The sequence below is a fragment of the Gymnodraco acuticeps genome, unplaced genomic scaffold (genome assembly GCF_902827175.1).
Source record: "Gymnodraco acuticeps unplaced genomic scaffold, fGymAcu1.1, whole genome shotgun sequence".
Lineage (NCBI taxonomy): Eukaryota > Metazoa > Chordata > Actinopteri > Perciformes > Bathydraconidae > Gymnodraco > Gymnodraco acuticeps.
Window position 1 is genome coordinate 201,369 of NW_022989752.1, and position 72,089 is coordinate 273,457.

At 43.2% G+C, this 72,089-nt stretch overlaps 3 protein-coding genes across 4 annotated transcripts; 1 reads left to right on the top strand and 2 right to left on the bottom strand.

Moving 5' to 3' along the window:
- Positions 1-14,758: 14,758 nt before the first annotated feature.
- On the bottom strand, positions 14,759-17,804 carry LOC117542602 (cornifelin homolog B-like). The gene is made up of 4 exons (XM_034210371.1): positions 17,664-17,804; positions 16,465-16,566; positions 16,118-16,305; positions 14,759-15,658 (listed from the first exon to the last, which is right to left on the bottom strand). The coding sequence occupies exons 2-4, from the start codon at positions 16,526-16,528 to the stop codon at positions 15,482-15,484; spliced, it is 429 nt and encodes a 142-aa protein (XP_034066262.1). The 5' UTR covers positions 16,529-16,566; positions 17,664-17,804; the 3' UTR covers positions 14,759-15,481.
- A 1,011-nt stretch (positions 17,805-18,815) lies between these two features.
- ttc22 (tetratricopeptide repeat domain 22) lies at positions 18,816-39,640 on the bottom strand. 2 transcript variants are annotated; one of them, XM_034210360.1, is made up of 9 exons: positions 39,564-39,640; positions 39,194-39,471; positions 30,413-30,713; positions 29,539-29,594; positions 29,347-29,462; positions 21,503-21,621; positions 20,864-21,025; positions 19,962-20,114; positions 18,816-19,874 (listed from the first exon to the last, which is right to left on the bottom strand). In XM_034210360.1, exons 2-9 carry the CDS (start codon positions 39,454-39,456, stop codon positions 19,338-19,340), a joined length of 1,707 nt encoding a protein of 568 aa, XP_034066251.1. In that variant the 5' UTR covers positions 39,457-39,471; positions 39,564-39,640; the 3' UTR covers positions 18,816-19,337. The 2 variants fall into 2 exon arrangements, with proteins under 2 accessions (XP_034066251.1, XP_034066242.1); XM_034210351.1 differs by having other exon boundaries at positions 39,550-39,590.
- Positions 39,641-43,387: 3,747 nt separating this feature from the next.
- Positions 43,388-56,045, top strand: lurap1 (leucine rich adaptor protein 1). Its single transcript, XM_034210384.1, has 2 exons — positions 43,388-44,094; positions 55,192-56,045. The coding sequence occupies exons 1-2, from the start codon at positions 43,882-43,884 to the stop codon at positions 55,996-55,998; spliced, it is 1,020 nt and encodes a 339-aa protein (XP_034066275.1). The 5' UTR covers positions 43,388-43,881; the 3' UTR covers positions 55,999-56,045.
- Positions 56,046-72,089: the final 16,044 nt, after the last annotated feature.

Below are 72,089 nucleotides of genomic sequence, written 5' to 3' on the forward strand. Positions count from 1 at the left end.
CCAATAGCTCCAGCCCCACCCTCCCTGTGAGCACAGTGTGCTCTGATTGGTCGGGACACGTAACATGAACGTGCCGGGCTGCGCGGTCCCGTGGATTAGATGCGCGTTCATAATGCAGAGGGAAATAACTCTCACAATAACGTTATTAGCAAATGTTTTACAACTTGAGGAACGAATGTTTTTTAATAAGGGCTATACAAGTGTTCATACTGGGTAGTTTATTTAGTTAAAAATTATCCAACGAGTTACAGACCACTCTTTCCCCATGTAAGTCAATGGGAAAAGTGTTTTCGGGCCTGGCAACCAAACCGGAAGTGTAGTACCGCCGTTTGGCCAGCACTAATATTTTCATCTGAGTCCGGCGCACTACCTGGGGGCTTGACTACCGCTGCCTGCTGGTAAGGAAAGTTATTGCCACTCACGCATGCGCAGTTTGTACGTGCTCGGCGAGGAAAGTAACGAGTAAAGTACCGAGTTACTTTATGTAGATAGTAACGAAGTAGTGTAATATATTACATTTTTTAAAGTAATACATTTATAATTTGTAGTTCCGGACCATGGACAATGCAGCTTCCTTGCATTGACAGTTGTCTGTGCTGAATTTCTGCTGAGTTTCCTTTGCCTCATTTTCTATTTTGTGACCTGTCTGGTGTAAATGAGTGTGTTGCTGGTTTGATGAAGGCTAATTTGATAAAGTTTCAAATTAATTTCGGAAATATTTCGTAATATAGTTGTCTTTGTCACATTTTATTTGGCATTAGTAAATAATTATGCACATTTACAGATACTTTACATAATATGAGTGATAACACGTGTTATAAGGGCTATCTTTTCACAATAGGTGTGCCTTGAGATTTTTTACTTGTCCTTTGGTGTGCCTTGGGCACAACAAAGTTTGGGAACCACTGGCATAAATGATAGTGGGCGTCTGAGGGTGTCATTACTGAGAAATGTCAAAGAAATTCAAAACCTTACATTTTAAAACAGGTTTGCATTCCTCCACTTAAGGTGACGTTATCATTGGAAACAATAAACCGAACTATTTTGATGTAGAATTTATAAATTGAATCGTTAGAGCAGAACAAAATGGTTGTATTGTAGCCTGAGTTCCGTGCAGCCCTAGTTTCAACAGGTGTAAACATGGTCCATACAGTGGCGGCGGGTCATTAGGGGCAGGTGGGGCACAGCCCCACCTAGTGTCAGAAGAAAGTATTACAAATAATGATTACAAAAAAATACTAAAAAATAAATAAAAAAACATATAAAATATATTTTAAGGTCATGTTTAATAATCTGATTCGTCTGTACATTTCTGTTTTAGTCTGTGTTCTTCTAATTAGTGTCTAGAGTGCCGTTTTGAGCTGTTTAGAGCCATGTGGGACAAAACCCGATCCTGCCCCTCCCTCTCACAGTCTAAGTGAACGGTGATTGTAAAAACTACACTGCGCATGCTCAGAGTATTTTTCTATTTAATGTGTGTGGCAAAAAAATAATGACCGTAGGGGCATAGTGCTCCCATCCCCACCATACGTCATCTCACATAATTCAGAATTGATTGGCTGTAAGTACTCACGTGTGCAGTGCTGCGAAACGTCATGTGTAGTTTGAAGAGGAGACGAGAGAGCAGCATATAGCTAACATCACCAGCGATTAAAAGAAGTAAAAAACTGAAAGAAAATGAATGAAGTTGACCATTTACTGGAGCACACATTTGAGACACTTAGTCTCGGAGAGAAACTGGAGGTAAAGCGCTTCGGTGCCCACCATCCACCGGATTTCCAAATGGTCCAGACTGCGGGCAAAGTTAAACGTGGGTTTAACGCTGAGTGGTTTGCTAAAAAGAAATGGCTAACGGCGAGCATCCAGAAGAATTCCCTCTTTTGCTTTCCTTGCCTGCTTTTTGGTGAAGATCAAGGTACTTGGTCGAGGACAGGTTACAAGGACTTAAAGCATCTTTCGGAGAGGACAATGAAGCATGAGAGCAGCAACAGTCATTTGGAAAATGCCGTAAAATTGGGATTACTTGGAAGGGTGAATGTTGCAGCTCAGATTGACAGCGCCTACAGACGCGGCATTGATTCTCATAATAGGAAGGTGGAAGAAAACAGGTACGTGCTTGGTCGGATCATCACCTGTATTAAACTGTGTGGGAAATGTGAGACAGCACTGCGGGGCCACAACGAGTCGGCGGACTCTCTGAATCCAGGGATATTCAGGTCAATTTTCGAGACAATGTGTGAGGGCGATTCCAGGCTTCAACGGCACTACGAAGCTCAGCTTGTTTTCAAAGGGACATCAAGCACCATACAGAATGAACTCTTGGACTGCATGTATGATGTGTACAGGGAGGAAATAGCCAAGCAAGTGGACAACACATCATTTGTTGCCGTTCAGGCCGACGAGACAACCGATGTCTCCTGTAAATCGCAAATGGTGATTGTGCTGCGATACATTATGCCTGACCTCACAGTTACAGAGCGTTTTTTGGAGTTTGTGGAAGTAAAGGACAAAACTGGTGTAGGTCTCTCTAACAGCATCAAGGCTGTTCTGGAACCCCTGAAGCTGAAAGAAAAGCTAATCGCTCAGACCTATGACGGGGCGGCCGTCATGAGCGGTAACGTGCGCGGGGTACAGACGGTGATGAAGGAGACGTACCCAAACGCTCAGTTTGTTCACTGCTACGCCCACCAACTGAACCTGACCCTGCAGCAACTGTGTTCAGCAAGGATGAGCATCCTGAAGGTGTTTTTTGCAGATCTAACTGCTTTTTCCACTTTTTTCTCCGGTGCTCCAAAACGTGTTGCAGCTCTTGCAGAGGCAACACAGAGACGCATCCCACGGCCACCGGCTGTGAGATGGAACTTTAAAAGCAGAACTGTGAACGCGGTTTGGGAGACCCGAGATGCACTACTTCAGTGTATGAAGCATATACGCGCACAACCAGGATGGGATGCGGTCACCATAAGTGAGGCATACGGCCTGTCAAAGAAACTGCGGGACCGAGCATTTATGCAGCTCCTGGAGTTTTTTTCGTTGCTTATGCCAGAAGTGGATGTTCTATACAACACTCTGCAAAAACGAAGCATCGATGCACCTGGGATCAACAGCGCGCTCTGCCGTTTCAAGGAAAATGTTCAGAAAATGAGGCAGAAAACTGATGCATTGGCCGCCACTGCTCATGATGGAACAGACGAGCCAGGCCGACGAGTCAGCAGCACAGCGCCGGTGATGAAGGAGGCTTGTGACACAGTCATCTCACAGGTGGAACAGAGGTTCTCACAGTGACCATTTGATCGCTGCAAAGCTTGTTGACAGCTCATTCTTCCCACAGCATGTCCTGTCATTTCCTACACCTGAGCTTGACTGCGCCGTGAAACTGTGGCCTGCGTTGGGAAACAAGGAGAAGTTGAAGTCTGAGCTGACCACGCTCTACCGCCACAGTGAGCTTCACACTGGAAACACTGCCCTGTCTCTGTTGAAATCCATTCACGAGAACAACTTGGAGGAAACGTTTGCTGAGACTGTTATTTTGGTCAAAATAATAGTGACAACTCCGATGACGACATCCGAGTCAGAGAGGAACTTTTCCACCCTCAAAAGGATAAAGACTTTCACTCGCAACACCATGGGACAGCCGCGACTTAATGCATTGGCCATGCTTTCAATTGAAAGCCAGTTGATCCAGCAACTACAGGACTTCATCCCCAAAGTGATAGACACATTCTGTCAGAGGAAGGACCGCCGTGCCGCTTTTCTTTTCAAGTGAGCCTTCAGCTTTGGTAAGTTCATTTATGTCATATATTTTGTTGATCTTCTGTGTTTTGCCTCTGCTGGATCGATTGATATTGTGACCTCGATGATGAGTGTCTGTGTTTTCCTTATATTTACAGTCTATGGTGTTTTAATGCTAAAGCATTACGGTTGTTGTTATTGTTAAGAATTACTTGTGATGGTGACCTTTACTCCATGTATGAAGGTGCATTACTATGACATCCCCACGCTGTGTACGTAAATGTATGCGCTCACAGTGTTGCTCCTGTGGTCTTCAGTATGTAATTTGACACTCCCCCTCTCTCTCTCCTCCCCCCCCTCTCTCTGTCCCCCCTCTCTCTCCTCCCTCTCTCTGTCTCCCACCCCCCCCCTCTCTCTCTCTCTCCCCCGACCTCTTTCTGCCCCCCCAGTTTTGTACACCTAGAAACGCCACTGGGTCCATATAATGTGAATACATGCAGAAGTAGACAGTAAGAGGCCCCTGACATCAGGCGTATTTGTTAAAATAGTAGGGGCTCTTCACTCTGCATAGCAGTATGAATAGCCTTAAAAAAACAAACAACCCACTCCGTGGTAACGAGAGTCATATTTCTGACCCATATGCCCTAAGTGAAGCCGTTAGTCTCATCTAACTGACCCAAGGGTTGGTGCTAGTGTGACAGTTCCAAGTGTTCATAGCAGAATTCCAGCTTCCAGTTCATGGCTCGGTGGGGGGGAGCAGACCCACGTGAGACAGTGTCAATGGCTGTATTGTTCAGTGTGAGGAACGTCATTCTCTCTGGGAGCAGGAAATGGTGTCCATTCTCGGACCAAACCATTAATGTCATGTAGAGCAGCCATAGCATCTCTGTGACTGCACTCAGCCGGACTGTAGCAGGGTAGAACTGGGTGACTCTTAGTGAAGCTGTCCAACGCCATTAGACAAAATGGAACCACGTGCTAACAAAAGGACACAGGGTCATCAATGTCTCTCTTTACCATTGGCCTAATCATAAACAAATTAGTGGGAAAAATGTGGAACACTAATCCATCATGTGGAATGTTGAGTTAATTTAAATAATTACTTATGGGTTGAAATCAAATTAACATTAACATTAGAACCAAAGTCAGTTAACAAATTTGACTTGCACAGATCAGTAATCAATACACCATTTTTTTTTTCAGCTCCGTGATGAAAACGATAACAGGCAGGGATGCAAACTTGTCATCAATAAAATATTATTGGGGTATGGACAGGGTTGCTAACTTTGGGTACCTGGCTGGAGTGGGATTTTGATATCATGGGTTTAATTACACACATGCGCACGAAGCGACTGCTATCGTGTCCGTAGCGGGACCTTAGCATATATTTAGGATATATATATATAATATATATATACAAATACATAATATTGGACACAGACTATAAAGGGCACACAGTTTCATTAAATAATGAAAGTCAAACACATGTTTGTTTCCACTGTTTTATTGTGTGCCTGTCGCGATAAGCAACTTATTGACTTATCGGCTCCCGAGTATTTGTGTTAGATAATCTATGGTAGGGCTAACCCATACAGTGGTGGGGCTCAAATCAGTATTTGAAATGTAATTACATACACGCTATATCGCCCCCTTGTCAGTGAAACGCCACGCGTGAGGTTTAGAATATTTCCCTGTCTCAATCCAAATTGAACTGTATGAAATTAAAATAAAATAAAAACATTTGTCTTGTAGTAAATAAAAAGGCGACCTGGAGCCAATCCTGCCATTTCCTCACAAGTGAAAGAGTTCACATGCTGAAAACCCGCAGGGGGTCTGGGGGGATTCTCCCCCAGGAGATTTTTGAAATACTAACATAAAATACACATTCTCTCTTTTAGAGGAAAAAATAAATCCATCTATAACTACACGACATATTTAAATGAAGCTGAAACTGCTGCTCCTCCCATAGGGAAGAGGCTGTGTGAATTACTTCGAATTACTTTGAAATTACCCCATTGTTCTTTGTGTCAAAATGGAAGGTTTCTGGCTAACGTTAGCTTAGGTACTCAGATCTTGTTCTTGAGTACAAGTAGAAGTACCAGAGTGTAGGAATACTAAGTTACAGTAAAAGTACTGCATTCAAAATGTTACTCAAGTAAAAGTATAAAAGTATTGTCATCAAAATATAGTGAAAATAGCGACAGTAAAAGTAGTCGTTGTGCAGATTGGTTTATTCCAGAATACTATATATGATATGTTTTATAATGATTGATCATGAAAGTGTTCTCAAAGCTGGTAAAGGAGAAGCTAGTTTGAATGACTTTGTATACTGCATACGGTAGCTGGTGGATTCACTCCAGGTGGAACTAAAGTCTGATTAAACACTTGATTAGATTTCACATCATTCATCCACATCTGAAAGTAACTAAAGGTATTAAATACATGTAGTGGAGTAAAAGTACACCATTTACCACTGAACTGTAGTGGAGTAGAAAAATAAAGCAGCAAAACATTTTAGATACTCAAATAAAGTACCAGTATCAACAGTACTGGCAAAATTATAAACTGACTGCTGCAATTAGATGTTCCTCTTTGTGCTGTGGTCATAAAACCCCCAATGGGTCGCGCCGTGGTCTGCTTCAGATTATCTTCTCCTTCCAGAGGTCACGCCTGTCTCTGACCCCGTGTCTTGCGTTTTATTTTATTTTCTTCTTCTGCAGCACCAAGCAGAGTATAGAAAAGGATGTTGAACTATATTTAAAACTGTAATTGAACTTCAACTCATATCCATTATCTGATTCCAGTGGCCAGTTGGAAACAGATAATGACAAAGTTTTCATTTTGCATCAATCGTGCAAAAAGGTTCAATCACCATTGTGTCTAAGTCTTGTCTTATCTGCTTTGTTTCGGAATGTGTTCAATACATTAGGTTATTTTATTTTCATTATTACCATACAATACATAGATTAAGAATAAATGAAACAAATAATACAACATTGACCTATTTGAGCAGACAGATGACCCGCAGTTATGCCTCTGAGGTTCCCGGGTGTAAAACAGAGGCTTTTTTGCTATTTATTTTCCTTTTGCGGAAATTTAGATTCATTTTACCTTGGCTGTGGACTGATTCATTTATTAGTTGTTACAAAAACATGCACAAGACGGCAGGTATACAAACAAACATGAACCCGCAACAAATATCAGGTGACAGCTAAACTCATCCAGTTTAATTTTAATCCGAATTAGGGAAACTTCAGCGGGGGTAGGGAAATATCAGTACTTATTTTTACTTATTGTTTTTTTTTTTTTTTTTTTTTTTTAAACAAAATCCAATTCAATAATCCGTAAGTTTATTAAACACAGTGTGAATGTAATATTCTGCCATCACCCTTCCCATTTAATAGCTCAATTTAGTTCTTGAGCTTATGGTGTGATTAACAGAAAATACAAGTCTGTGTTGTTAAACATTAATTCAGTTGATGAGCAATAAACTACCTTATTCTCAATCAAAACCACTATGCAAATGTAGTGGTAAAACTGCTCAACCGACCGAGAGCAGAGATATTAATTAATTTAATTAATTCTAAGAACGGAATCTGCTGAAGAGTAATAACCACATTATTCTCAATCAACAACCACTATGCTAATTTAGTGGTGCTCTGCCCTCCCCGATCCGGAGAGCAGAGACTTTTAATGAATTCAGTACCCTTTATTTGAACAACAGCCAAATTCAACAACCCCTCAGTTTATGAAACACAGCGTGACGTAATATTTCGTATCACGTTTCCCGTTAATAAGAGTTCTGTTTAGTTCCAAAACTCATAATGGTGCGATTTAAGAAGATACGACACTGTGCTTTGTTTATCCTCGTGTGTGCTGCTCCCCACAGGGGGGGGGGGGGAGGGGAATTACCCACACCCTGCACCCGCAGCAGCAACAGGAAAATTTCGAGGCGAGTTGATTTAACTAGTTAAACCGTTGAAATCTCCAGAATTCGGCGATTCGTTTCAGTACAAATCTTTACATTGCTTTTAAACCGAAGTTCCACATTACTGATGCCCTCTTTAAGGTCTCTCCGAATATTTGCCGTGCACACACACAGAGGAAACCAAAAATATTGCATCTATCTGTTCCACAGGTAATTTTATACCGTCAATCACAGAGTCTGGCGAGGCAATGTCAAAATATAGATTTGAAATTACACTCACCAGCTCGACGATTTGTTGGTAACTGTTCGTGACGCCAAAATGTGAAGTAAAAACTTCTTTGCAGCAATGTTGAGCGCATCATCAAATGAGGGAAACTGGATTCGCCTGTCAATACACTGATATTTATTGAGAGACAGACAATTACATACGGCCGGGAGATCATCCTAGTTTCACACTGTCCTTGTGCTCCACCAAGGTAATCTCTGCCCCACAAGACACAAAACATCTAACCAACACGAGGAGAGGCGGGCTCCCAGAAAGCCCGCGTATAATCAATAGCCGATGCGAGACAATGGTCTGCTTGTCTCAAAGAGATGCTGCCAGGTCAACCCCCCACGGACATAGGAGAAGCGTTTGACCTGTGACCTCAACCTATAGAGGAGTCTCTGACTGACTACAAGCAGATGTTTGCAGTATCACAGATTCTATAAAACAATAAGAAACTCTATAAACAGATCAGATGAAAATATTCTCTTACAGGATAGACATGTGGATATTATCCGGCTGAACACAACGCGCATTTATCTAACAGGTTCGTTTTCCACAGACCTTATTTCGAGCTATTTTCCAAAATTCTATGGAGAAATCCCACTGCTTTCTGTCGAGGGAATCCGAGCGCAGCTTACTTCCGGGTTTTAGGACGCGTCACTGCACCACTTGCATAGACCTCACAGCGGGCGGAACTTGTCATAAAGTCCGCGAAAATAAAGCCTGCCCATTTAGAGGGAAGATATGATTGGTCAATTGTACTGTCATTTGACATTACTCTCTCGTTGAGTTACTATAGATGAGAGTAACAAATGCGTCACTTCCGGGCAAAAATAACGGCTCCGCCCACAAATGGGGAAAACAACGCTGTCATTTGAACGGCGGTCAATACAAATTCTGAAGTTTTTGCCAATCCGATCAGAAATGTAAGAAAACCGGAGACTTTTGGATCTTCAAAGAGCCCGATTCCAATGGCCAGACAGGCAAACAATTGCATTACTGGCCATCGTAATCGGGCTCTTTGAAGATCCCAAAATCCACGGTTGTCCAAAAAATTTGAAGCGATTGGCAAAAACTTCAGAATTTGTATTGACCGCCATTCAAATGACAGCGTTGTTTTCCCCCAAAAGTGGGCGGGGCCGTAATTTTTGCCCGGAAGTGACGTAGGTGTTACTCTCATCTTCGGGCCCTCTGTGAATGTAGAGAGGGACCAACAAGCCTTATTATACATCCATGCCAACAATATGGGCTCAGAACAGTCTCATAATACACACATGCACACAGAAGGATTCAAACTTGTATTTCCGGATCCATACTTGTGTTTTCCAATGCACACACAAATGTATTCCGTTTCATATACATGTAAATAAAATCCAAATACAGAAAAAAGTTTTACATATGTATTTTTGATCCTCACATATTTGTTTTCCGTTTAAAACCTCTGCACCTGCAAACACAAACAGCTTTCTGTGCACGGATCGCTTTGCATTCGTGTGTGGGTTTTATGAGACTCCCCTGACGGTCAGCCGATTCGTACTTGTAATTTTTTCTATCTATATAGTGGAGCAGATAAGTGTGATTTTAAAATGGCCGCCATCTTGGAATTTCAAGTGGCTAGCACTTTTTTCTCATAAAGTGACATAAAATAAATATTCCTGCCAAGTTTCATGCTTGTATCATCATTTCAACGATTGACCTTGTTATCTGCTCCACTAGTAGCAGAGGAGGGTGCCCAACTGATTGCAGCAGGTGGAGGTTGAGCCGGGAGCCAGGAGTGACAGCCACCACGCCCACACAGACAGGGGAAGGGAAAACACACACAAGGGAGGTGGCTGGAGAATACAACCACCACAGCAGTGTGTATTGGGTGGTCAAACCATCTAGTATTATGAATGAAGTGTGTAATATTTGGTGCACAAGTTTGCATTTGGTAAGTGTTTATGTAGTTTTGAGTGCAGTTCTTAATTTAGCAGGAGAAATTAGGTGTTTTGCACTTTGGTGTGTGGTTTTGTGAAATGTGTTTAGTGTTCTGAGAAACTGGCAATCGAGAAAAACTGTAATGTGGTCTTAAAAAACTCCAATACAAGTAAACATCCTGAATTGAATAATATTGTAGGAGACATTTTATGGGTGTTGTTGGTGTCTCAGTTTGCTTTAATTTACTGTATATGTATAGTGCAATATTATTTTTGAACACTTGGTGGCGGGGTTTAGCTGCACCAGGTGTGCATTGCAACAGGTCATAGGTGACAGGAGAGGACGAGGACACAGGAGGAAGAGCATACCGATTCCACCAGCCCAGCCCAGCCGGCAGATGCTCATACCACAACCCTTTGACACTGTATACTTAAACCTTGGTATGTAAAGCAATAAGCATCATTCTAAACTGCAGCAAAAGACCGGAAATTCATCTGTTTGTGTCTGCGTCAGGATCACTCTAAACCAGCGACGTGCAGTCAGGGGAGGCAGAGCCTCACCTGTCATACTCCAATGTAACGGAAAAACAACTAAAGAAAAACATTAATAGTAATAATAATAAAATGTCTCCACTGATCTGTGTTGTAAATGTGATTTATGTTTGATTCCAATCGCTTTTTATAGTCAAAATCAGCAAATTTGCCGAGCTCCGCTACAACTACATGGGAGCGATGAGAAGTGAGGCAGGGACGAGCTCTGCCTCTCGTAACTGGCTGGAGCGCGGGCACTAATTTAACGCGGGCACTTATTTTGTGAGCGCGCTCAAGCCAGTTACTGTGTGGTGGGGTGAGGCACTGATGAGCTCTGCCTCACCTCAGAATGCGTCACCCCACAGAAACTGTCTGGAAAGCGGGCCCTAAGCGCATGCCTGCACCATCTCACTGTATGTCACCAATGTAATGTTTGTAGATCCCTTTATTACATTTATCCTCGCCATCCATAGTCTCTAAATAACTTATTTCACGTATATATGATATTTAGGCTCGCTGGTCTCATCATACAACGGCAATGAAAAAAGCACCAGGGGAGGCAGCCATAACCTCTGCCGCACTGAAGGGGGCGCACGTGAGCCCACAGGTTCCTGTTGCTACTGTTATTCTACGCAGAGACGGTAGACCCGGTAGACGCGAACAACAAACTAGACTTTTGAAACTACAGGAAGATAAGGAGGACTTTTACAAAAAAATAATGGAGATTGTTGTCCAGAAGGATAGCATGGACTTCATCTTCAAGTCAAGGTAAGACCACCATTGTAATGAAAATGGGATCTTAGCCTACTAAGAAAGAACAATCCAATATTTAGATTTTGGGTAGCCTATGCTTTTGTTGAACGGTCTGTTTAAAATTCAATCGAAGCATCAGACTAAAAAAGCTTTTGAAAATAACCGAACATTTCGATTAAGGTCAAAATATAATATTTGTAAATCTGACTCTGAAAGAGTCAGTGCCTCACCAGCCATGAACCTCACCGCACGTCACTGCTCTAAACCCTCCTGTGAAGTAATGGCAAAAGGATATAGGACATTGGAACATTAAAATTGCCACTACAAATATAATAATATATACGGAAGTATTAACAGTAAAATGTACTTTGTGTATCAAAAGAAAAGTTCTCATTATGCTATATTGTACAGTGTTGTAGAATAATATTATTCTGTTTTTATCAGTAGCAAATACAAGGGTCCTGTTCTCTACAGTGAAGAACATTCTACGACCACCGGACTCTCTTGCACCTCATCAGTATTCAACTGCCTACTGTAACTCCCTCATGTCATTTTTTAATGACAAAATAGAAAACATTCACCAGCAACTAACTCCTAACACCACCTGCAGTATATCTCTCCCTGTTTTCACCGACCATCTCTCTCATTCTCTTTCAAGTTTCACACTTCCCTCTGCTGTTGTAATATCTGACCTCATCAGTAAATCCAAGCCATCTACCTGTCAGTTAGACAGGTTACCCTCTTCCTACCCCCCTGGTAAAAGCCTGTCTACCTTCATTGTCCTCCCTTATTACTGTCATCATACATTCCTCCCTCACCTCTGGTCTTGTTCCCTCACTTTTCAAATCAGCCGCCATCACGCCCATACTGAAGAAACCTGGTGCAGACCCCAACAACTTTAATAACTACCGTCCCATATCTAACCTACCATTTCTCTCAAAAATCCTGGAAAAAACTGTTGCATCCCAAATCCATACCCACTTGTCTGACAATAACCTGTATGAACAATTTCAATCTGGTTTCCGCCCCCATCACAGCACAGAAACAGCACTGGTGAAAATCACTAACGACCTCCTCATGGCAGCTGACTCCGGACTACTAACTATCCTCATCCTCCTTGATCTTAGTGCAGCTTTTGACACCATTTCCCACAGCATCCTCATTGACAGACTGACCTCCATCGGGATCACTGACACACCCCTCCTCTGGTTTAAATCATATCTCTCTGGCCGCACTCAGTTCATCCAACTCAAAACCTTCAAATCACAGCCACTTCCAGTCACAACCGGTGTTCCCCAGGGCTCTGTCCTGGGGCCTCTTCTTTTTATCATCTATTTACTTCCTCTTGGCAATATCTTCCGTAAACACAACATCCACTTTCATTGTTACGCGGATGACACCCAGCTCTACTTGTCCTCCAAACCAACCACCATCCTCCCTCCATCCTCCCTGTCTGACTGCTTACAGGACATCAAATCCTGGTTTTCCTCTAACTTTCTCAAACTTAACGACAGTAAAACCGAGGTTCTCCTCATTGGCTCAAAATCCACCCTAACCAAACCTGACAGTTTCTCAATTACTATAGACAACTCTTCAGTCTCCCCCTCCCCTCAGGTTAAGAGTCTGGGTGTCATCCTCGACGGCACACTTTCATTCAAATCTCACATCAGTAATATCACTCGGTCTGCCTATTTCCATCTACGCAACATCAACCGCCTCCGGCCGTCCCTTAACCCTAAGACCACCGCCATTCTTGTTCACACCCTGGTCACTTCCCGCATCGACTACTGCAACTCCCTTCTCTTTGGTCTCCCTCTCAAATCCATCCACAGACTTCAACTGGTTCAGAACTCTGCCGCCCGCATCATCACCAGAACCCCCTCCATTAACCACATCACTCCTATTCTTCAGCAACTTCACTGGCTCCCCGTCAAATCCCGTATCGTTTTTAAGATTCTGCTCCTCGCCTTTAAGGCCATCCATAACCTCACTCCTCTGTACCTCTCCGACCTCCTGCACATCAACACACCCATCCGCACTCTCAGGTCTTCTGCTTCCCTCAGCCTCACTGCACCCCCCTTCCGTTTAACCACCATGGGGTCTAGAGCCTTCAGCCGCTCTGCACCCCGCCTCTGGAACTCCCTCCCACCTGACATCCGCAACACTGACTCTCTCCCCATTTTCAAATCACGCCTCAAAACATATCTCTTCACACTCGCATATCCACCCTGATCATTATCCATCACACATCCTCTGTTTTATTTATTTGATTTGTTGCATTGTCTTGTTTGTGTTTCTTATGCTGGTGTTAGGTATTGTGTATCTTGTTTTTTTATGTGTTTGTACGGCGACCTTGAGAGCCTTGAAAGGCGCCTATATAAAATAAATGAATTATTATTATTATTATTATTTATTTACATTTCAAATCATTTTAATGTTGTAGTCTGGCAATGTGGAGCCAATTTTGGATACTTTTTACTGTGAATATTAAAATCAAAGTATTGCATCACATTATGTGTTTTCCTATGTAAAGTCAATAACTATATGTATTTAATACATGTATTTGAGTAGAAAGTACAATACTTGCGTCCAAAATGTAGTGCAGTAAAAATATTATTAGCATTAAATGGAAATACTCAAGTATAGTACAAGCATGCATGTCACAATTGTAGTAAATGTACTTTGTTACATTCCTCCACTGATTTCCATTGACAGTCTAAACAGAGAGTGAGTTATAGGTGTGCACCAGACAACGCCTGTTGTATAGATGTGTCATGGCATTAGCAGTTCAAACCGGAGACGTGATGTAAGGAATACATATTTATTGTTACACGTCATATGAATGAAATGATTGCCATGATAATACAAAAGGAGAATGTAATGGTGTTTGGCGATTAGGCCCCGGTTTGCAGGATAATCATTCAGGAGGGAAAGAACCGCTCCGATGAAATCCCCGAGGTCTAGACACTGGTGGTGGTGATAAGTAGGTGGGACTGGTCTGAAGAAGGAAGTTTAGCTTTGTCCTGGAGGAGACGGGAGGCGAGAGGGGTGGAGGCGGGTTGTGTGTAGTCACCTGAAATGACAACTGACAGGGAGGAAGAGCAGGCATTTAAGGAATTTAGCCTGTGCAGCAATTGGCTGCTGAGGGGTGACGCCCTCGTATTTAATGAGGGGGGGAAGGGAGCAATAGAGTGACTCATGTTAGGTCTTCCTTATTGAACTTGCGCTAAAGCTTTCATTTGTCTTCACACTATGTCAATTCTTGCTTTTGTCATTTTTAATTTTTTAATTTCTTCTGTAAATGTATTTTCATTTGATATATTAAGCGTTTTTACCTTATACTAATACGATTGTGGAGACTCATTGGACACAGTGATGAACTGTAAATCAGGGTGTTTCCATGGAGGAAAAAAGCATCCACCAAGTGAGGTCAGTTCTCTCTCTGTGACCCAGTTTCTGACATTTGAGGCAGAAAAACCCAAAACTGTTGTCCTGCCATCCCCCAGTATCAACATGATCCTCGCCTTGAATATATTCAGACCTCTTGTTATAATTTATAAAAAAATATTCATTGCTGTTATTTTTCTAAGACCAACACACAGACACCAACGTACTCCTCTCACAGGCAACACGAATTAATCAGAGGTTTTTAATAAGCAATTAAACAAAATCTGATTATTTATTATTATGTTAAGAAACTCAGTCAACACAGTATTACATGTTAACTGGTAAATGGAAAAATTTCACTTCAATTTCACTTCGAAAAAGTCACAAAATCATATAAGGATTGAAGAAACAAAGAATTAATTTTCTAGAAAATACTTTTTGTAACTTTTATGCAATAAATGCTGCATGTAGATTAAAAAGAAATACTTCAAAAATAAAATCTACACATAGTGAGACAAATCTACAGTGGTTTAAATATCCTCCAAAAGCCATTTGGGTAAACTTCATTGGAACCCGAGAGAAAGGGAAAAGTGTTTTGGAAATGTTCAGGAAACAATTGAAGACCTCTTCTTTAATGTGAGTTCTCCCGATCCGTCATCTTGAGACATTTACAACACTTCCCTTAGTCTTTAAAAAGTAACTGATCATATCTACCAATTTCCACATTGGCATGATTATCATTATTGTGGCAATATGGGACTGAAATTGAACCTGCATGCGTTAATGCCAAGGAGACATGATTCAAAAAATGATTACAATACTGAAAAAAATAAAGCAAGGTAAAACAAGCACTGTCTCTCAGACACAAATAATATTTGTTTACACTAAAGGACCACACCACCGATAATCTGAGCTAAATCAAACGTTGTTCACAAGACAGAGCAGACCAATGAGAAGCTGCAAGGCTCAGTATCTAACTCCTGGTTGGACCATGAAACCAGCAGGAACACTCATGACTGGAGGAGGCTGCATGTTGACAATGACCACATTGTTTTTCTTGCGAAACTTTAACTCCCGATGCATCTGGCACCAGGAGCACCACTCACAGAAACAGGAACTCGCGATGTCGTTACAAAGGGAACCCTGTGGAGAACCAGAGTACTGATAAGGCCCTTTTTTTTATAAATGTGTTCTTGTTATTCTTTAAAGTCTTACATTATCTACAATGAAAAAACTAAAACGTTGATTTTAATAAAAAGGATTATGTCAACAGATTTCACATAACTGTATTAGGTTAGTTGAAAGCAATAATATTAAGTTTTACAAATTATTTTATTTTAATCTGAAATGATTAGGTTCGATTGATGTTATTGCTTTTAACTAACCTATTACAGTTATGTGAAATCTGTTGACATGATACATTTAATTTAAGTCATCGTTTCAGTTGTTTCAGTGTAGTTGTTCCAATTATGTTTTAATATGTGAACAGAGAACATGACAAACATGTTTTCTTGAACCTCAGGAATGTAGGCTATATCATTATTCATGCTTAATTCAAGTGTATACATAATCATACAGGCTACATTTTCTGTCGATGTTTACCTTGATACCGTATCTGTGTCGAATGCCGACCCGTAGAGCCAGCGCTGCAGGAGGCACACACAGCGGCAGGCCGCAGGCCGCTGTGATAGCGGGGGTGAGCATGTCACATAATGGGAGACAACGGTTCTCTCCAAACCTCCCTGAAACTGTGCAGGCCAGACAAGGGCAACACAAGAAGCCATAGCAACCTGAAAAACAAGCAGTTTTAATAGATAGTAATATCAAGTGTAACGGGTCTATTAGATTAAAGAATAAAACACAAATTAGTAACACAATGAAGCCTTTTACAAATGAATCTGACAGTAATTTGAATGAATAGGATTGAAGGTTGTGGTGTTGATTCTTACAGGTGCTGGTGTCCTCACAACAGTCAAAGAGGCCTGTGTTCCAGTCTGTCAAAGGGTATGCCATTGGCTCTGTAACTTCACCACAGCTGGATAGAAATGAACCTGTCAACACACACAAAGTTGGTTTAGCAAGAACATCTATTAAATCATTTAAAAGTTACACATATGAGAAATGTAATATACATATTTAATCCTTAAAGAATCTGGATTTCATAGAAGATAAGAACCAGGACATTTCTCGACAATTATTCTATATCTTTTGTGTGAAAAAGTCTTAAAAAAAGAAGCAACAGGATGAGTCGTGGTGTAGTAGGCTATTCACTTGTTAAGGTTAGGAGAATATTTCTTTCAGTTTGGGCATAATGTTTTTTAGATGGCTAAGTGAAGCCGATGCACACAAATGTACAAAATGACTCGCAGCCGGTATTGAGGTCCTAAATATTATAATCATAGAAACACCGGTTTATGTTCATTTAATATCAGCAACAACTTATTAGAGTATGATCATCATCAGATGCCACTGCGTATGGTTGGACTAATTCAGCCTTGATTTCTGTGTGTAGTCAGTAGAATGAACATCCTCCATAGTTCATCAAAAATATATAATAAATTGATCATCTAAAGCCAATGTAGTTATTGAGAACATGGAGGAAGTTGCAGTGACAGGGAAAGGTCTCTTCACATTGCTTCAGATAGGCTAGTGTACACAGCACTCCTCATGGTATGTGAGCTTGAGTCTTTGAGGCCTGGGCAGCACTGATGTGAGAGTGCTGCTGTTACCGAGTGAATGACCGCAGTTTGCCTTTTAAATAGCCATGGACCCAGGAGGAGCCACCATGATACAAACACAGATGATTTCCATGTATTTATGGAAATGTAATACGAGCAGATCCTTTTTTTTGTTGTATTTCAGTTATTCTTTCATTAAATTTAAGTAGCTGTGAATTTGATCTATATATGGTCCAGTAGTAACTTGTAGTATTCAGAAAAAAACGTTTCTTTGTTTTTGTGATAAGGTTACAATGACTTGCGAATATGATGCATGTGGCTATGTTAAAAATACAATTATAATAAACACTTTTTGTCCCTCCTTTACCTCCTCTTCACTGGATCATGAAAGCTGCCAAATTTGAGAATCAGCTTTCATTTTACTTTTAAAATAAGTTTAATTTCTTGACAGCAACATTTAAAAATCTCACCTGATTAAGCTGAAAGCCTTGTTGTCACGTCCAATTGCAGGGGGAATATGCCTTGTATGAGGAGCGGCACCTCATGCATTGGGCAAGTAAACCAAAACAATGCTGCAGAACCTGCCTGAACCCAAAAGCAAGGGAAGGTAGAAACAGTATCCACAGCATTGTGCCATTTTTATGTTAACACAGGTGTGGCAAACCAGTCAGACACGGTCATTGCAAAGGATTGTGAAAGTTTTTAAGGATGGTGAAAATAAATGCACGGTTGTCATGGCTAACTGTTTCTTACCTTACCTCTGTGTTTGACTCTGTTGGGATCCACCTCATGTGTTTCGTAGTGAACTTATAAGCTGAGGTTGAAACCTTTGTGTTTTAAGTAAAACCTATTTGACGATAAGACATTTCTCCTTGGTTAAGTTTTCCAAAAGAAAATGTGCATTATAATTGATTCATCCTAGTAGAGGTTCCACATAAGTAGAGGTTCCACATAACATAGCTTAACATGTCCTATTATATCACTATATCACTTTTTTGTAGTTTCAAGCTTTAAATGAACATGACATCAGAAATCTGTTTTTACAGGTGTCATACGGTTTTTCTATATTTCTGTCTCACGATAATTTAGAGAGGATGCAGGAGGGGCAAACTGTAGTATCCCAGCAAAAAAGTCGTTTTCTTTAGTTTTTAAAATCAAGGAGATATGTTGTGCCTGGCATGAATGTAACGAACAAATGTAAATCAATAACATATTGCTTGCTACCATAAAAGCCAAGTTGTCTCTTACACAATAACATCTCCAGCCATGATTCTAATATAGTTGAGATTCATTTGTATGATTTATTACAGGGAGTTTCCTTACAGCTATCTTTTGTTACAATGAAATGTGAGTGGAGTAAATAAATAAAGTGCACAGGTAACTAAGCTCTCTCTATATTTGTTTTTGTGTTGACAGGAAGACATGCCATCATGAATACCTCATCAGGCTGGAAGCTGTTTCCACAGTTGCGGCTGAGATCTGGAACTGCAATGGCCAAACAATATCCACACTATCCACACTTCCAAACAGTCAGTGTCCCCCGGTGCCCTGTATTCATTTATTCCAGTGTTTATGTAATGTATTCGTCTGTAGATAAAGAACATAGATAACATAACGAGTGCTTAAAAATGAGTCTTTTATTAATAGCCAGATACATCGTAGTGTTGTATACTACCCTCTTCTGGTAATCAGTGATAACACATTGAAATATAACACTGTTTTAGACATGATTTAAGTATTACTAAGCAGCAATAAAACGTCCAAATGATCATTTACATAGCCAAGATGGAAGGGCTAAAAGGGCATCCTGACCACAGTCATTTCTTTATTAATACACCAAACTATTATTTCTTAAATTCATCAATGCTCTCAAAAGGGGGCATCTAATTTAATATGAAAAAAACATGTTTCCACCTAGAAGTAACCCTAAAAAGCAAAGTCCTTTTCAGTTTAACACTCCAACTGTATTAAGCTTGTAGGTCCAACCTTGCCAAAAGGCTCTTCTAAAAATCTTAATAATGGAAGAATCACAAAAAAAATATATATACTGTTGCTGTATACGGTTCATTTTAATCTGTGAAATGCTGTAAAGAAGGTTTTTTTACTGCATGTCAGCTCATATGCTTGTATGTCACAATTTAGCTTCATGTATAGGAGTAAGACCGAGCCACTAGTCTCTTCTTCACCAGTTGTTTAGGCACCACTATTTCCAGCAGCCTCCTCACTAGGTCCAGTCTGCCTGTCCTGATCAGAGAGCGGGATAGCTCTGTGACCTCCTCTGTGTGAGTCCTGTAGAGGCACCTGAGCTCGGATTTTACAACGTCCTTAGGGTACTTCTCCTCTGCCTTTTGCACCCACAGCTCCAGTTGGGCGATGGCGAGGGTTGGGTCAGGGCCTCCCAGCATGAACAGAGTGAGGAGAGCCTGCAGGAGGCAGCGCAGGGCCGTGGTGTCCGTGCTGCCCGGCCTCTCCAGCTCCACAGCCAGTTTGAAGCAGTCTGCAGCGTTCTGCTCCTCGCCCTTCAGCAGGAGGCAGCGTCCTCTGAGCACGTGCAGGTCCGGCAGGCTGTCCCCCAGCTCAAACTGAAGGGCATGGGACAGACTCACCAACGCACTGTTCACTGCGCCCTCATCTACCAAAAGGCTCTCCTGAAGGGCATCTACACCCATGTAGTAGTACACCTAAAAAGAAAAGACATGAATTATGTTTGTATTTAATCTATATTTAGAAATCTATCTTTATTGCTCATTATTAGTTTGTGTCTTTACCTGTGCCATCTCCAGGTGAGTCCGCAGACACGGACGTACAGTCAGGACCTTGTCCAAATCTTTTCTGGCCTCAACTAGTTTCTGTCGGTCTGGAATTCCACCTTGAGCATATTTTGCCTTCTCCAGGTCCCTGACATAAAGCATCACATTGATCTAAAGAAAAAATAAATAACTTTGAATAAATAAGGGAATATAAATACTCAGGCTGCACAATATACATTTGTTAAACTGTCATCGTGATGTCAGCTTGAGCAATGAAAACTTCTCGAAAGACTGATATTGCTTGTGTTTTTGTGATGATGCATTTTGCATTCAGGGATTTCTTGAGTGATTTGAATGTAGGGCAAGTTGGTCGAAATCAACTACGATTTTCTACTTGCATAATCAGTAATTGTATATGCATGATTCTTTGAGGAGACATTTTATAGATTAAAACAACTGAACTTTCAGTCGACGAAGAAGTTCAGGACAATCGTAACAGAGTATCAGTAGTAAACCGCACTTCAAACTGTAATAACAATAATGTTTTTGTACTTTTTTTCTTCAGTTCAATGCTCAATTTGTTCGCAAAATGAATTATTTTGAAATAATATATTGAACTAACAATTTGTTGTATTTTAGTTGTATTCTGAAACGAGCGGAACTGAGTACATTTAATTTAGTCATATTGTATTTATTATTCAACAATGGCATCGCCCATTGCCACTGTGTTTCTCATCTGAACAGCCCTATTGAATACATACTGCACCATGCACAAATGACAACACCAGTGATTAACATCAGGAATTGGGATTTCTGTGCATCTTTCAGACAAATTAATGCAAATTTTCTTGCATTAAAAGGGATTTCACGTTGTAGGTTTTGCCAGCTTGGTTTCAGGATGCGTTGCCGGGCGGCAGTACCTTAGCACGGGTGCAGTAGGCCTGCCAGTTGAGCTCTGGGTCTGGGAGCACGTTCAGGGCCATGTTGCAGATCCCTGTGGCCATCTCATGTTTGCCCAGCAGCAAGAAGACCTTTGCCAGAAGGTTCAGGGTGAATGCATCCTCACTGGCCAAGTTTATGGCCTAAAGGACAAAGACAAGTATGTTACGATGAATATATACAAATATTATCACTTGACATCATTATTGAATCAGGTTTTCCTGTAAGTTTATCTATTTCTATTTGAAACAGGGTTTTGGTCGGCATAAACGCATAGACACAGCAAAGGTGGATTAATATGTGTTCAACAGGAAGTCACTTTTACAAGGGGCTTTGTCAATTCAATTTAAACTCAAATAGCTTTATTAGCATGAGCATAATGTACATACAGTATTGCCAAAGCTCTGTACAATTGCAAAATCCATACACAAATATACATTTGAAACAAACTGCTAAACTGCTTTTTCTATTACTGGAAGAAACTGTATAATGTATAATATATTGAGTGATAATGTCAGGTTGATTTTAGTCAAATGATTATCATACTGTATAGGAGTCCCTTATATTCTCCAAGCTTGCCTGATATTTGGTGAAATATCTCAATGTGTGAGTTAACTTACAGTTCCATAGCAGGATAGAGGATCAGAGGCAGAGTAGCCACAGTCATGTATGGACATGGGAACAGTGGTGAACTCTTCCTTCCTCTCCAACATGATGCCAACATAACACCAGGCAAGAGCTGAGGGGAGATACCAAAATCAGACTGTATACCAGTTTCTGACAAAACCAACCATGTGTTGTTTGTCTCCCTCTAGATCAGGAGTGGGGAACCTCCGGCCCCAGGGCCGCATACGGCCCGCGAGACCATTTGGTACGGCCCTCGAGGTAATTTATAAACACACGCAAAAAAGAAAAAAATGAAAGAAAACTAGACCGCAAAAAAGTTAAACAAGCGAGTGTCTGTTTTTCCTTCCTTGAACACAACACGAGCCTAACGTGTCATCACGTGGTATATGTCTCGTCTGACAGGGGTGTAGCATGGATGTATAATAAGAACTGGATACAGCGTGGGAGGCGGGGCCTCATTAATTCCTATGAGAGCTGCTCATTAGCGCATGATGATAAAATGGCCCAACTTTTGAGAGAGTGAAACGTCACAGATTACCCAGCATGCCTGAGAAGTACCCGTATGTGCACTCATAGAGCATGCGCAACTTTAACCAAAATGCTCGTTCACATCAAGCACGTCAATTTGCGTACACGTAACAGCACCGCACGTTCATGACAGCATGGTAATGGATGTTGTTATCATGGATTGGATATGAACGAGGCAGCAGTTAGCAGCTAGCGGCTAGCTAGTAATGATGCTAATGTACACATCAATCGTTATGTACTTATATTACGCTGTAACAGGATCTAGTGATATCCAACAGAGCTTCATTTAGCATGAAATTATTATTGCACTGTATATATATATATTTATATACAGTGCAATAAGCTTCTTAGTGCAATACGAAGCTACAGGGACGTTAATAATGTCGGTAATATCAACTTTATTTAATACAACATTTATGGTACAAGATTTAATCATACAGCCCATGTAGTATGATAATGAATTACAGCAAACATGTGCAATATATCCAATATTACAGCTCCGTGGGATGGCAGTAAGACGATATGGATCCGTTCTTATTGTGCATCCATGGGTAAAGATAAACGCAACTCACATTGGTTTCTCATACAGCATCTCTGTAAACTACGTGTATTCACTGAATTTCACTCTCTGCCTTTAACGGCTCGTTGTAGCTCCAATAGCTCCAGCCCCACCCTCCCTGTGAGCACAGTGTGCTCTGATTGGTCGGGACACGTAACATGAACGTGCCGGGCGGCGCGGTCCCGTGGGTTAGATGCGCGTTCATAATGCAGAGGGAAATAACTCTCAGAATAACGTTATTAGCAAATGTTTACAACTTGAGGAACGAATGTTTTTAATAAGGGCTATACAAGTGTTCATACTGGGTAGTTTATTTAGTTTAAAAAAAATTATCCAACGAGTTACAGACCACTCTTTCCCCATGTAAGTCAATGGGAAAAAGTGTTTCCGGGCCTGGCAACCAAACGGAAGTGTAGTACCGCCGTTTGGCCAGCACGAATATTTTCATCTGAGTCCGGCGCACTTCCTGGGGGCTTGGGGTGTAGTCATCGGCGGCGCGTGAGTCTCAGGTTTGGGAAGGCTAAATAACTTTTTTTTTATCTGACGCTGCCCGCCTCTATAGAAAAGAGATCAACTCAGTGAAAGCACCGCCTGCTGACCGATCAGAGCTCAGTGTGCGGAGTTTAAATCTATCAAGTCATATTACAGGATAAAGGAAATACAGTTTAAACTGCCGTATACGCAGAGAAGACGCCGACGTGTCGCACAAGTTTATCATTCATATCACACTGATATCACATCATCAATCAGATCATCGATCATATAATATCACAATATTTCCTTATCTGAGTCAGCTTCTCGAGCCGTATCTGGCCGTGCAACACTTACATTGTCACATATACTGTATGCAGACGTATTATTTTAAGCAACACATTAAGTTGACGAAACACTCAACTCAAATGTAATTAAAGTCAGATCCACTCGTGTCTTAGATGGGGCAGTATCATACAACTGTTTTCAAACACTCGGTAATTTATTTTTCAACGAGTTGTTCTGTATTCTCCTTGCAGGTGCAACTATGTGGCTCGTATCCTGGATTATATGTTTAAGTCATGGATGTTTAAAGTTAATATTTGTCTAATATTAGTTTACTTTTCATTAATGAAGTATGACGCTGCGCTGTCAGTACACTTGTCCCTGTTTGTGATTGGTCAAATGTAGCTAACCCCACCCCTTTCACGTGAACTAGCATCTCTTCCGCTGCAACAACAACTACGCGACGACAACAGAGACCGTGGAGACAGCGGAGACCAAGGAATAAACGGAGACTTCGAGATTCCCCTGGGTGTTATGGAAATAATTATCATAGACGCCAATTTGTAACATACAGGACAAACCTTGATGTCTGTTTACCTTCTTTAAGGACACAGGCGGCTTAGCCAATAATGTTATTGTTCCCATTCTGTGACCGGTCAATACTGGGATACAGATGGTCTGTGTTGTGGGTACACTGGGACACTTCCTTCTCTGTATTTGTGGACTCCAAGGTAAAATCTTCGAGGTCATAAGTGTCCGACGCAAGTAGCTCAGTGTTCCCACACTGTTTAGGCTATCTTCTCAAATATGTTGTTTACTCTCTGCGAAACCAGTTAGATGGGCTGGCAAGAGAGAGGCTCTCCAGAATTGACGTGGCAACTCTACCGTGGAGTCAGAACCTCTGACTCTTGGATTTGTGATGTGAATACTCTGGTACCAACTCCAAATAAATCACAGTGGTTTGACATCAAAGCTCCGACTCTTCCCGTGTCTCCTTCCTGAGTCGGTGACTCCATTGCATGCTACACAGAAGTTTCCTCTACACCGGGGACGCCTCGGCAGACAGTGACGAGAGGAAGAGAACCGAGATCCGAGGGAACAAATATCCACCATGTTGTTAGCCACCCTGCTAGCATATCAACGGCTAAAGCTACAACGGAGCCTCCCTCCCTCCCCCCACCACCACCACCACCCCCACCCCCACCCCCACCCCACACCACCACCCCACCACGACAAGCCGGTTGCTGTAACGGACAAAGACAAATATCTGCAAGCTGACGACATTGTGCATTTAAGCAACAAAAATGGACTACATATTTTTCATCTGAACACTAACAGCCTGAGACACAAACTGGCTGAACTCAGGCAGCTATTCATGAACGGTAAGGCAAGCATATTATGCTTTTCTGAGACCAAATTGGACAATTCCATTACAGATTCAGAGATTGAAATTGAAGATTATCTTGTAGTGAGAAGGGACAGGAACGTGAATGGAGGTGGTGTCTGCATGTACATACTCAAAGACACCAATTTCAAAAACCGTACTGATCTGCATCATGAAAATATTGAATCTGTGTGGGTTGAAATTCTTTTTGACAATGCTAAATCTGTAATAGTCGGGACAATCTATAGACCACCGGAACAGAGTGACTTTTATGATACATTAGATGGGTGTTTGGCTGATGTGGGGGATGGAGAGACAATTATTATTGGAGACTGGAACACGGATATGCAACGTAAAGACACGTCCGTCTTCAAGTCCTTCAGTAGGATTTGTGATCTGCACGGCTTCAGCCAGCTAATCACCCAACCCACCCGGGTATGTGAAACAACACAAACTACCATTGATCTCATTCTGACCTCTGACAAGTCCAGGATCTCCAGTAAAGGGGTTATAGCATGCGGTTTAAGTGATCATTATATGATATTCTGTACCCGCAAAAAGCTAAAACAAAGGGCCGGCTGTCACAAAACAGTCATATCTAGAGACCTCAAAAACTACTCTAGCGAGGCCTTTAACCTAGAACTGGAGAGCCTGGACTGGTCAGATGAGCTCAGTGGTACACAAGTTGAAGAAACATGGCTTGGTTTCAAAAACAAATTCTCTGCAATACTCAATGATTTGGCCCCCCTAAGAACAACCAGGGTAAAAAATCGCGCTGAGCTGTGGATGCACTCCGGCATACTGACCGCCATGAAAACCAGAGACAAAAAATGCTCTGAGTTTCATAAAAGTCAGTCAATGCTTTCCAAAAGCACGAGCAGTGAACTCCAGGCCCACGTGACTGAACTAAAAATTGAAAGAAACAGACTAAGAAATGACGTAAGCTCCATGATCAAAACTGCCAAAAAGAATTTCATCAATGTCAAAACTGAGGAAAACAAAAAGAAACCCCGTGAACTTTGGAAATTACTCAATAACCAGCTTGGCTGCGGTAAAAAACTCAAAACGAGATTTTCTATCTTAAACATAAAGACAGATAACAGGCTCATCACAGACAAACTGGATGTGGCCAAGTACTTGACAATTTTTTTCACAAACATAGCCACAACTCTTGTAAATAAATTACCTTCCCACTCAGGGCTTTTTGGAGTAGATCACATCATGACCTACTACAAAAACCTAGGGGTACGCAAAGATGATTTCAGTCTAGCAAGGGTAACAACAGCAGAGGTACTCATTAAACTGAGCGCCCTCCAACCTAACAAGGCCACTGGCCACGACAATATCCCCTCCAAATTCCTCAGAGACACAGCAACCGCCATCTCACCAGTCATAGCTCACATAATTAACCTCTCCATAAAACAGGGAAAAGTACCCAAAGACTTCAAAATTGCAAGAGTAACCCCCCTGCACAAAAAGGGCAGCAAATTGGACCCAGGCAACTACCGCCCTGTTTCTATACTTACCTCCATCTCGAAAGTCATGGAAAAAATAGTATATGAACAGGTCGAAAAGTACCTCGCGGAAAAGAAACTAATCTATGAATTTCAATCTGGCTTTAGAACATCCCACTCCACTGACACATGCCTTCTTTATTTGAGCGACCACATCAAACAAGAGGTGGACGAGGGCAAGTACTGCGGCATGGTGATGCTGGACCTACAAAAGGCTTTCGACACTGTCAATCACCCCATTCTGATTGACAAGCTAAAAGCAATTGGTTTTGATAAACTATCGGTGAGCTGGATGCAATCCTACCTGGAGGGGAGAGAACAGATGGTGGAGGTAAACGGTACTCTGTCCCCCCCCCTCCCAGTGAGCTGTGGTGTTCCACAAGGAAGCATATTAGGTCCGTTACTGTTCCTAATTTATGTAAATGACATGTCATCAGCATGTGACTGCAACTTGTTCCTGTTCGCGGACGACTCAGCCCTGCTGGTCTCTGACAGGAACAGGTGCAGGTTGAAAAAACCCTCAGCTCCGAGCTCGGCAGAATCTGCACCTGGCTCGCCGATAATAAATTATCATTACACTTGGGTAAAACAGAGTCCATTCTCTTCGGTTCGAAACATAATCTCAGCAAATCCGACGACTTCTCAGTTGCAGTGGGCGACATTATTGTCACAAGTAAGAAGGAAATTACATACCTAGGATCTATTCTTGAGGCAAACCTCTCCTGTGACAAAATGGCAATGTAATAAAAAAAGTCAATCAAAGAACTAGATTCCTATACCGGATCTCCTCTCTGGTAAACAAAAACACCCTGAAAACTCTGGCAGGAGCACTCATTCAAGGGTACTATGACTATGCTTGCACGTCATGGTACCATAGCACCTCCAAGGCGCTAAAAATAAAACTTCAAACATCGCAAAATAAACTGGTCAGACTACTGCTTGACCTTTCATCTAGAACCCACCTCACCTCTGCCCACTTTGACAACCTAGGATGGCTTAGAGTAGACGACAGAGTACAGCTACTTGCAATGGGCCTGGTCTACAAGATCCACTACACCTCTATGGTACCCATGTACATGTCAAAATTCTTCCCAAAGGTCAAGGAATACCATGATCATAACACCAGAGGGAGCTCCACAAATCATGTGAAACCCAGATTGGGCACAAAAAAGGGGGAATACACGTTTCGCAATTATGCCACATCAAGGTGGAACGCTCTTCCCACAATTGTAAAGGAAAGTAAAACTATACTTACCTTCAAAACCTCTCTTAAAGAGCACCTTCGGGGGAGAGCATTGCAAAACTGGCCCCGGTAATGGTACAAATCTCAACCTGTCGTTCAATGGACAGCTTCCCCCCCCCCCCATCTATGTATATACTCGCATTTTAGACTCTGTTACTAACTGTATATCTGTAGACTTGGTATGTCTTAAATGTCCGGTTAGGATGTATTAGAACGAAATCTAAAATGAAAATTGTAAACAAGCAATCTGTATGTAAAAAAACCACCTGTATGTAAATTGTAAATAAGCCATCTGTATGTCAAATATGTCTTATATGTCTTAAATGACATGATGAATTGGAAATGGGGGACCCTGATGTAAACAAGACGAAAGTCTTTCTCTGGTCTGCATCCCCTTAACAATTGTATGTTTTGAGCTGTACTGTACTGTACCCAATATACAAGCTGTTAATAAACTTTTCAATCAATCAATCAAAACGCGTTCTCAGCTGGAGAGAGAAACCCTGGCTTGATTTACCGAGTTGATAACCAGCTTCGTGGACCACTTAGCGAAATCTCGTTTGTTAGGGTTAGTTAAGATAACTCAAACATATCCAGGGTCTGTTGAACTGGCTTCGTACAGGGCACAGGTGGCTGCATAGCAGCGCTAATGTCAAAGACACACACATTATACATTATATTTTTATTTTACCAGGATGCAGTTACACAATTATTTGGGAAGGCTTAGCCTTCCCTAGCCTACAGCACCCGCCGCCCCTGGGTGTAGTGCTGACGGAGAGCACCAGAACGCCGCTCCGGCACTTCCAAAAATTGCAGTAGGCTACCCATAAGGAGCCGTACACATGCCGCAGTTTTTGCGTGTCTGTGTCTTTAGTTGAAAGCCCAGTGGCGATCTGTTCATGACTGTCATCCTGATCATACAGTCAATAACTTTGTTGTTATTAGCATCTGGTTAGCTAGCTATGCTAACGAATATAAGAAGCTTTTTCTCCAACCAGTGAGGTAAAGGCACATGATCATTATTATAAAAAAATAAGATAATAAAGTAAACGGGTATAAAATACTATATGACAGTAAAAAAAGTTGTTATTAATAAACAAGAATACAGTTTGAAAGGGGAGTGATTTGTAAAATGTCCATAAAGAAAAAGTAAATCTGTTTACAGTTCTGTTTCATATAGGTGTTGAGAGATGTATCCATAGAGCTCCTAATGTTGCTCTCAAAGTGCACCAGATTGATGCTTTTAACTTCAATATTAAAAAAAAAATCTTCCCGGGGGAGTATGCCCTCCGGACCCCCCTAGAGGAGATTAGGTCCCCCCCCCACTTAAATCATGTCCACATGGATAGGAAACTAAATACATTTACACACATCTTGTGTCCATATCTTTCTGTTTTGGTGTTCATGCCACAACCGTGCACGTGCATGCATCATCATGGTAAAATATCTGGATTAAGAGGTTGCTTTTTCTTTGCACAGCATGAAAGAAAGGCCAAATGAATGGGCTGTGATTTTAGTTTTTTTAAGCAGAGGTCAATAATTTGTACGGCCCTCGGAGGATGTTGAAAAAATTGAAATGGCCCTTGAGAGGAAAAAGGTTCCCCACCCCTGCTCTAGATTAAAGAAATTGCTACTACTGTATGTTACAACATCTCAAATACAGTTTTTGTTATTACTAAAACACTACAATAGTTGAGGTTCCATTGTATGGATTTCAATGTAAGGTTTGAACTAAAGTAGGCCCATATATTTGCAGCATGTAAATACGTCAGCACAGCTTCACTTCACGTTCAACTTCACGCCTCTAAATGTGCAAAACAGCAGATATGCTCAGATAAACCTGATGTGTTTACCTTTGTGTTGCGATTTGTCTGAATCTAATGTTTCTTTGAGAAGCTTCAGACCCTTATTGTAGTGAGAGAGTCTGGAGTATTCAGAGTCCGCCTTGGTCTTTACTATGTCGTCAAGCCTGCGGGGAGAAAGTTACTTAATAAAAATGACACATGATGTGATGTGGTGGTTCATCATATGTTTTCGTTTTGTACCTTATGTAGATAGTGGCCATTTTAAAATACCAGCTTCTTTTTTCCTCTACTGATATCTGAAAAACAACAATACATACAAGTATTTAGTACCTTATACAATTATATTTATTTTACAGGAATACATATTTGCATTGGTTTTATTGCTATTCCACCTTAAAGGTAGGGTAGGTAATTAACTTCAGAAACACTTTTTGTTATATTCCATGGAATGCTCTTAACGTCCAATAGCAATGAATACATTAAATGCTTTGGCAATAAATACATAAAAAATGTAATCTGTGGAAGCCGTAGTACTGTAAAAAGCACGACCAATCATCTGAGCCGGCCCGGCTAAAATAACTGGATGGCCTACCTGCCTGTCAGCCTTCCATCTGTGCACAAACTTATCTCGTGCCCTCATTGGTCATGAGCACGTTCGTGTGTGTTGGAGGAGGGGCTCTGTAAGGAAGTCTGAAGGAAGGGGCCGATTTTTTCCGGTTTGTACTTTCAAATTCGAGCTGGTTACTCCATTCTTACCTACCCTACCTTTAATAAAGAGCGTTTTGCTTTGATCGTGAAAAGTAGTAAGCTGTGGACAAGTGTTCTGAAGACTAAGAAATGTGAATATTATTTGTATATCAGTTGTTGTGAACCAAGTTACATATTTATAAATCTTCTGAGCATAGCCCAATCCTTAAACTTCCGTAAAAGATGGTGGATCAATTGAATCATAGACGAGAAGTATATTTAATGATATTAAAGGATCATCAACATAAATACCAACCAATTAAATGATAGAATGTTTGGAGACATTGCATGATGGATGTAGGGTAATAGTTTCAATGCTCCTGCTTACATTTCAATTATACAGAAAAATATTGCATGTGAATCTCACCAGATGACCCCCATAGTGCAGGGCTCTGTTGTAAAGCGTCAATGCTGCTGTCAGTCTGTCTCTCAGGTCCTCTTCACTGTCCAGCTCCACATCGTAGGGATAAACGTAAGCCTGCTCCGCCAGGCATCGAGCCGCCAGGATCCTGGTCTCCTCCTGAGAGGCCTCTCCAGCGTCTAAGTCCATGAGGTGGGACACTTTCTCCACACACTCGCTCGCATCCAGCTCTCTCCCAAGCTTGTCATAAACGTAGCCCAGATTGGCCCAGGCATTGAGGTTACCAGGGTCTTCTTTACAAATACTCCTGAAAGACCAAGAGACAGAGATATAGACAGAAACAGAGAGGTTAGAATAAACTTCTTCCATAAAAGGGTCTTCAATATTGAAAGTGATTTATAAGTGAACTATTTTATGCTCCTATTTTGACAAAAATCCAATTATTGAAAAGACCTTCATGGTCCTCAGAAGATGAATAATACTGGTGATGTCTTGACCTTTTATGTAACGCATCAATCCGTTTGACATTTTAAAATAATTGTAATATTCTGACAACAATCAGATGGATTTCCATGAAATTTGGGAACATTCATGTTAGCCAGAGAATGAATTGTGATAACTTCGGTTGATTTTTCGTCTTTCATCTCATGTCATCATAAGGTTAAAATTATAATGAATACCACAAGTTTATATGCCTCCGCCAACTAGTCAAGTTGCAGTTCTCATTCATAACACTCAGTTCGATGTCTCACTATGGTATGCGCCTCATCGCGGAGCAAACAGAAGCATCAATCTCATTACGCCAATCCTGATTGGCTGGAGATCTTGACGTCAGCGTCAGGGAATTCACCCCCTATAAGTAGCTTGCGCCACGACGCATGCGTCATTCAAACACCTCTTCTCGCTTCAGAGCACATCTCTATAGTAGCCGGACAAGCTTAACGGTCCACAGACTGAACCCAAATATAACCATTTCGGTCGACGGGCGCTCGCCGGCTACTCCTTCTGCTTTGCAGGAAGACGGTAATACTAACGCCAGTTAGTATTGAAATCGACCTCGCCGTTCTCTTTCCCTGGAAAGTAAGGTAGGTCTGATTTTTTCAAGCTAGCAACACACCTGTTGCTAGCTCGCTCCCTCACTATCGACACCACGGTAGCGAGGAAGCTTTTTTCTTTTCTCTTCCCCACGGAGGAGGAAAGGATTAAAGGAGCATACTGTCACACTAGTCAGTATTCTCCGGGAATAAAATACCCACACCGTCCTTTTCTCCGGATTAAGGACAGGGTGGTAACACCTTTTTTCTCCCAACTTACCTGTTGAGAGCGGGTCCTCTCCACACCACGAGGCGAACAAGATGGACGCCTCTCTCCCTCACACCAGAGGAGTCAGGGACTCGGTGGCTCGACTCTGCGGCTGCGGGTTGAATATCTCGGGCACAGACACACACCAGGTCTGCTCGTCCTGCCTCGGGCTGGAACACGCCCGAGGCGCTATCGACAACCCCGGCTCGTGCGGACATTGTGTCCGCTTCACCGTGAAGAGCCTCCGCCGACGGCTAGCACGCCAAGCTAGCCTGTCGGAGCAGGACCCCCCCCCATGTCCACTAACCTGCCGGCCGGCAGTCAAGGGGGCGTCCGCCGCAGAGAGTGAACCCCTCACCGTGTCGGTCTGGGGCTCATTATCTGCGATGGCTGCAGAACCGGAATCCCGCGCCCTGGCAGGCCGGGACCCGGTGACGGCAAGACACGCGGGAACGGGACCCCACACTTTACCGAGCTGGGGCTCCCGGTTAGACCTCACCATGGTCTCACCCGCGGAGGATGTCCTCGAGCTGGACTACGATGAGGACGAAGAGGACGCCTCGGTGTTCCTCCTGTCCGAGTCGGATGAACATGAAGAGGACATCTTCATGTCATCAGCTCAGGCTGCAAAGCCTGGAGCGAGGGCTGCTCTCCCGGGCGATAGCACACCAGCTTCACCCTGTCTGAGCATGGACCTGCAGGCCGTGTGTAAACGCGCCGCGGCCAGACTCGACATCCCGTGGCCTGAAATGGCCAAGGAGACCTCCAGGTCCCGCTACGAAGGGAAACATTTTCCCCAAGCAGCGCGGACGAAGAGGCAACTCCTTCCGGTCTTCCCAGAGATGTTGGATGAGGTGTCGGTCTCGTGGAGAGACCGGCCCTTCAGCAACAAGGTCCCAATCCAGGGTGCCTCCTCCCTAGACTGTGACGGAATGGAGAAGCTCGGCCTGCTCCGCATACCGCCCATGGAACCGCTGGTAGCGGCCCACCTCCTACCGAGGATGGGCCCGTCACCAAGCAGGAACCCCACGCTGCCAGCAAAGTCGGACCGATTTCAGTCGACAATGACTGAACGGTCCTACAAAGCCGCAGCGTTGTCCGCCAGGGCCCTGAATGTGTCCTCGCTGCTAACCGCTTACCAAGCGGAGCTCTGCGAGGACCTGTCGGGTAACCCGGGGGCAGCCACTCTGGACGAGATGGCAGCGGTCACGGACATTTGTCTCCGTATCCAACGCTGCGCCGTCCAGGCCACGGGCAAGGCAATGGGGATCATGGTGGTGCAGGAAAGAGCGAGATGGCTCAACCTCACCAACCTCCCAGACCGGGAAAAGGAGGATGTGCTGGATATGCCCATCGTTCCCGAGGGAATTTTCGGCTCCGCTCTCGCCTCCATGCAATGGAGGTGTGAGTCGAAAAAGAAGGAAGACGAGGCACTCTGCCTCCCTCGAAGGGTCCAGCCGCTGCCTTCGCAGCAGCAGTCCTTCACAGCAGCAGTCCTTCGCCCAAGCTGCCTCGAACCCTGCTCGGTTTAAAACACCGAAGACGCAGAGGTCGCAGCCCGCCCCGAGTCCCCAGCCCAGGCTGGAGACGAGGGCGAGCTGGCCTAGAAAATCTCCGGTTCCGGCTGCAGCTCAGGCGCAGCCAACCCAGAATTTCGGCCAGCAGTCGAGGAAGAAGAAGCGAGCGGCGTGACAGCCCCTCCTTCTCCCCTCTGTGACAGAGCTGGAAGTCCACGGTTCCCCAGCTCTAAATGTGTTCCCGCCGCCTCGAGAGATAACTCAACACCATCCTCAAGTCCGCACAAACAAATGTCACACATTTGTTGTTGAGAGTGATGGTTACTGTGAAATGCGTAATGGCACTGCGCCACTGGCTGCACCCGACTTTTCTAGTACGAGGTGTGCCTATGGGTGCTGTCCTTTCACGGAAAGTGGTCACCACGGACGCATGTCTGACAGGTTGGGGAGGTATTTATGAAGGTCGCCCGGTGAGGGGTCTCTGGAGCAGAGACCTCCAGCGGAGCTTTTAGCGGTGTTTCTCACCCTAAAACGCTTTCTGCCTTTCCTCAGGGGACATCACGTCCTCGTGAGGACAGACAATACGACCACAATATTGTATATTAACCGCCAAGGGGGTTTGCGTTCTCTCCAGTTACACACACTGGCGCGCAAACTGATCCTATGGAGCGGTAGACGTCTCCTCTCTCTGAGAGCGCCGCACGTACCGGGAGTGATGAACCTCGGGGCAGATCTACTGTACAGAGGTATACCACTTTATGCAGACTGGACTCTACATCCAAGGATTGTGAGCCAGCTGTGGGTGCGTTACGGCAGAGCCGCGGTGGATCTGTTCGCATCGAAAAACAACGCTCAGTGTCAGCTGTTCTTTTCGATGCGCGATCTAAATGCACCGTTAGGCGTGGATGCACTCGCGCACGATTGGCCCCCGGGCCTTCTGTACGCGTTCTCACCCCTGGCTCTGATACCCCCAACTCTGGCCAGAGTGAGAGAGCAACGCCACACACTTATCCTGATAGCTCCGCACTGACCAGCTATGTACTGGCTAGCGGAGATATATCAGCTGCTGTGCGGGCAGCCATGGCAGCTCTCACTACGCAGGGACATACTGTCCCAAGCGGGGGGGGGCGATCTTTCACCCACACCCAGAGCGCTTGGCTCTATGGGCCTGGCCCGTGAGTGGTACAATCTGAATACAGTGTGACATGAAGCTGACCCTGGTAGCTGCCAAGCGAGCCAGTGGCACTCATGCACTATCTGTACAGTCTTCATGCACTCAGTTCGCCCCAGGGCAAACAGAGTGTGGTTGAAGCCCAACCCTGCCTTTATCTGAAGGCGGTTGGTTCAGGTACCACATTTGACATTGAGGCATCCTCCCCGCCACTGTATTCCTCCGGGGAACAGCGGCCGGATTTGCCGTGTCTAGCCCGTGCTGTACGCACGTACAGGGACAGATCAAGGGTGCTTCGTCATAATGACCAACCCCTTGTGTCCTGGGCTAACCCTTATAAGGGCAAGCCTGTTACTAAGCAACGGCTCTCCCACTGGTTTGTGGAAGCAATTGCTTTGGGGCCCATACGAATCACATTACATTACATTACATTGCATTTAGCTGACGCTTTTATCCAAAGCGACTTACAATAAGTACATTCGACCAGGAAGACACAACCTTGAAGAAAACAGAATCATATAAGTACATCAGGTTTCATAGAGCCAAACATTTCAAGTGCTACTCAACTGGCTTTAGGTAAGCCAGTCCTTTATTAGTATAAAAGTGCTTCGTTAATAGTTCTAACGCTCGAAGTGGAGTCGAAAGAGATGAGTTTTCAGTTTGCGCCGGAAGATGTGCAAGCTATCTGCCGTCCTGATGTCAATGGGGAGCTCATTCCACCATCTTGGAGCCAGGACAGCAAACCCACGTGTTTTCGCCGATGGGAACTTGGGTCCCCCTCGCAGCGAGGGCGCAACGAGTCGTTTGGCTGATGCATAGCGTAGTGCACGCGCTGGGGTGTACGGTTTAACCATGTCCTGGATGTAGGAAGGGCCAGATCCATTCGCAGCATGGTAAGCAAGTACCAGTGTCTTGAAGTGGATTCTAGCAGTTACCGGAAGCCAGTGAAGCGAGCGGAGTGGTGTGGGAGAATTTAGGAAGGTTGAAGACCAGACGAGCCGCTGCATTCTGGATGAGCTGCAGAGGTCGGATGGCACATGCAGGTAGACCAGCCAGGAGGGAGTTGCAGTAGTCTAGGCGTGAGATGACGAGAGCCTGGACCAGAACCTGAGTCGCTTTCTGAGTCAGCTGGGGACGTATCTTCCTGATGTTGTAAAGCGTGTATCTGCAGCAACGGGTTGTAGCAGCGATGTTTGCAGTGAAGGACAGGTTGTTATCTAGGGTCACACCCAGATTCCTTGCAGTCTGAGTCGGGGAAACAACTGAGGTGCCAATGTTGATTGTTAGGTCAAGAGTGGGACAATCTTTTCCCGGGAGGAAGAGCAGCTCAGTCTTGTCAAGGTTGAGCTTGAGGTGGTGAGCAGACATCCACTGAGAGATGTCAGCTAGACAAGCAGAGATGCGTGCAACGACCTGGGTCTCTGAGCGGGGAAAGGACAGAATTAATTGGGTGTCATCAGCGTAGCAGTGGTAAGAAAAACCATGCGGGCTAATGACTGATCCGAGCGAGTTTGTGTACAGGGAGAAGAGGAGGGGACCAAGAACAGAGCCCTGAGGGACCCCCGTAGTTAATTGACAAGGGTCGGACTCAGACCCTCTCCAAGTCACCCTGTAGGTACGGTCTTTCAGGTATGAGGTGAGGAGGGAAAGTGCAGAGCCTGAAACTCCAAGTTTTTGGAGAGTGCGAAGGAGGATCTGATGATTCACCGTGTCGAATGCAGCAGACAGGTCCAATAGGATGATGACAGAGGAGAGGGATGCAGTTTTGGCAGTGTGCAGTTCCTCCGTGACAGCAATGAGAGCAGTTTCTGTGGAGTGACCTGCCTTGAAACCAGACTGGTGCGGATCCAGAAGGTTGTTCTGATTGAGATAACAGGAGAGTTGTTTAAAGACAGCGCGTTCAAGTGATTTAGACAGGAACGGGAGGAGAGAGACAGGCCTGTAGTTTATAACATCAGACGGGTTGAGAGTGGGTTTCTTTAGGAGAGGGTTTACTCTTGCCTCCTTGAGACTGTTTGGAAAGTGACCAGAAGTTAGAGAAGTGTTGATGAAATGGGTGAGAAACGGTAGAATATCAGGAGCGATAGTCTGAAGGAGGTTTGAAGGGATAGGGTCCAGAGGACAGGTGGTAGGGCGGGCAGAGGTAATGAGGGTAAGAACCTCACTTGGAGAGAGAGGGGAAAAGGAGGTAAGTGTGTTGGTGGAAGGAGGGTCTGGTGACCCAGCGGTGAGTAAAGGTGAGTCAGAAAAAGAAGAGCGAATATTATCAACCTTTTTTTCAAAGTGGGTAACAAAGTCGCTTGACAGAAGTGAGGAGGGGGGAGGAGCTTTTGGAGGGTCCAACAGGGTGGAGAAGATGGAAAATAGTTTTTTAGGATTGGAATAGGAAGATTGGATCTTATCTTGAAAGAAAGTGCTTTTTGCCTGAGAGATCGAAGCAGAGAAAGAGGAGAGGAGAGCCTGATAGGTTAGGAGGTCGTCACGGTGTTTGGATTTCCACCATTTCCGCTCTGCTGCCCTAAGGACGGTTCTATTAGCACGCAGTGCATCATTTAGCCAGGGAGCAGGAGGGGACTGACGAGCCTGCCGAGATGTGAGAGGACAGAGCGAGTCCAGAGTGGATGAGAGAGTAGAGAGGAGAGTTTCTGCAGCAGAGTTTGGAGGCAGGAGATGGAACGAATCAGAGGAAGGGAGGGCTGAGAGCACCGACGAGGCAAAGCTAGAGGGGGAGAGGGAGCGAAGGTTACGGCGGACAAGTGCAGGATGAGAAGAGATTAGTTTGTTATGTTTGGAAAGGGATAGAGAGAATGAAATGAAGAAGTGATCGGATGTGTGGAGCGGGTTTACAGAGAGGTTAGAAGTAGCGCAGTTCCTTGAGAATATGAGATCAAGGACATTGCCAGCTTTATGAGTCGGTGGGGACGGAGACAGTGAGAAAGCAAAGGCGGTTAACAGAGATGTTAGTTCGTCTATCTTCCCCGTCTGGAGGTTGAAGTCTCCGAGAAGTACAGCGGGAGGGCCAGTTTCAGAATCAGAGTTCGCAGGCACCCTTGGGTCCGCGAGCTCTTTCGACTCAGGGTCTGGCTGCATCCTGGGCTCTGTCCAGGATGTCTCCCATCCAAGACATTGGTGCAGCGGCGAGCTGGTCCTCGCCGCTCACTTTTGTCCGCCTCTTAACAGGCTGGACGTTCTGCTCCCAGTGTGACTCAAGCAGTGCTGGGCACCTGGTTGAGTCAGAGCTCTACCTGTTAAGTTCTGGTTGGTTTGGTGATTTTTGAGATATGCTCGTCCGACAATACGGGAGCTACAATTTCCCATAGTGAGACATCGAACGGAGTGTTATGAATGAGAACTATAGGTTACTTACGTAACCCCAGTTCTCGGAGTGACATGAAGTGAGATGTCTCACCAGACGGCCCTCCTTGCTATGGTGAAGCGAGAAGAGGTGCTTATTTTGAATGACGCATGTGTCGTGGCGCAAGCTACTTATAGGGGGTGAATTCCATAACGCTGACGTCAAGATCCCCAGCCAATCAGGATTGGCGTAATGAGATTGATGCTTCTGTTTGCTCCGCGATGAGGCGCATCCCATAGTGAGACATCTCACTTCATGTTACTCTGAGAACTGGGGTTACGTAAGTAACCTATAGTTTTTCATCCATGTTTGACCTAAATGTCAGAAATTCATAATTGAATCCTACAAAATATTTGTATTATTATTATATTTACTAAATATTTGTGTAAAATTGTCGTTATTAGCATTTACATGTTAGAGGTCACTGTGACTTTTAATCACCAAATTTGAATGTGTTTTTTATTGTCCTTTTTTTAGGGGACATTTCTGCCAGATGTACTAAACACCCCTCAATGTGCTAATGTGTGAACACTAGCATGACAACAATCCTAAGATGGTAGACATGGTAAGCTTTATACTGAGATTTAGTTGAAAGAACTGCTGTGCCTTTATCGAGCCTCACAGAGAAGCTAGCATGCAATGGGCTCTGGTCATTTGTTATTCCAATGAACCGAGGTATCAGGATAGGCTGATCTGTAGCAGCAAAGAGGAAGTACATAAAATGATGCATAGATAAGATGAAATCAAGTAAAATACAATTTACTAGTGAAATACAAAGTTATGAGTATCTTAAGCTTGAGAGTACTATACCAACTACAAAAAGTAAAAAAAAGGAGAAGTAATAGTTAATCGGAGGGATATACATTTCAATCATTAGAACAACATTGCAGTTTATTACGCATGTTATTGGGTAGTTAGCATGGGCAGTAGTCTTTTTCATACAACTGCAGAAGGTGAAAAGATAAAATTAAGAAATAAATCCCAACTCTTATCATGCCTAATGTTTTACTGTTAAAGGCCAAACAAATCAAATGTGTGTGTGGTCATATTAACAGCACGTTTGGTATGCAGATTTCTGTATTTGTGAGATAACATTCACAATCTGTCAACTACCGTGGCTTCATGAAAGGGGGGTCTTGACTTTGGTTGATGTTTGACTATTGCAGGTAAAAGGGGAGGTTGGCCTTTTTTGCTGCTTTCATGTTGCTGTGAACACATGCAGTGTGGTATTTCTCGGTCAGCTCACAGATATTAATTAAGCATATGTAGTGAGACACATTTGAACCTGTGTGGTATTTCTGTTTTAGAGACAGAAAAATCACATAACTAGTGAAGATCTGGAGTGAAATCATGTCACAACAATCATCATCATGTACTCAAAACTCTTGCTTAGTGAATGTTAGGGATATTCTGCCTTCAACAAAAAAGCAGTGTGTGATCACCTGAATATTTCCTCAGCTGTGTCAAAGTGTTCCAGGTGGAAAGCCAGCAGACCCAGCAGATTTCGGACAGCGTACTGCAGATATCCAGCTTCAGCCTCTAGTTCCCCTCTCAGGCTCTCCTGTTTCAGGTAAGTGTCTCTGAGTCTCAGCTTCACAGGCCCCACAGGATCACAGTTGAGGCTGAGGTCCAGGTGGAAGTGGCCTGGGATGTAGTCCATGTCTTCCATCAGAGACTCGATGTCCTCTGTGCCGTCTGCCTCCATGGCGTCTAACTCCTCCTATTAAAAAAGACAAGAAATACAATAAGGAAACAGCTTTTTGTATATTTTAAGAAAATATCCAACACAATAAAATACCATGTCCTCCTTACTCTACAGTGAAATCTACTGCTACAGAAGCCACCCACCCACTCCTGACACCCAGGTATAGACAGGTTGAGCAGGTTAGGCTTGGGAGTGACTAGGGAGTGGAATAGCTGATGAAGTGGGGGTGATGTGTATAACTATGGATACATATCTATCTCTATCACTTTTTCGAAATTTCAACTTCCTCTTCCTTAAGTCTTTTCATTTTTTCCTCAATTCATAAAGAACGTTGTACAACTTTGTTGATGTTTTTTTTTACAGGATAACCAAATGACATTCCTTTAAGTCCACCCTGACAGGGTAATATTATGTTTGTCTTGAGTTTTGTGAAACATAGGTTTGAACTCTTGTTTTAGAGAATGTTCCAGTTTACCATATCTGCCCCTGCCTGTCAGCTGTAGGAAACCAAAGAATGTGAACCATCAGGATCCGTGCGACTTGGGAAAACTGTGAAGGAAACTCATGCTACAACTGTAAATTAACATTTTAACACTTACATTACAAAAATTAGTTGATTATCAATAAGTGATGCACATGTTTATATTGAAAACATCTTGTTCAGTGTTTTCACATCACAATGTTTATACAGTTAAATGGTAACATATGTATAAACATTTTCTGAGATACCCACTACTATTCACTCTGTTGATTCCTTTATACATTACATTACATGTCACATGCTGTTTTACCCAAAGCAACTTACACACACTCAATACTGTGGGCAATCCCCACAGGAGCAATTTGGGGTGAAGTGTCTTGCCCAGGGACACAGCGGCATGCTGACTGCATTGGGAATTGAACCTGCGCCTCCACTTGTCCATACAGTATGCACTCCTTTATTATGTACTTTATGCTTCTGGTCGGGAGCTTATCTTCATTTTGTTGAAATGCATGTGATGACAAATCTAATATAAACTCAAATGAAATACATGGAGCTGTATTATAAGCTGTTAATATAACTTATAAACACCTAAAAGCAAACATTAACTCTGAGTCTTCATTATACTGCAAATCATAATTATCTTAAAAAAGCAGGCACACACAACAGCACATTTTTTTTTCAGAATGCTTCTGCATAGAAGTTCAAACACTTCCACCACAGGGTAAACTTGCTTTATAATAATCCAGTATAACAAAAAGGAGAGTGGCTATGTGTTTCAAACTCGCTGTCAAATGCATAATGATGGGCATTACAGGCCCACATCAAACGTGGTTCCCAAGCAGGTTTTTGCTCTCTAACAATGCAGGGAGAATCTACACAAAGCCTCAGCACATGAGTGACTCTTTAGAGAGATAGTTCAAAGAGAGATCAGAGATCCCTCCTCTGACAGCTGAGGTGCAATACCAGCTGTAAATGGGAACAAATCGATACAAAAAAAGTCCAGGAGGATTATAGAAAGAGCATCTTGCTCATGTAAATGAAACAGTTTCCTAAAGGTTGAGCAGACTACCCGAACAGTTTGGCAGTAAAATGAAGGAGTTTGAAACAGTGGAACATTGAGAGTACTTTAATGAAAACCACACCTCAGCCATGTTAGAATAGGACTGATTCACCCGTGCTTCCCCTGGTTACTGTCAATGTGTTGCATAATGTATATTTAGTACTGCAGATTTGCCTCCTCGTTGGCAGCGTTTTCCATTGTACCATGTGGGTGTACAGAGATCTGAAAATGTTTTCCTCTTAACAACCGTTGCCATGGTGGAAACCAGGGTGATTGCATGGTAACATAATGATTACAGATGCTTGTTTTTGTGGCTGTTCTGTGCACCCTCTTATCCAAAGACAGAATTTAAGGCTCAAAAAGGATCCAGTGTGGATAATGGATTTTTAAGAACAGCAGCCAAGAGACAACACAAAGGTATTATCGGTAAAATGTTGACCCCTAATAATCCCTATAGCCGTGGCAGTACTCCCCTTTAAAGTAGGATTAGGATATGTGTCCCACATACTGATAAAGGTCTTTTTACTAACCCCTCGTTAACCTACTTCATTGTTTTGATGTCTGTCTTAATTTCTGGCACAAAGGACAGACAGTCAGAGAGGAGAATTGCCTGGTATATTGTGAACAGTATGAACGTGTGCAGAGATGGCAACCCCGCAGCATCAAAGTTCTCTGAAATCCTTCTCTGCAGAGATGTTACATTTACATTGACAGGAGCATAGCAGGGCCATTTGGGGCCCCTCACAAGATGTGACACTGAATACAAAGGATCATAGGATCACAGGAACGTCTTATTAATCCAGACTTTATAGCTTCTCATTAAACTGGCTGAGCTCTCCTAGGTTATTAATGCCATTGATAAACGATCAGTATTTTGTCTAGTAAAAAGCATTATTAAGAATGGAGGTATGCCATGTCAATCCCCCATTTAACCGTACACTGCCAAATTGTTTCCCTTATTCCCTATGCTTATTTCCTTGAGTTGTGTGCTCTTAGTTGATTAGGCCACAGATTTCTTTAGTTGATAACCTTTTTCTACCCATTCGACTTATTTCGAAGAAATGTGTGAGCACAAGATATGAAGTGGTGCTTTAATTTGTTCATTTACTTTTGGAGAATTACAGTTTAATAAAGTATTAGTTGCCTAAGAATCTCTTTAGTCTGGACTGACTGTAAAGAGCCACAGGAATGAGTGTGTGTATGTTTATTGAGTAGTGTGAAATTCTTAAAAACAGACATATCTGTCATGCTTCATTACACTGATTTGACTCTTCACCCAACTCACCTCTACAGGGACTCTGCTGGATTTAAATGTCTTCTTCTGAACAAATTGATCGGATATCCAGTTTTCAGATTTTTCCCAAATTAGCAATTTAAAAGGTTTGAGTTTAAAATCACCTGCAACAGAAGTCTATGCAATTGGAAACAGCTTAATTTGAATTGAAAGATGTATTATTGGCCGGATATATTTGCTTTACAGTAGAAATGGATGTAAGCATACCTGTTCTTGATGTTTAATTTGAAAATTAGGGCTGTAAAACTAAACTTGATTTATGATACGAATCAGAGGCTTGATTCTAACATTTGTTTACCTGTTCAGATCTGAGTTGATTGATTCCATGATGCTATGTTGGTTTAATCTGTGTGTAGTTCACAAGTCTGCTAATGATGGAACATGGGCGTTAGTAGAATAAGATAAACAATTGTACACTTTTCCACAGACAGTTTACTTTAACACAGACGTGGTATCCTCAATTTGCTGTTAAACGGCTCCATTCCATGGCTATGTGGTTGGGTAACATTAGCTATGTTTGCCAAACTTTGCCTGGCTTCTGCTATGTTTGGTAATCTTCTGTCAGAAGGTTGTTGGAGAGATCCTGAAAGCCTGTAACAATCCCCTCCTAATGATACACACAGGGAGCAACAAACACTGACCAAGTTAGCCACTTGTTCCTGGAGAACCAGTCCACATTAAAATCATTTTTTACTAGTGATGATGTTACTGCTGTACCGAAGCTTTGGAGTGTGGGTCGATTAATCCAGGAAGTTTTTTGTGCAGCGCGTATCGAAGTTTTTCCCAGTTATTCCCACAATATCCAAAAACTTTACCAAGCGGGTGCTTTTATTTTGAAATTACTACCGAGACTTCCGCTCCGCGCCTCGCCACAAGGTTAAAGAAAAAAACGAAGTTGCATTGCTGTTGCATTTCTGTTTGCCGGGTTGAGAAAGAAAAACAATGTATACGAATTTAGACGGACTGACAGACCCACTGATGTATTATTTTTGAAACTTTTGGTAGTTCAAGATAGTCAGTGTTTCTTTGTGGATGTTTTATTTTGAAGGTTGTACCGGAAGCTCTACGATATTACACACCTGACTTGACAGTCCCACTCTGCGGCTGCTGGTCGCTGTCATCATGCAGGTGGAATCTGCGCAATGTAGCTCCGCGTAGGGACCTCCAAGCAGACATATACCCGGTCTGCAGCGCTCACACACCGTACACTGGACTCTAGGGCTCTGGCTGCATTTACTAATGTGGAGGATCTATTAACAACACTCGAAACAAAACTGAACACTTTTTGTTTCTGCTTACACTTGGTGATCATCGGTTTGTTTAAAGATGCGGGCTTCATCAGTTTTTACCATACATTATAGCTAAATCAAACATTTCTTTAAGCAGTTTTCTGCTAGGATAATCACACTATGTTGTGGTGATGCTGTCAGGTTGTTTTTCTCTCATTGCGCAGTGTAACTCAGCTGGAGACGCATAGGATGCCATGCAATCCTATAGTAGGTGACTCCAAGCTTGACAGGCAAACATTTCAAAGAAACGAAAAGGACGTCCTCTTGCGGATATTGTCTGTTTAAACAAACGAACACAATGGACGAAGGCACTGCCAGCGAGACAGTCCCAGATCTGAAAGACATAGAGGTGAAAATCGGCCGGAAGACCCCCGAGGGTTTGCTCAGGTGGATGCGGGAGGAGGCGTCTTCTCACCGGGGAGATGCCAAGCTGGCCACCGCGCACGACACCAGTAAGGAGACGGGCAGGAAGAGTTTGGATGACAAGATCAGGAAATTGAAGCTGGAGATGGTGAGAGTACTCTGATCGACCGCACGCGCGTGTGTGTATGTGGGTGGGTGTACGCGTGCGCGTGTCCCAGGCTTGCGTGTCCCAGGCTTGTTTTCTAGGATGTGTCATTTAATGAAGTCCCCATCATATTGAAATATCATATTGATTAGGAATTTGAACCAGCTGCCCTGCTCCACTGGACTCTGTTGTTGTAAATATGTAAACATAAATCAGCAGATCAGTTTATCATGCGGATGGTTAATTATCCTATTTGACTCAAAAATATCTGTAAAACATTTTAAGTGACATTTTCTGACTGCAAGCATATCTTGTAAACCACGAATACCAAATGTTTTTATCTTTATATAAAATATTCCAATGATTTTCAGACTGATCCCTGACATTTCTTTTTTTCAGTTAATGAGAAGACCGAGATACGTCCTGAGAGATCATCCTATCACTGCTCTCTGGTGGACAAATTTACCCTGTTCATCTAAATGACCTCAAACCCAGTTTACCATTGTTGTAGGTTAGGCTACTGCAATTTATTTGTTTCAGAATCAGACACTTTTACTGATAGGCAAAATTATACACCAACAATCAATATGATGGCAATTAGCTCATATCGGCTTGCGTGATTTATCGGTCTTACTGTACTTACTGTACATGTGCCATAAATTAAGTTATCTATCTATGATATCAAGGTTTTTTGTTTTATCACAGTTAAGAATATTTCTATCGAGGTCACTGTATGAAATGTATCAGAGACATTTGTCATTGGATGTCTTTAATTAATATGGTTGTGGTTGGTAGAAAAGTAGTTGACCACTAAAGCCGGCTAAAAATATGATGAACTCACAGTCTGTGTTTTGACAGAGGGTTGACTCTCCAATTCCAATTCATACATTGATATAGATGTATGCTTTTTCTCAACTATGACACCAATTTGTATACATACTTGGACTTGCTTTTGGTCTGACATATTGGTACATGGATCCTTTGACGTATATATTAGTTAAAGTAATGTATTGTTTGAAAATCTCATTTTGTATTTGACATATTTAATGATTTAATTACATGAAGAAGCTTCAAAAACAAACTTTTTTCCAGCCAAGGCTGCACTGTGTTTTGACAGCAGGTTATTTCTTGTTTAGCAGTAAATTTGTTCCATAAAAAAAAAAAAGTCCCTCACTTGTTTACACATACTAAACAGTGGAGGTTCTCAGCAATAATGCACCACTAAACTGTTCTGTGATCATGTATGTCATACATTCCTGTGGTTGTAAAAAGGAGCACATGCCCCACCACCAAACTACCAAACAAAGCAGGCTGTCTTCTGAGTGAATTGCTCCAAACATTGGAAACATTCAAACATCAACATCAGTTTTTGTCACATGGTAGAAGCATAAACTAATTTCACACCAGCGTTGCAGCAATGCCAGCTGAAGCCCAGATGCTGTTTAGAGGTCTGGAGACTCCTAAAAAGGAAATAGTCTCTCTCCATTAACTTAATCAGATGCACTTTATGTAATGTGAGCTTATAGCTACCATTTGGCCTCTGTTCCAATACCTTGCATTTAAGTGGTTTACATGCATGGGCATTTCGGGCAAATATACTGCATGTCACATTGTATATCAAATGGTGTTTTATTCATTAATATGGTGATGCATAACACATTACCATAAGCGTTTTACATTTTAGCTTATTAAAACCAGGCGCCAGTGTCTAGAGAAATGTCTGTTAGTCGGCCTTTATCACCTCTTCTGTTAATATATTTCTTAATCAACATTTTTGCAATACATTATTTGTTTGTGTTGCCACCAAATTCAAGGTCCCAAAGGACTCCATTGTCAAAGGATCTTCTGCTAAATACATGTTTGTAGAGTTGGACGTCGAGCCTTTATAGTGACATCACAATTCTGAATAGGATGCATGGCATTAGTTTGGGTCCATTTAGTGACACCATCCCTCCTAGTTTTGTCAACATCAGACCAGACACTAAATTAAGTCTCAAACATTCCATGAACCTATTCATTGAATTTTTAATTTAAAAAAAAAAATGTTGATATACTTTATTAATCCCTGTGGGGAAATTGTTTCTCTGCATTTGACCCATCCTAGTGTTAGGAGCAGTGTGCTGCCATATTGAACGGCGCCCGGGGAGCAGTGTAGGGAACGGTGCCTTGCTCAGGGACACCTCGGTAGCACTTGGTCTTGCCGGGACTTGAACTGGTTGCCAAGCCAAGTCCCTATCGACTTCGCCACCACCGCCCAATATATATAGCAAATTATGACAATAATTAGGCATATCAAAGCCAACATAATTGTTGTAACAGACTCCATAGCCAGCAGTTTCCAATTTCGATTAATAAATCATCCGAGATATTGTATGAATCCGTTGAGGGCAGAGTGCCAGACTTAACAATTGTAGCTATTATTTAGGTCTGCTTCAAAGAACGGAGGACTGAGAAAGTTGTGTTAAAGAGCCACTTCCTGAAACTTCTAGCATAGAGAGAGAAAGAGAGAGTGTGTGTGGTGTGTGTGTGTGTGTGTGTGTGTGTGTGTGTGTGTGTGTGTGTGTGTGTGTGTGTGTGTGTGTGTGTGTGTGTGTGTGTGAGAGAGAGAATGTGTATGTGTGTGGTTGCTTCATTCATCTATGAGAGTGGTGAGGTGTAATGGGAGTGCAGAATCAGTGTTGTTGCACTTTCATCTGAAATCTGCTTAGTAAGATGTGCAGAGTCTCTGCAGAGTAATGCTAAATGGAAAAGCTCACATCTACGTCACACACTCATGCACGTTGCATATTTAATCTGCACGTGTTTTTCCCCCACTCTTTCTGATGCTGAATACTTTCTGTCTAACTGTATGTAATTAAGCTATAAGGCCCATATCAACATAAACACACATATGTGTATTTATTTGATTTTGTGTGTGTGTGTGTGGTCAGTTTTTAGAATCATGACTCATCTGTTACTTTACTGTAACCGCACAGCATGGTGATGGCAGACTGCAGCATCTGTCTGCTGTAAGATCGAGGATTTTTCTTTAAATGTCTGTGTGTGTATTTGTGGGCGGAGTATTATTGTGTCACCATCACTAATGATATGATGCTCTGTTTCTTGTTAACTGTCTCCACTCCATGTTACACTGAAAGAAAGACACTGCCTTCAAATGTTATTTAACTTCACACAGCAAAAACACATCCATCAACCAGTTAATAGTCAAGCTTTTAGGTTTGTACCACGAGTAATGCTATGAAGCAATTTTCAAAAAGTTTTGACCCATTTTGTTTGCGCAGGTGGTGAAATGACCTAGTGCAGGTTGCAGTATTTTCATTAATCAACATGGTGGTGGTGACAGCAAAAAACATAGCTATGCAAAAGCGACATTGGACATTTCTCTAACTATGCATGATATTCAACAATAAAAGCAGGAAACCCTTATGTATAAAAACAGAACCAGATAAGAGATCTTAGATCACACATACAGAGAGAGTACTTCATTAGTGAGAAGGCTTTCGGTTTGATCTTCTTAGCTGTCTGATATCTGGCTTTAGTCCGTCTGCTGACATATAGCCAGTAAACTGTACAGAGACACACTTTTCTGATGATTGTGACTCAGTGGTAGGGAACATTTTGCAGCACTGTGAGCTGAACTAAAATAAATATTGTTACTTAATGTTCATTGTTAATTTTAGTGTTGCTGTCGATCTCTGAGTGAGCTGTTTTACAGCTTCTGTCTTGTGCATTTGTCTCCAGCTGCCTAATGGAAGACACACTCTCCTCTGATGTAAACAGATTTACTGAATACAGAGACACTCCTTTAAAACCACATAAGACTGGCACGCACGCACACACACAACACACACACTCACTGAGTGCCTTTTGTATTGTTGTTCCTTTTATGCATGATCTCCACCTATATTTCAGCTCTCAAAGGGAGACATACAGGCTGAATAGTGTGTTATTGCTCGGGGTATGACATATTCCTTTTTAGTTCATTTCTTCTTTCTGAAGCTTTTCTATGTCGTTCTCTATCTCTGTCTTTCACCTCTGGGCAAATGACTGACATTGCAAAGTCAGCTTTAAGTGTCTAGCTGAGCTCTAGAGGATCAAAATCTCAAAGTCTGTTTAATCTCAGTCTTCTATCTGCCAACTGACTATATCCTTAAATACTTATTCTAATTAAATTGTTGACAAATGTCCTGAGACCATTACATCAATTTTTTTTTTAGGAAATGTGATTGCTGCTGGGCTATGCTCACATGTTTGTTTTTTCTAAAGGGAAGCAATACAATTGTCAGAAATGACACACAATGTCACAAAAACAGATGGAACAATGCTATGATCGACAGAGGCATGTGAGAGGAAATAAGACATCCATGTGTGGATGTTTAACAGATCATTTGAAGGTGAATGCAGACAGATGGAGCAGTTGGAGGTTTACCGTGAGACGGGGCCGACCTTCTGCTGTCTATTGAGACTGTAGGGACTCTGCAAGGTTGCCATATTTCCGCAGAGTTTGATTGGGAAGGTGAAACAACTCACTGACACCAGGGGACATGAGAGAGAGAGACCGGTGTTTATTTTGCTGGTGTACGAGGGAACGAGTGTGTGTTTGTGCTGCGCCTGCTGGCAGTGATTCAGCAGTCTGTAGCTGTGTGTCATTGGAAGGCTGTTGCCCACATGGGAGACTCTGCGTCATGCATCACAATTCAGCTGTGCATAAGTTATCACAGTGTGCCGTATCATGACTGCATCTGTGTTCAGACTCTCATAGTTAAGTCTAATAGAGAGGATGATCTGATCAGATTCACAATGCTGCTTCATTTTGCAGAATGATGAAAAAATGGTCTAACATAACACATCAAATTCAACTTAAGGCATGATTTTGGTTTATTACAAGCCAGGGTTTTATTTTTGGTGTTTTAACAGATGAGTTGTCAACAATGAAGATAGCAAGAAACACAAGCACTACGCCAAGACTCGCTGTAAAGAAGCCAACACTTATATCATCCAAGATTCAAATGTTTTCCGGACATACAAAAATAAAACCTTAATTATATCTTTTGAATTCTAAGGATTATTATTAACAGGCCATGTGTTATTTGAACACTTTTTCTGCTGACAAAAGATATCTAGGAACAAAAGCTGAAGTTCATCTTACACTTTTGAACAGCATGACAGTAAAGGTCACTTCAATAGAGAACATTTATAGCTGAATATTGTTTGCATTACTCATACAGTTCTGTACCAGATATACAAAGCAAGAAAAGGAGCTTTCCAGAATCCTATGGATCAGCCGGGGGGTGCTGCTTCATGCCTGAGCAGGGAAACTAAAATCTGTTTGGCTGTGTAATGATGGCATAAACATGAACAAAATGATTAATGTGTGTTTTAGGGCTTCAAAAGACCTGCTTGACCTCTTCCTGCTCTCATCATGAATGGTGAAATATAAAAATGTTTTGGTTCCAGTTTGACCTTTTTCATTCAGGTGGGACATCTCCATAATGAGCTCTAAAAAAATCCTTAAATAATAAAAACATCAAATCATTTCTGTAGCATAACAAGCAATACATCACAGTTGGCATGCATGTGAACTGAACAGTTTCCACTGTATTGCACAAAGATAGAAATGTATAATAGAAATATTTGCATATCTTCATTTAACGAAAAACTAAATCTTATCTTTATATTTTACAATATTGATTTCCAGATTTATAACCAATCCAACATTTTATAGAACAAACAGTTATTTAAAATCTGCAGATTACTATCCCTACATTTTAGTTCATTTTTCTATCAATTTACTAAGAGACTTTTTTTATCATTTACTTTGACATGCATGTCAAATGTTTAAATGTAGGTTTAGTTAGGATACAGATCAATTTCTACTGTCTTTCTGTAAAATGCAGCCTAACGGAGAATGAATGGTACACTGCAGTTTGAGAGCAACCATGAATTTATCTATATTATCAGACAGCTCAGCAACCGAGTGAGCACAGACTAGAACATTGCATTAGCATTGTGCCACCTCAGCGCTGACAGACATGGAGCTACTTTTACTGCCACCCTCATTAGGCACTCAGTCTCTGCCAGCTTCATAAAACCTCAAACCTGAACCCCACCCCAAATGTCTGACTGTTCCCGGGACGCCAACTGGTTAACAGCCACACAAAAAGACAGATCTGGCACCCCTCACTGCAATGTGTGCTTTTATGTTTTTCTTGTACAGTACAGGTGGACTGACGCTATGAATAAGCAGATGAAGATATCTTTATCTGTATCTTGAGGTTTTGCCTTTAATTTATCTGACTATTCCTTAATTTCCTGTTGTCAAAGCTGTCTCTGCCAGTTGTATTTGGCCTACAGTGTGAGTTTGGCATCAGCAGATCTGCACCACATTGACCACATAGCTCCTTCTTATCCATTCATGCATTCAGAATTATGTTTGCATACCTTTGTGTGTTCCTGTATTTATTGATTTTGAGACAAATATATGTTCCCACCATCACATTGTTGGATTACAATCCTCTGGCAGACACTTTGGTATAAGTAAATGCATCCAATCTAAAAGCCAAAAAGTTAAAAGTTCAACTCCCCCCAAACGGGTCGGGAGCTGTAGTCTGAAAAGAGAGGTTTTGTTGAGACTCTTCCTGCATTGTAAGACAGAAAGCTAGTTTCCACTATCTTCATGTATTTCATTTTGAATGAACACTTTGTTTTTGGTTCAAATTAAAGTCTTGCTTTGGCTTAGGTTTGGCTAAGGTTGGGCTAAGGTTAGGCCTGTAGTGGTTATGGTTTAAACTTTAGGGTTTTGGGTAAGTCTATCGGCCCGTCTACACTACAGGCATCAAATAATCTTGAAGCTGGGCGTGTCTGAGGCTTGGCGATTTCTCGCGCCCGAGGCGACCAACAACCAATCAGGAATCTCCCGCCCGCCCCCGGCATACAAAGCAATAGCAATGTTAAAACGAAGTAAACTGGATATAAAATCCCCAAACAGGCGAAAACCTACCAGTTTCATCCACTGTCTCTGCCACCTCCCTCCATGCCTCGCTCCTCCGGTTTGTATCCCGGTAGATGAACAGAAACTGATCATACAGCACCGGGTGATTCACTACCGCTATAATGAATTTTCCCTCCATTTTTTGGAATATGAGGAAATGACCTGCGTAGTCTCTCCCAGCATACACACGGTTTGATTGGCTAGCGCTTGTACTGTCAGATTTGCATACGCAGGATTTGATTGGCTGATGCCAAGCATCGAGCCTCAAAAGTTGAACATTGTTCAACTTTTGATGCCGATAGATGCTCGTGATGCTTGCAAAGCCATGCCATGCTCCCCACAATGCAGTTCGGCGAAGTTTAAAAATCTTCTACGTCACCCCATTCAAATGAATGGGCGAAGCGTTGAAAGCATTTTTCGATGCCTGTAGTGTAGACGGGCCGTATATCCTCACAAGCCCCACAAACAGCCCATTACAAAGTGTAAGGCAATCTGATGAAGTAACAGTGTTTGAGTTTATGATGTAGGCCATATGGCATGGGTAACGTAGTGGGCTGTATGTAAGACGATCCCACCTTCACATACTACATTTACTGATTGCATCATTTAAAGGATTTATAGAGGCAATACGAGGTCAATGAAGCCAATATTTCCAATGAAAAAGCTAAACTTATTATTTTACACAGCTTTTCTTGTACATGGAAGAGTCTCAGGCTCTTAAACACACTGACAGGGAGAGGTTTTATTTTTGATGTTTTGGTTATCATTAAAGAAAACTGCTGCTGACATTATGCACGACCAAGAGGTAAACAGCCTGGCAGCTTTTAAGAATCAATATGTCTCTGCCCACTGTTTTATTGACACAACCTGGATGGTCATAAGGAAATAAGAGAGAGACTCCTAAAGGTCAGAGAGCAAAGGTCTTTCAGGTCCCTGCATCTAACATTGAAAACTGCTATACGTGCAGTTTTTTGACCATGCACTTACAGTTTATGTGTTATTTTACCACATTTACAACTGTGAAATGATTTGATGTCTTCTTACACACTATAAGAATCAGATACAGTAATGCTTTACATGTATTTGGCCTGAACATGCAATGTTTTTATATTTGATCTGACTGTAAAAATATTTCATTTAGAGTAAAGTACTAGTTACTTAAATAATTACGCTTTTTTGAGAGGAAACTCGAGAGGGGACTCGAGAGGGGACTCTGGTAGGAACTTGAGAGGTGACTCGAGAGGAGACTTGAGAAGGAACTGGAGAGGAGACTTGAGAGGGAACTCGAGAGGTGACTCGAGAGGAATCTCGAGAGGGAACTTGAGAGGTGACTAGAGAAGGGACTCGAGAGGAGACTTGAGAAGGAACTCGAGAGGAGACTCGAGAGGGGACTCGAGAAGAGACTCGAGAGGGGACTCGAGAAGAGACTTGAGAGGGGACCTGAGAGGGGACTTGTGTCGGTCGGTACGTCGACAGGACATGGGGAGATGGCGTTGGCTGGAGAGCCAACAAGAGACGAGGTGCTGGAGTCGGCCGGTACGCCGACAGGACTCGGGGAGCTGGCGTCGGCTGGAGAGCCAGCAGGAGACGAGGTGCTGGAGTCGGCCGGTATGCCGACAGGACTCGGGGAGCTGGCGTCGGCCGATGAGTCAACAGGTGACGAGGAGCTGAAGTCGGGACCATGACTGCTGGAGCCGGTACTTGAGCCGGAACCATGGCTGGAACTGGGGCCGGAACCATGGCTGCTGGGCCCGGTACTTGAGCCGGAATCATGGCTGGAACTGGGGCCGGAACCATGGCTATAAGATCCAGTTCTGGAGCCGGAAACATGGCTGTAAGGTCCGGAGCTGAAGCCTGGATCATGGCTGTGTGGGCCGGTTTTGGAGCCGGAAACATGGCTGTAAGGTCCGGTTCTGGAGCAGGGACCATGGCTGCTGGGGCCGGCACTGGAGCCGGAACCATGGCTGCTGGGCAAGGAACCGGAACACGGATCCATGGCTGTGTGGGGTGGTACTGGAGCACGGTACCATGGCTATGTGGGATGGTACTGGAGCACGGAACCATGGCTGCTGGGTCCGGCACTGGAGCCGGAACCATGGCTGTTGGGTCCGGAGCAGAAGCCTGGACCCTGGCTGTGTAAGCCAGGTAATCCAGTATGGACGCAAAGCTGCGTGGGCCGGTACTGGAGCATGGAGGCATGGCTGCTAGCTTGGCTTTGCGCCTCCTTCTCTTAGAAGCCGCCTGAAGGCTCCGTGGACCTCCAAAAGCCAGACGAGTTCCAGAAAACGACTCCTGGACAGGAGCAGGAACTGGGGCAGAAGCACTGGCTGACTCCAGACGGACCACACCGAGACGTTTGTAGTCAGCAGGCTGGAAATCACACACCCAGAGGAAGTTCAAAATCCAGCCAGGCAAGAACTTCACCAAGTCTGGTTTCTCCATAGCCAACCGGTGCGCCTCTACCAGAGCGGCCTCCCTCTGCCGAACACTGGACGCTCCACTCCACCAATCACAGCAGCAAGCCAAACAAAAGGAAAAATGCTGTAGCTCCACCTCAAATGGATCATCTGCTGGGTCCATTTCTGGTCAGTTCGTTCTGTTACGATCTCAGGCACTTAGGATGTTGGACCCAATTGCAGACAGGGAGACAGAGGTAAAGTATTGGTAAGATACTTTATTTTTTCCAAAAAAAACACGATGAACAAAAAAAGGTCACTAACTAATCTCAGGATGAGATGACAAAAAATGAGACCAAAAGGAAAATCGCTCACGTAGTGAGGAACAAAACTATTCTTGAGCACAAAAGAGCATAGACCTGACCATGGCAAGAGACAATACGAACTGACACTGAACACTGGGAGACAGGGGAATTTAAACACAGGGTAACTAGACACAGGTGGGAACAATCAGGGGCGGGGCTTACACTGATGAGCACAGGAGACACACAAGGAGTGACAGGTGAAAACAATCAGGAAATTAGACACACCAGGGAAACTAACGACATACATGAAAACACAGGGAAAAGAGACCAGACAATATACAGGGAGGAAAACATGACAAGGAGAACAGAAAAACACCCACACCTAGACATTAGACACGTGACATGACATAATAATCCTGACAATGTACATATTGTAGGTGTGATTATGTATGAAACCTGTCTGATTAATTATCTGAGACAAACAAAACAACATAATATAAGAAATGGTAGTGTATGCTTTTTATAAACATTTGAGTGACTACAGAAAAATGGTGCTACAGTAGCCTTGAAAAATATATACACTGTTGGGTCACAGTAAACAACGAAATAACAAGGAGAAACATTGCAACATCGAGGAAACAGAGATACTGAAAGACTAAGGCTTAAGGTTTGAAGGAGGCAGCTAATCTGCAGAGAGGGGTGGGTAGCTCTGAATGTCGGTGCCATATATCACCTCCTGGCCCTGCACCTCACCGCAGACCTCTGCTGATGTATTCTGGGGAGGAATTTTCCATGACCGCAGCCGTCTTTTCCCTCTTTTTCATCGTTTAGCTTTTTCAACCTCCTACACACACACACTTCATTTTAGATTCTGATTAATCATTACTTCATTTATAACACCAGATGACATCATGACTAAATAAAGGTTTGACTATTTCTGCACCATTTACAGGGCATTTAGACATCTTTGTAAAGATTTTTTATGTTCAAATGTCTTTCCACTGTAACTTCCATCACTCAACAGCTTTTCTGAGGAGTTAGTTCTGTTCTCTTCTAATTCTGTCTCTTGGCTTCTTCCCTTTACCACCCCTTATTTGTTTCCTGGTCGCTGGGTATACTTGACCTGCCAGCTTCTGTTATACTTTACTTCCTTCCTATTATGGTAATCTGTTAAGGTTTAATAGCATTATAATGATGTTTGCAAACGCCTGTGGAGCCAAAGCTGAATGCCTAAAATAAATATCTGCAGTCCTTGTGGTTCCCCGGGTTGGTTTGTTTAGCTCCCATAAAGAAAATATTTTCCCTGTTGCAAACTGCAGACTATCTAAACACGAACTTCATGTTTTGATAACACCATAACAATAGTCATAAACTTTGTAAATTAACCCACTTCTCCTTTACTCCGCAGGCTCACTTGCGCTCAGTGGACGTGAAGATCTTGCAGCAGTTGCTGGCGGTCCATGAAGGCATCGAGGCGGTGAAATGGCTGATGGAGGAGCGCAGCACGCTCACAAGCCGCTGCAGCAGCCTGACCAGCAGCCAGTACAGCTTGGGTGAGGGCCCCGACACCTCGTGGAGAGGCTCCTGGAGCAGCCTGCAGGACCCCAACGACAAGCTGGATAACATCTCCATCGGCAGCTACCTGGACACCTTGGCGGATGACATGGACGAGTATTGCCCCTCCAGCTCGGAGTCGGTCATCTGCTCCACCACCCCAATGGTCTCAGAGGCTACTGCTGCGGGCCGGACAGTGGGAGGCCCCGGGGCCACGGTCACTGCACCTGGTTCTGCTTCTGGGGCTGTGGGAGTCCGGACTTTGGTAAATGAAAATGGAACTGGGGTTGGAAATGGGAAACCAGCTTTTCCATTAACCTCTTCCCAAGCCAAGCCTGAAGGCCCCAAACAAGACGCTCCGGTTTGGACGAAGGCTTCTGAGATCGATAAAGAAAGCCGAGTTTCTAAGGCCAATAACCAGACTCAAGTCATCAAGGCTAATGCTGTCTTGGAGCAACCAAACGTGCAGACAGGCAGCCCAACCCGCCCAATGCGCCCAAGCCTCAACGAGAAACTGGGAACCAACCAGAGCCCCAAACTCAAACCTTACAAAAATGGAACGATCGACTTGGATACTTGCAAAATGAATGGCAAAATGCATCTAGAGTATGACTCGCACTGGCGATGGGTGCAGTCGCAAGAAGATGTGACGTTTTTGTAAGAGGGATAATGACAGAGGGGACTAAAGCTACTATTGAACACCCCTCTGAAAATATATAGACCAGATCCCTGAAGGATAACAGAAGAAGAGTGAACTGCTGATGTATGACACACCCAGCAAGGCTTTCCTTGTTGACAGACACTGGGTTTGTTGTGCCCTCCTGTGACTGCACTAACTTTCTATGAAACATTGAGGTCAGTATTATGCTGGATGCACATTTCAGGATTTTGAACATGATATAGCCAAACAGGGCTGCCTAAGAAAAATTCAGAAAAGACCATTTTGAAATCCTGTGTCATAGGATTACCTCAGGGTATTTATTTTCCCCCCAAAATTTGGTTTATTTTCTAAAGCACAGTATGATGACCTGCCGGAGAACTGAAACATATAACCTGTGTAAATTAAAAGATTTGAATTATAATTAGACTTTTTATCCCCCCAAAAAAATCCCATAAACTACAATTTATTTGCACATACCCCTCAAAGAATATTGCTCTGGGATCTCCTTAATCACTTTATATGTCCAGGGATGGGCCTATAAGTCCGATGGCACTGATAAAGACGATTGTACTGCATGAAAATTAATAGAAGACCAAAGTTTTCCCTTCTTCTTTTAGTCAGAAATGTAATTAATGCTACAAATCGTTTGTCTTAGGCAATATAACTAAGCACTTGATGGTCATATACAGTATTACTTAATAAATTGTTAACAAAACCTGAATATTAAAGCTTGTTTCTTCGAACGTGTTGCTGCCTGTCAAAAAGTAGAATATATTCAAATAGATCACAGTTAGTGAAGGTTTCCCTTATTGAGAAATAATGTACTAATTTGTGTCTTTGTGAAGCTAAATACCTTTAGTGCTTATCCAATCATCTGCAATATTGTATGTTCCTTAAATCGCAATACAGCTACTCTGTGCATCAGGTACTAGTCGTAATTGGTTGTAGGCAAAAACTAAATATGGCTGAATTTTTTAAATTGTTTTTATTGTAATCCTTATGGTTACCACATTTTTCTAATCTGATGTTGTGCCTGATTGGTGTAAACCTTAACTGCATATGCCTGTACCTTTCCCTCCTGAGATAACTGCACTGCTGTTATGATAATCTGAGTTTTTGTACTCCTTTTATTCTTTTTTGCCTCTTGCTTGCGTGTACAAATGGCTCGACCACCAGTCTGTGTGCTCTCGCCATGTGAGTGTTGACTGGTAAATGTATTATGTTGGCTCGGTGGATATTGCATGCTGTGCTGAGAGCTTTATTGGTTGTATCTTGAGAAATGTGTGGAAGACCTAAAACAATCAGAGAAGAACAGCAATATTTCTTGAAGCCTTTCTAGTGGCTTATATAAGCAACCTCTTCTCAAATCTAATATTATCATCCGTTCCTCAGGAGTTTCCAAGACTACTGGCAGGGAGAGGGTGCGTGCGTGCGTGCGTGCGTGCGTGCGTGCGTGTGTGTGTGTGTGTGTGTGTGTGTGTGTGTATGTGTGTGTGTGTGTGTGTGTGTGTGTGTGTATGTGTGTGTGCGTGCGTGCGTGCGTGTGACTGTTCAGTGACTGAGGTTTGGATAAGAATAGACAAGTCTCCAACGGTTTTAGTTAATTCATCACAGTATTACAACATCTCCTACCAGTCAGCAGTTAGTCAGGTTAATGCTGCAGGGGTAGAGTGACAATACTTAAAATGGATTAAACACATTACATTTCAACATGTGGAGAATACAAACCAGGCCTGTCATACCTAGTTTGGAGATGGATTTAGTCTATTTTCCTCATGTTTGCTTAAAACAACATGTAACTAGCCAGTCCATCTGATCAATCCTCTTTCTGCCAGATCTCACTGTCAAGACATCTTAAAGGCCAGCTACAGTAAGATGTTAAACTCAGTATCTCTATTTTTTTTAGCCATTTAAGTGTTTCCTCTCTCTTTATATTGCCTTTCTTTTCCCACTTTCCACACCACACTGGTTCAATGGAAAAGCTCGGTCTGTGCCAACACACATCATGCTCACACAATGCCCTCTGGCTTTGAGACAGCACCATAAAGCCAGCACCACAGAAACAGCCACTGCAGGCAAGTGCTGGAGACAGGAAAGAAAAACTGTGCTCCAACTGGACCTTGAACTCTTAAATGATTTAGAACAATTTAAAACAAATTTGTCTTGGACTACAAAAAGAAGTATATCTACTCATAGCTCGATAAGTATTTTCAACCATGGTATATCATCCAGCCTCGGACATGAAGTCATTTGAAACCTCTTCCCTTTTTTAACATATGTGTTGGCTGTCAAGCAACACCTCATGCCAAAGAGACTGTCTGCTCTGCTAGTTTGTGGTTTTCTTTCCAAATGTGCCATATGGAGGGAAAAAACATTATAGCACAGGGATCAAACCTGTAAAACACATTACGTCAAGCTGTAGTGTGTCTCTCCAGTTTAACAAAAGAAGAAAAAAAGAATATGTTTTAAACCGCTCTTTGGCGGAGATGACAGTGCGTACAGTATAGGTGCCAGGAAACATCGCTTGTGGCATGATTGTTTTTGAAAGAGGGATAAAAGCTGCTATGTGCATGGATACAATTGGAAGTGTTACTAGCTGGCATATGTGCAACAAATACATATAATTTAAAGCTTTCCAGTATTTCTTAGGTTACGGAGGAAAACACAACATAGCACGCTTACTCTGAAATCTTACCAACTTCTTTTTATGATGTCCAGCATGTATCAGATGGCCAGTGTGTGGTGTGTTTGCCTTGGCTCTAGGTGCCAGGCACCCTCCGGCTATTCTGGGCAGCAAGACAAACGGCATTACATAGACGAGTGGTTATCCACACGGTTGCCATGACAATGAGAGTGGGCAGGCATCACCTCTAGTGGTGGCATAAAACAGTGTTTACTGCTCGTGTCTGTGTAACAGTACTGTCTGAATCATGGCAGGGTAGATGAAAAAGATGAGACTCATTGTAACATTAACCATTAAAGCATGGTTTAATAACAGTGATACCCTAAATACTGTGACTTTTCTAATTAAACAACTGGGAAAAGTCACAGTTGAAAGCTCAGTATTTGAATAAAAAAGCTTGTATAAAGCTTGATGACTGTCAACAAAGTTAGGAATATAGAAAACATTTGTTATTGTTATGCACCTGGCAAAGTAAAAATGGGGGCTAAAAACAATACCTTTTCTATTGTAATAAAATATAATTTGTAAAGGGAGTGGTTAACTGTATTGACAGACCTTGAGTCAGAAATCAAATGGTGTCAAAAGCTTCAGATTAAAAACATGTTCCTCGAGATATCAGGAATTCACCAAATTAAGACACATTTTCATGTTGATAGCAGCACAACATGGCAAAGTAAATCCCTTTCCATTAAGCCTTTTTTGCTCCCTCATTCTCATACTCACCACTGCTCTGTTCTGCATTAGCACGCAGCTCAGCCATCTTTTCTATAAGCCACCTAACATACTGTCAAGAGCCCTTTTACTGCATGCTTTGGCCATGTTGTAGAAGCGAAAGGACAGACTGTTGTGTCTCCCTGGAGGCAGAATAAAGGGATAAACAGTGAGCTAAGCAGCAATGCACACAGCATGCAGCTAAAAGGAAGCTTTCACTCCCAGTGTCCTGCTGTTTTCTTCCTTCCTCTGGTACATACACAAACACACATGCACAATGTATCCCAGGACTGACGTGGGTCTCTTGGTACCTGACAACTCCTCAAAGAGAGCCATTAGGCCTTTCCTTTCCTTGAATCGTATACTTTCCCTGTGAGGGTTTTGTTCACATCCCAAACTGCTCAAAGAAATGGAAGTAAATTGGAATAAACCCCACTGAGTGCACACCGGGCTCTGAGCCGGGTGAACAACTTTACTAAGGCAAAGCTTAGACGATTGAATGATAAAAGCCAGAGAGACTGACTGCAGTCCACTGGATCAGCCCGATCAATACCTTGCTTGAGTGAGTGGAATGTGGTTTTTATCCATGGCAGGATGCATTTTTATTATTTTGTTATGCAATCTGTCAGAGAAAAAGGTTATTTTTTTCTTTGTGAAGTGGAAATGTTTAACAAATAACTGACAATGTTCATAAATGTGGAGAATTATATTATGCAGTATGTCAATTACACAAGCTTATCCAATGATTAAAGATATTTTAAATGTTTTTGCTTGTGTTTTTATTCTTTTATAACATGGGGAAATCACAGTTAGGTTGCTCATGAAAACATCCTTTTCAGCAGTTTGACATATTGGTCTTTAAGACAAATCAAATCAAGAACAAACCTCATCATCTTCTCTTGATCAGAAGTAGTTTTTTCCCCCTGACCTTTTAATGTAAACTACTCTGAGTGCTTTCAGTGAACCTACGTGTCTGATCAATACTTGGCCCAGCCCTCTAACAAAGGGTCATCAAGGCAGATCCATTAGGACTCAAAGCACTCAATGGCTATTTCCCCAAACAACAATGCATAGTGTAGTATAGAGAAAGTATCACAGTCATTCTTCAAGCAGTTAACTGAAACAATACATTTAGCTTTGAAGAGTTGGATAGAATATAAAATATACATACACAATTACATTTAGCTAGAAGATTAGCTGATAATCAATGTCAGGTTAGACAGTGACATGGATTTGCTTTTGTGCCATGGTGCATTAACAAAAAACATATTCAAAATGAATAAAAACCTACAAAACAGTAGTATTTGGTTATTACCAGTTTGTGTACTAAGCCACACTAACCCTAGCTTCATATTAGTTTGTGGTGTCACTCTTCTTTCTAAAAAATAAGCAACTATCAAACACATACTAATTTTGAATATGTTTCTTAGTTAGAGTATTTATCTGGTGCATTCACACGTGCACGGGGCATCACACCTCCTGCCATGCTGGCATCTTTATAGGGTCACAAATCAAAAGTGTTTATCCCCACAGGGGTATTTTGTTGTAAGTGCTTCTCAATTCAGCTGACATCATCCCATGTGTGTGTTCAGAGTGCGCTCATGTAGAAATCTGTGTTATCCATGCCCTCCCACCCTTTTGGTTAAAGCTTAGCAGTATTAAGATTGACCTGCTCTAATGTGGGAAATATTGTATCAGCCTCTCGTAATCTAACAACAACAACCTCTGGGCCCCTTTGTCTTATCCTACCACGTACAATGTGTTGGAGCGCTAGCCAATAGAAGCATGAGTGTTACATAGTGATGTCGTTCTGGAAGTAAACAAAGGAGTCCAATGGAGGCAGGAAGAGTGTGGAAGAGAAACTCCCTTTGGGATTTTAGCCTTTGCAGACCATTTACATGCAAAAAATACTATATAACACACTACAGGAAAGGGAAAACCACAAAAGCATATAGGACCTCTTTTAATTACCACTTTTCTCTCAAGTACTAGAGTTCACACTGTTTCCAAAGGAGAAAGTAAAGCTTTGCCGACAATATGCCGCTGTGTTGAGATGATGGACTGCTGTTATTCAGGGCTGGTGTCAGTGTCAGCCATTGATTTTTACCATCCAGCAGACAGTGTTTTTTTCTGGTAATGCACAGCTCTGCTAATTGAAGCTGGCTAAGTGTTTGCGGCTGTTGTTGACGCCTGTGTCAGCACAGACTTTCATTTTACAAGCTACAACCACACTGAGCCATGAGACCCGCTGATGCTAGAAGAAGCTGTAGAGCAGCATATCTTAACTGGCAGTTAATCGACTGATTATGCAAATGCCACGGCTTCAGCCTGCATTCAGAGTCCTGACAGGGTGTTTTTGTTTCCACTTGAGTGTGTTTTTTTCCACTGTGGGTGGTAAGTGTATGGAGTGCATGTAAACAATGTGGGCAGGCTGTAAAAGCACAGTGAAACAGTGGGAAGGAGGGAGGTTTCCTGCCTATGAGTCAGGGTGGAGGACACTGCGGGGTGATTAACAAAAGGAATCATTTGAAATGTTCTATGAAATTACATTGGTGTTAACTTCCTGGGAGTTAAATAAGAAGAAAAGATTGACACCATCTATTACGCTGTCAGTATAAATGTACATTTCAAACTATTATACAGAAAAGTGTAGGAAGAATAAAGCAACAACATATAATATGTGTCACGGTAGAGCTAAGGAAGCAGGACCCAAATGCAGATTAAACTGATAATACCTTTATTTCAAGGATAATGAAAATAGAACTTGGACAGACAGAACACTCACCGGTGAACACAGTCAACAACAAAAGACGAACCGACAAAGACAGACAGAAAAACCAGAACTTAAATACACACAAGACTAATCACACAAACAAGACACAGGTGAGGAGGGAGGAGAAAACACAGGGGCCACAGGTGAACACAATCGGGTAATCAGACACACCAGGGAAACTAACGACAGGGAACCACAGACAGATCCAAACAAGACAAAACACAACGCAGACAGAAACCAAAGACAGATCCAGACAAGACACAACGCAGACAGAAAACCAAAAACAGATCTAGACAAGACACCACAAAGACAGATCGTGACAGTACCCCCCCCCCCCTCAAGGGACGGATCCCAGACGTCCCAAAAAAAGAACACAAAAGTCCAAAACCTCAAGCAGGGTGGGTGGAGGGGGTCCGGAGGAGGGACGTATCACTAGGCCACCAGGGTGGGTGGAGGGGGTCAGGAGGACGGGACTGAGCTGACCGCCCAGAGGTACAGCAGAGGACCAGGAAGGGATCTCGGGCGGACGGCCCGGGGGCAAGGCAGAGTCTAAGGTGGGGGACTCGGGCGGCCGAGCATGAGGGCGAAGGCAGCGGCAGGAAGAGTCAGGGGGCCGGGCTCGAGGACGAGGGCAGCGGCAGGAAGAGTCAGGGGGCCGGGATTGCGGGCGAAGACCACGGCTCACAGAGGGCCGGGATCGAGGGCGAAGACCGCGGCTCTCAGGGGGCCGGGCTCGAGGGCGAAGACCACGGCTCACAGAGGGCCGGGATCGAGGGCGAAGACCGCGGCTCTCATGGGGCCGGGCTCGAGGGCGAAGACCAGAGAGCTCCGGAGGCCGGGCAGGAAGAGGATGGCGAGACAGAGGATGGCGGGGCCTCCAACGGAACAGGACAAGGGGTTGGCAGGACCCCCGGCAGGAGAGTAGACGGCGGGACCTCCAACGGGACAGGACAAAGGGTTGGCAGGACCCCCGGCAGGAGAGTAGACGGCAAGACCTCCAACGGGACAGGACAAGGGGTTGGCAGGACCCCCGGCAGGAGAGTAGTCGGCGGGACCCCCAACGGGACAGGACATAGGGTTGGCAGGACCCCCGGCAGGAGAGTAGTCGGCGGGACCTCCAACAGGACTGGACATAGGATTGGCAGGACCCCCGGCAGGAGAGTAGTCGGCGCGACCCCCAACGGGACAGAACATGGAGTTGGCAGGAGCCCCAGCGGAACCTCCAACGGCACTTCAGTAGGGACTTGATTTGGGATTTGAGAAGGGACTAGGGAAGGGACTAAAGGAGGGACTGGAGATGGGACTAGAGATGGGACTAGAGACTTGCGAAAGGACTTGAGAAAGGACTAGAGAGGGACTAGAGGAGGGACTAGAGGAGGGACTAAAGGAGGGACTAGAGGAGGGACCTGGAGGAGGGACTAGAGGAGGGACTAGAGAAGGGAACTCAAGAGGGGACTCGCGAGGGGAACTAGAGGAGGGACTAGAGAGGGGACTAAAGGAGGGACTAGAGGAGGGACTAAAGGAGGGAACTCGAGAGGGAACTCGAGAGGGGACTGGAGAGGGGACTCAGGTAGGAACTTGAGAGGTGACTAGAGAGGGGACTCGAGAAGGGACTGGAGAGGGAACTGGAGAGGAGACTTGAGAGGGGACTTGAGAGGGGACTCGAGAAGGGACTCGAGAGGGGACTCGAGAGGGGACCCGAGAGGGAACTCGAGAGGGGACCCGGGTAAGAACTGGAGAGGGGACTCGGGTAGGAACTTGAGAGGGGACTTGAGAGGGGACTTGAGAGGGGACTTGAGAGGGGACTTGTGTCGGTCGGTACGCCGACAGGACACGGGGAGCTGGCGTCGTCTGGGGAGCCAGCAGGAGACGAGGTGCTGGAGTCGGCCGATACGCCGACAAGACTCGGGGAGCTGGCGTCGGCTGGGGAGCCAGCAGGAGACGAGGTGCTGGAGTCGGGACCATGACTGCTGGAGCCGGTACTTGAGCCGGAACCATGGCTGGAACTGGGGCCGGAACCATGGCTGCTGGGCCCGGTACTGGAGCCGGAATCATGGCTGGAACTGGGGCCGGAACCATGGCTGTATGGGCCAGCTCTGGTGCAGGGACCACGGTTGTAAGATCCAGTTCTGGAGCCGGAAACATGGCTGTAAGGTCCGGAGCTGAAGCCTGGATCATGGCTGTGTGGGCCAGTTTTGGAGCCGGAAACATGGCTGCTGGGGCCGGCACTGGAGCCGGAACCATGGCTGCTGGGCAAGGAACCCGGAACACGGATCCATGGCTGTGTGGGGTGGTACTGGAGCACGGTACCATGGCTATGTGGGATGGTACTGGAGCACGGAACCATGGCTGCTGGGTCCGGCACTGGAGCCGGAACCATGGCTGTTGGGGCCTGTACTGGAGCCGGAACCATGGCTGCTGGGGCTCGGGCTGCTAGCCTGGCCTTGCGACGACTCCTCTTAGCAGCCTCCTGAATGCTCCGTGGACCTCCATAAGCCTGACGAGTTCCGGAATACGACTCCTGGACAGAAGCAGGAACTGGGGCAGAAGCACGGGTAGACTTCAGGCGGAACCCACCAAGGCGTATGGTGCCAGGTTGGGAATTGGGAGACAGGGAGCTAGCATGCCTGGAATCACATGCTTGAAGGAAGTCCAAAATCCAGTCAGGTAAAAACTCAACAAAACATGGTTTCTCTGCTGCCAACCGGAGCGCCTCTACCAGAGCGGCCCTCTTCTGCCGAACACTGGACGCTCCCTTCCACCAATCGAAGCAGCAAGCCAGATAGAAAGTTAAATGCTGTAATTCAACCTCCCATGGATCATCTGCTGGGTCCATTTTGTGGTCGGTTCGTTCTGTCACGGTAGAGCTAAGGAAGCAGGACCCAAATGCAGATTAAACTGATAATACCTTTATTTCAAGGATAATGAAAATAGAACTTGGACAGACAGAACACTCACCGGTGAATAGTCAACAACAAAAGACGAACCGACAAAGACAGACAGAAAAACCAGAACTTAAATACACACAAGACTAATCACACAAACAAGACACAGGTGAGGAGGGAGGAGAAAACACAGGGGCCACAGGCGAACACAATCGGGTAATCAGACACACCAGGGAAACTAACGACAGGGAACCACAGACAGATCCAAACAAGACAAAACACAACGCAGACAGAAACCAAAGACAGATCCAGACAAGACACAACGCAGACAGAAAACCAAAAACAGATCTAGACAAGACAAAACACCACAAAGACAGATCGTGACAATATGTGTGTGTGAAATAACGTTACTCTTTAACATAAATAAGGAGTAAAGGATTTACTTATTTTCAATAAAATGTTTTCAGTTTTACTATTACTGTTAATTTATAACAATCGGTTGTGATGACATAAAACTTAAAGTTAAACAACACAAACGTCAACAAACTTGGTGCTCACACACATGAAGACTCAGATGCAGTGAACACACATCTGCTTCTTCAGACCTTCTTGGTTCTGTCAGCCATCCCATCAAGTTAGGGATAATGGATATAATGAGCCACAGACTGCAGCCACACACTACCACTAATCTCCCCGAGTACCCCTCAATGTCATGACAGCAACCATTCAAAATAGTTTGAGTCTTCCAAAACCGGAGGGGAAAACACCACAGGCCCTCATCCACTGAGCCTCAGTGTGGTGTGAGAGGAAACCACGGATCAGGAGCTCTTTACCCCACAGTGTAGTCCTTCACCGGACATGAAACGGACGGGGCAAATGAAGAGCTGGCGAGCCGATGTAAAGTGAGCCATATTTTAGTTTTTATTTCAACATTGAGTGGATGAAGCAGCATGGCCAAAAAAAGAAAGCACAAGATCACTTAGTTGGACTGTATTGAAGCAGAGGAAATCAAATGTGATGTTGTGAATCCCAAGCCACAGATCACAGATTTTCGCTTCTTTTTCTTGAACGAGGAAAATCTGACTATGGTTTGAAGAATGCAATCATGTATGCAGGGTTAAAGAGAAAAAAATAAATGTAAGAAAAACTCAACTATATTAGCCAAGAAGCAGTGAATGTAGTCTTACCTGTTTAGCCCTATATGGTGAAAACTAAGCTAGAATGGAAAGTCAATTATCCTAATTTAACGCACAGATTTATGTAGCAACACACACAACAGCAACACTTTCTCTTAGTTTGTTGATGTAAACTAATTTCTCTTTGCCAAACTCTCACGCAGTAGTTTGATGTGCTTGAATCCCATGGTCTTTCCCTCTCCCTGCCATTAACTACTACTTGGATCCTGTGACAGGTTGTTAGGACGTTCCCAGACGGAGGAATGTGACACGAGTGGGTTGCTACTGTCTTGTGTTTTTACTCCAGAGGTCTCTGGGCTCTATGGGATGCTAACCAAAACAAACAAAGGGGCAGAACTAGGCCGTGGTGTTCCCACAAAGTGACGTGATCCAACGTGGGTCAAGGTCAGCAGAGGCCAGGCTTCTTTGGGAATTGTTGTTGAGAGTCTCCAATGGCTACACTACGATTTTGCGGTAAAGTAACTCATACCATGGTTGAGGAAGAACACATATGTTTCATGTTAACGTGGCATATGTGCATGAGTGTGTGTTAGTTTCTCAGCTGGATTGTAGCACATTCAGGCAAGGTATTTTGTTTTTGAAGCAATTTTGTGTTAACTGCACTGTAAAATATAAAGATATTTTTCAATCACATTTTTACTGTCAGAAGCCAACTGACAGAGGGACAAGATACATGCAATTTAAATAATAAATACAGGGACAAAAGATGATATGAAGCTGACAATTCTACACAAAGCTATATCACTTCGAGTTTGTTTGAAGGCTGAATGGAGTCTTGATCAAGTAATCCCCGGTAAAAAAGTAAAAGCGCTTGGATTAATTCTTAATCAGCATGAGCAGTCGATATCACGTTGAGATCCTTATCTTATGATTATCAGATAGAACAGTATAGTTCACTGTCCGCCATTAAAATAAAGGGAAAATCCCTGAAAATATTATTGAAAAAAAGATTGAAAAATAACATCAGGAATATGATTTTTTTTAAACACATCAAAACATTTTGAAATTGTGCGTGACAATATATATGACTTTAGTTGTAATGCTGTTGCATTGCTTTATGGGTCTCTGGAGATAAGTAATGCATTAAAGGATTGCAACACACCATACAGAGACACGCTTCTGCACTGCTGACAAAGCTAAAATGTCTCACACACACATATACATGCACACATATACACTCAAGCCAGCATACTCCCTCTCTTTACAAACAAGTACACACGGTCCATCAACAGCAATGACAGATGGATCCATGTTGATCCATATCTGCCTAAACCACTATGTCCTGTGACATTCCCTCAGCCGCTGCTTCATCTGCGGGTCAAATGAACTGTAAACATATCCAAGTAGTAACTGCTGTACATATTCAAAGAGAAAATAGGCTATCAAGCCCTCGGCTTAAAACCTAATTACGTTGTTCAAAGATCAGAGGAATATTTCCAGTCAAAAATAGGGAACAAGTGTGCAGAAGCCTGGGGTGCTGCCTTGCCACATGCCTGTTGTGGACCTCAAACCAATTAGGCCTTAATTGAGTGTCAGAGAGAAAGGGGGCCATTCAGCTCAGCCTCTTTCACCCTGTTAGCCAGAGACAAGTATGCTTTGTGACACACATATAGTGACTGATCTGGAGGCATTTGGTTCATCCGACCCACTTATGGAAAGAGGCGGCCCCGGGTCCCTTTTAGAGAATCATGTGCATCTCACGTTTCCTTCAACAAACAAGTGCACAAATGGGTTTTGCAATGCAAATGATTTGGTTAATGGTTTTGGTTGAATATCAGCCTGTGCCCTATAAATATGTAGAATAATGGTTATCTTTCCTTCGTGCAAACAAGCTGGATAATGGGTCATAATCGACAAGGACTCAATTTACACTATCAAACATGGGGCTAAAGTTTGTCACCATCAAGCCGGAGTGACCCAGTTGCCATATTTCCAAACAACATGTAGGGAACAACAAAGCAGCAAAGGTTGTGTGGGGTAATGATTGCCTTTGATTGGTGGGTTGAACATAACATCAGAATGTGGGCTACTCTCTGTAACTGCACTCAGATTATTATTTGTTTATGAGATGGCAAACCTGGATTGTGGTTGGAATAATGTATACTTTGGTAAATTAAAAAGGTGGCTACAAATAAGAAAGGAAAAGGTCTATCACAGAGGGAGAGATCTAGAAAAACCCACCTCAAAAAGCATAGGCAGGCAATTCAGCATAATTTCAGTTCATGGAGATATGTGTTGAAGTCAACTGTATTTAGTTGAGGATATCCATCAATCTAAATAGATGAAGAAACAATAAATGTATAGACATATTGAATTCACTTTGATTGGACCCTGACCATGGTGGATGGGTCATGACCGAAAGAACGAGATCGCGGATACAAGCGGCCGAGATGGGTTTTCTCCGCAGGGTGGCTGGTGTCTCCCTTAGGGATAAGGTGAGAAGTTCGGTCATCAGGGAGGGACTCGGAGTTGAGCCGCTCCTCCTTCGCGTCGAAAGGAGCCAGTTGAGGTGGTTCGGGCACCTAGTTAGGATGCCACCTGGGCGCCTCCCTAGGGAGGTGTTCCAGGCACGTCCAGCTGGGAAGAGACCAAGGGGTAGGCCTAGGACCAGATGGAGGGATTATATCTCTTCGCTGGCCTGGGAGCGCCTTGGGATCCCCCAGTCAGAGCTGGTTGATGTCGCCAGGGAAAATAAAGTTTGGGGCTCTCTGCTGGAACTGCTACCCCCACGACCCGACCACGGATAAGCGGGAGAAGATGGATGGATGATTGGACCCTACAAACCTTTCAGTGTGTCATTGTCAACACAGCCCTGGAGAAGCAAAATGACAATTTAGATAAAACCAATAGATGTTTTTTAAGATTGATTGTTTCTAATAAAGTCATAAATATTTCACAGAAAAATATTTGATTATTTTCAAAAGGCTTGAAGATTAAATATTGTGTTTTAGGGATAAGTGTAGTTTTAATATCTATTTTGGGCCTTGTGAGCTCTGTATTTATTGTAACTCCAGAATGCCAGCTTTAGTAAAGCCACTTGAATATCATTAAGCAGCTTATAAAGTCTGTTAGTGTTTAAAAAACAAATGTACGACTTAAATAATCTCTGATTAAAGTATTGTAGTGAAAGCTATAAATATGTATATGAGAATAGTCTATTTGTGTAGTCACAGTTCTAGAATATTCATGCTCTAAAATAAAATATCTCCAGGTGTATGATGATACAAATCATCCAACAGGCATCAATATTTTCGTATATTTACAACCCTGTCTTGAGAAATGGGGTGAGAGAGCAATATGCATGTCTTCCCAAATCCTCTCAAAGGCCTCTGGCGCAGAAAGGGCCCCAAGAGAGGGTCCCCAGGGTCAGCAGCTTCTGTCTACATGCCTTTCTCCTGGCTGTTTGCTCTGCTCTGTTCCACCTGCTGCTCCAGATACTTTTACCTCGTACTTATTTTCCACTGCCTTTCAACTATGGCTTCTCTCTGTCTCCTTGTCCCACTTTTTCATTATGAATGTGGTTCATAATTTCCCGCGATTGAGATGAAGTTGAGCTACATCTACAGATTACAGGGAGAGAGAGGCTTCATGTTCCCAAAGACACCAAATCCCTCCAACTTGCAGTGTGCTGTGAAGCCTAGTAACCAAACCAAGTTTCTCTCTTCATACCCTCTGTTTACTAAAAGAGGAAGCACAGCCAAATGCAGCTCATGCAGATCTGAACCAGTTAACACAGAGTTTTCTCATTTCCTTTGCGGCTGTGCAGTTTTGCAGTGAACTTGCCTAAATCTGACCTTTACCCCAGATGTTAAGGCCTTCAAAGCCGACGTGGATAAACATCAGTAGCTTAAGCCCTTCACGATTGCTGCACGAATTAATGCCAGGCGATCAATGAAGGATTTACAATGTCAAGCTGCTAAATCCACACACACACACACACACACACACACACACACACACACACACACACACACACACACACACACACACACACACACACACACACACACACACACACACACACACACACACACACACACACACACACACACACACACACACACACACACACACACACACACACACACACACACACACACACCACACACACACACACACACCACACACACACACACACACACACACACACACACACACACACACACACACACACACACACACACACACACACACACACACACACACACACACACACGGCCATCTTAATCTACCAAATATTTGTTTTATTTTGAGAGCATAAACGGTGTGTTAAAAAATATGACTGTTCATTTTCACTCTTGCAGCATTCAGGTATGTGCAGGTTTCCCATTTTGCCCCGTCTATTTTAATGGTAGCATTACAATTGATAATGACCATTCAATAGACTGACAACTTTCAAAATAGTAGCATTCCAATGAATTGAGCTAGCAGGTTATTTTACGAAACAAGTGGAATGGGAGTGGATACCTGGATTGGTAAGAAAAACACACTAAAACCTAAAACAGTTACATTTGTTAACTCTGATGTGATTTATTGTACATACCAGAGCATCTCCTTTCTAACCCTACCCCAGATTGTTCTCTTTATGTCCTCAGCTGTTTTCTCCTTCACCTCCCACCTCCTTCCTCCTCGCTGACGTTGATTCAATCAGTTCCAGATGAAAACAGCAACCATGTCATAGATAAATCTGTCAGGACATGAAGGTTTGTTTTTTAAGAAAGTTGCAACACCAGACTGATATTTCCTGGGGCTGAGGAAGCTTTTCTTTGGAAATGTTTTGGCTGCCAATTTCAGATGGATGGATCCAGGTAGGGACATGAATGAGGACCAGTGGAAAGAGAAAGAAAGAAAACACACACAATTATTCTGTATAAAGGCTTGCATACTTGATGGATTTACACTTTTTCTTGCAATAGATCAATCAAATAGATTTTTTTCCCCATTTGTATTTCTAAAATGCATATATTATTATATTTGTATTTGTAAACCATTGCATTCATGCAAACAGAGCGAGTTTGAGCTGTTTCGGAGCCTATATCTAAATAATAACTTATAACATCATATGACCAGTAGAAATCATTTTTGTGAAAAATGTGAGTATTGTGAACATTTCCGTTATATTCTTCATTTAAAAAAGCTACCCAACTCTACAGCATAAATCGATTTTCGTCATGACTAAGTTCATTTCTTTGAACAAACATTTATTTTCTCCAGCAGAGGTGGAAGAAGTACTCAGATATTGTACTTACAGTAAGTAAAAGTAGAACTAACACAGTATAGGAATATTCAGTTACAAGTCAAAAGTAAAATATATTAAATAAATGCAGTGGAGTAAAAGTACACTATTTACCTCTGAAATGTAGTGGAGTAGAAGAACAAAGAAGCACAACATTGAAATACTCAAGTCAAGTACAAGTATCTAAAAATTGTACTAGTGCAGAGTTAATGTGCTCAGTTACTTCACACTGTGTGCCAGAAACATTCAGCAGCTCATGCAGTCTTACAAAGGTTATTCAAGTTGATATCGGTAATCTTTTTTTCCTAAAGTCACTTTTTTCACTAATGACCGAAAGCTCAATCTTGAGAAGATTAATGCATTTCACAGATTCCTCATTTGTGTATGACGACTCTCTGGCAAAGTGCTTGGTGGTAGCTCCATTCCTCAGTGTTGCTAATTTGTCACAGCTGAGAGATCAGTAAAGCACCAAATAACTCTCACATGTGCAGCATTTCTCCTGCGGGCAGTCTTATCTCACGACCCCGTGTTAAGCTGCTAACTTTGCAGCAGCAGGTACAGAGGTCTGCTGCCGGGGGACTTGTAGTGGAATCCTGGACGTCGCATC

What these genes read in the sequence shown, in the direction of transcription:
- LOC117542602 (XM_034210371.1), bottom strand. Translation starts at nt 16,528, where the DNA reads ATGGCATACCCTTTGACAGACTGGAACACAGGCCTCTTTGACTGTTGT. An exon ending in TTGTGAGGACACCAGCACCT is followed by an intron (nt 16,306 to 16,464) that starts GTAAGAATCAAC and finishes CTTGTTTTTCAG; the next exon opens with GTTGCTATGGCTTCTTGTGT. An exon ending in GACACAGATACGGTATCAAG is followed by an intron (nt 15,659 to 16,117) that starts GTAAACATCGAC and finishes GGTTCTCCACAG; the next exon opens with GGTTCCCTTTGTAACGACAT.
- ttc22 (XM_034210351.1), bottom strand. An exon ending in AGACAAATCGCAACACAAAG is followed by an intron (nt 21,622 to 29,346) that starts GTAAACACATCA and finishes ATCTCCCCTCAG; the next exon opens with CTCTTGCCTGGTGTTATGTT. An exon ending in CTCTATCCTGCTATGGAACT is followed by an intron (nt 21,026 to 21,502) that starts GTAAGTTAACTC and finishes TTTGTCCTTTAG; the next exon opens with GCCATAAACTTGGCCAGTGA.
- lurap1 (XM_034210384.1), top strand. Translation starts at nt 43,882, where the DNA reads ATGGACGAAGGCACTGCCAGCGAGACAGTCCCAGATCTGAAAGACATA. An exon ending in GGAAATTGAAGCTGGAGATG is followed by an intron (nt 44,095 to 55,191) that starts GTGAGAGTACTC and finishes TTTACTCCGCAG; the next exon opens with GCTCACTTGCGCTCAGTGGA.